The sequence below is a fragment of the Gossypium arboreum genome, chromosome 10 (genome assembly GCF_025698485.1).
Source record: "Gossypium arboreum isolate Shixiya-1 chromosome 10, ASM2569848v2, whole genome shotgun sequence".
NCBI classification, from domain to species: Eukaryota; Viridiplantae; Streptophyta; class Magnoliopsida; order Malvales; family Malvaceae; genus Gossypium; species Gossypium arboreum.
In genome coordinates this window covers 11142665-11210861 of record NC_069079.1, presented here as the reverse complement: position 1 = coordinate 11210861, position 68197 = coordinate 11142665, and the positions used below count along the sequence as shown (strand labels likewise).

Genomic DNA, 68197 nt, shown 5'->3' with positions numbered 1-68197 from the left:
ATTTTAACCTTTATACTACAAAACATTTATTATTAATATATTTATAATTGTAATAAATATTTATTATTAAAATATTAATATTGAATATTTTCAATAATATGTGAATAATATTATTTAAACTTATTATTTTTAAAATTTATTATTAAAATAAAATTGAAATATTTAATAATTTATTATTTTAATAAATTATATTTACTATATTAATAATTTATTATATTACTAAATATAAATAATTAAATATGTATGTTTAATAATATTGAAAAATATAATATTTTAAATATTTTTAAAATAAAAATAAAATTTATTATCAATATAATAATATTAAGCTTGATTTAAGTTAATTTTTATATAAAATAAAATTATCTCTAAATGAGCTCTTTTTAGGAAAATGACTTACGCTTTTCAAAAGGGTAAGTTATTTTACAAGAAAAATGACTTATTTTACCTTGACCTGTAAGTCATTTTCCGTTGACCAAACTATTTTCTGTGAAACAAACACAGAAAAATGCAGAAAGTATTTTCCGTAAAACCTTTTACATGTAAACAAACGGACCCTTAATGAAAATAATGAAGAAAATCTTGCCAGTGCTTATTTGTTTGTTTTAAATTAATTCTTTGAAAGCAATAATATAAATCATAAATTACATCATCATTTACTCAATTTTGATATCATTATTAAATCAATAATAAAGCAGTCACTTAACTTTCAATTCAATTACTAAATTTTTGAAAAATAACAAATTAGCCAACCCTAACCATTTTCTGTTATAGACGTAATAAAGCTGCCATTGTTCGTTACAGACATAACGGAGCCAGTACTTTATTTTCTACCAACTAAGTCTAACACAAAAGTGTACAACATTTGCAACCATACAGTGCTTTATAAGGAGCTAAATGAATGCTCGACTAAAAACTCTTGTTATACACAAACTTTGCTAGTGGCAAATGCTCCTCCCAACTGCCACTAAAGTCGATTATAAAACCCCTCAACATGTCCTTAAGAATCTAGATGACTCATTCTGACTGCCTATCAAACTGTGGGTGAAAAGTTGTGCTAAATTTCAATCGAGTACCTAAAGCCTTGTGTAGCTTCTTCCAAAATCAAGATGTAAACCGAGGATCTCGATCAGAAGTGATATATACCGGTACTATATGAAGTCTCACAATCTCAGAAATATATAACCTCGCCAACTTCTGCAATGAATAATCAGTACAAACAGACAGAAAATGTGCTAACTTAGTTAGCTTATCCACAATTACCCAGACTGAATTCTTCTTAGTAGGTGTCAAAAGCAACTCGCTAACAAAGTTCATGGTCACACATTCCCACTTCCACTAAGTGATTTGAATAGGCTGTAATAAACCAGAAAGAAATTGATGCTCAATATTAACTTGCTGGCATGTCAAACACTTACTCACAAACTTGACTGCTCATGCTTAAAACTAGGTCTCCAATGTAACACCCTCTAACCCTTATCCGTCTTCGGAACAGGGTTACAGGGCATTACTGGACTATTTATTTCAATTATGAACAATAAACAAGTTAAATAGAAAACACATCATAAATTAATCATATTGTCCATTTTATGGGCCAATATAAGTATTTAAAATGAATCGGGACTTAGTCGGAAACTTAGAGAATTTTTTTGTGAAATTTCAAAATTTTTCCTATGTGCAGGGCTCACACACCCATGTGGTTTAGGGACACACCCGTGTGACTGTAAACATGCCAGTGCTTCAGGCCGTGTCCTACTCCGTGTTACTTTCTAACTTACCTCACACGGCCAAGGCACACGCCAGTGTACTAGTCCGTATGGTCAATTTATTTTTTTTCGAATTTTAGGTGCAGTTTTCACATGATCGGGCACATGCCCGTGTGCTAGGCCGTGTACCTTACATGGCCGAGACACACGCTCATGTCTCTGCCCGTGTGGCAATACCTGAGCATTCTATTTCTAAAATTTTAAGTTGCAGGGGACACACAGCCTAATCACACACCCATGTGTAAGCCGTGTGTCTCACACGGTCTGGTCACACGTGTAACATCCCCTAACCTTAAACTGTCGCCGAAACAAGGTTACGAGGCATTACCAGATAATCAGATAATTTTCGATTAATATTCAAATAATTATTGAACATATTATAATATAATCATAAGTTCATTTAAAACTTTTGCTAATTGACTCTTTTTTTTTTGAGAAAAATTTAATATAACCCTTTATAAATATTTAACCTTCCCCGCAAATTCAAATCGCAACCAATTCAAAACCAATATCACAATTCATACAATTTTATATTTAAATACACCTAAACATAGCTTAACATCAACTCAGTAATTTACTAAGTAAACATTTGCATATATTGTTTAATTAAATAAACTTCATTCATTCTATTTCAACTTGTTCCCAACTATACCAAATATGTTATGATAATTCTATTTCCATTTCATTAAACCAAGTATCAAAAGATCATGTTAGTATTAATTATACCAAATATATCATATAAATTTTCATACCATTTCATTGTTTAAACACCAAAATATCAAATATCATTCTTTACAACAAAAATCATATAGCATTTTAAAGTATTAAAATAACACCTATGTACATGCCATTTTTTCTAAAAGAAGAATACATCACCGAGTTTGCGCTAGAGTCGGGATCGCCTGGATGCTGAACCGAGACTTTGAATACCTATTAACTTGCACACGGAAGCAACCGTACGCTGAGTATTTCATACTCAGTGGTATTACTACAATTCAAATTATAAACATAATAATCATATAAATTAATTCATATAATTTTAATATTTACTAAACCAATTTAAACATAAATTTGTCATTCTCAATATATTCATACCATTTAATTTAGTTATTCATCAATTAAAATCATATATATTCATGTTGAGCCATTATCTAATTCATGAACCATTGGTTCATGCTTTCCATTCTCATACTTACATTCAAATCACATTTTCAATTCATGTTCTATTTTCACATTTCTTTCAATGGCTCAACCAATTCCTTTTATTCGACTTAACTTTTCTTTTAATTATCCCTATTAATAGACTCGGACTTTGGCGGATACATGGATCCAACCAAACACACCAGTTTGGCACCCAGTGCCTCATCGGATAGTTCGAAGCAAAGTTGACACCCAGTGTCTCATCGGCCTAGCTGAAGTAAAGTGGTACCCAGTACCTCATCGAATCTATCCAAAGTAACAGTATGACACCCAGTGTCTCATCGACTCGAGGTCGAAGTATCCCTGAACACTTCCAATCCTATAGCATGCCAATTATATCCGACTCAGCCCGACTAGTTAATAGGGTATTCCATATTACTTTTCAATTTGAATTTCATTCTCAATTTAATTACAACTCAATTCAATATACTTTTCCATTTCAATCCACATACAATTCAATTTCAATACATATTCATCATTCAACTCAATTTCCATTGAATTCAACAATAACACTTACCTTATAATTTACTTATCATATACATAAATTAATTTAACATTTAATGAATAAATAAATAATTTGAATTATAGTAATATAAACCCAGATTTCGCGATTACTCCTCGATAATTTTCTCCTTTCTTTTTTGTGCCAATGCCTCGGGTTCTTTGTTAGCTATGAAAATAATAATTTACACTTATTAATTACAGCATTAATTAATAAAAATAACTGAATTTCTATCCAATTTATACCCTAATTCCAATTTAATCCTAATTAACTCATTTACTTTTCTAACTCAATTCATATTTTATTTCTATTCAATTTCCTTCCATATTCTACTCAACTATCTAATGTTCATAATAAAACCCTAATTTAAAACTTCTTTCAATTTATTCCCTACAACACAAAACTTATAGCCCAATTTACAATTTAATCCTTTAATCAATTCTAACTTAAAATTCATTCAATTAAATCCTTAATTCATTATTTTGTTCAACATGAACTATGTTCAAAAACCTAAGAACTTTCAAAACTTCAACTTAATTTCAGCAAAACTTTGTTCTAAAGCTTCTAAAACATCAAAATTAAGAGAAAAGGACTTAATTGACTTACCTTTTAAAGCTTCAAACCTTAAAACCCAAATTTTTCCTTTTTCTTTTCTTTCTTTCTTTTCTTCCCCCGTTTCGAAATGTTCCAGTTCGGTTTCCTTGGTTTCTTTGTTTTTCTTTTATATTTTGTTTTCTTTATATTATTTTATCATTTAACTAATGTAGATTATTATTAATTTAATAATTATAAAATATCTACTTAATAACAATATAATTAATACATTTGTATACATGTATCTTTATACATTTGTACACTATTATTATCATCTATTTATCTTTCTTTTATTTATTTAACAAATAAAAATATTATAATATTAATATTTAATTAATAAATATCTTTAACTTAAATTTAAATAAATACATAATTATAATACAAATGTATATATTCATATTATTACAAATGTCATTATTTAATTTGTTTTTCATTCCAAAAATCTTATAATTTATTTATTTAATTTAATAAATATCTTTAACATAATAATAATAACTAATAAATATCTATTTTAATATCAATTACATATATTACATTTGTACACATGCATATTATTACATTTGTACCCTATCATCCTCATACATTTGTCATAACTTTAATTTATTAATTATATAAAAATCTCATAATATAATTAATACAATTAATTATTATAAAATATCTTTATACTTAAATTATAAGTAATTTGAGTATTTAAATTACAAATGTACCAATATAATTTTTACACATGTACATTTTTTTTATTACCAGGCAATTATCTACTATTTAATTTATTTAATAATAATACTAATAATAATAATCTAATATAAAACCATAATGTTAATTAATAATTATAATAATTATATATAATATTTAAATATCACCTAAATAAAATCTTAGATTTTAATACATATTTGTCGCCTCAATTTTTGTAAATAGTTTAATTACCATTTTAATCCTTTTTATTTTTCATTACTTTAGAATTAAACTTTTACCCCTTATTCAATTTAGTTCTTTTTACTAATTACTCTAAATTAAGCTAAATTCACCTAATTAAAACCTAATTAGACACACAAATAAACTCATAAATATTTCTAATACTTATTTTCGAACTTATTTCACTAAGATGGAGGCCCTATGACTCACTTTTTCGGTGCCCGTGAATTTTGGGTCATTATAACACGCTCGTGTGCCAGGCCGTGTGGACACAAAATGAGCCTTATACAACAAGTTTACCAACCCTGCAATTCTTAAACAACAAGGCAACTCAAATACCATTTATTCAAACAATCCAAAATACAATTAAATACATTTAAAACATGCCAAAACTATCAACATAACAATCTAACTCATGTATGTTTATAGATATCTAACATAAATTATCTAAACAATTTATTTAAATACTATCCAAATCAATTCAAATTAAACCATGTAAATAACCATATTATAAGACATATATTTGTATATATAGATCAACCAATATAATCTTATACACCATTAATATTCACACCTCAAAATGACATCAAAAGACAACCTAGGTACATGTCATTCTCAAAAGAGAAAATACTTCACCACGTGCTTGAGTTCGGGATCGGCTTTGGATGCTAATTCAATGATCAGACTTTACCTAACCTGCGCACGGAAACAAACCGTATGTTGCGTATAACTAAGTGGTATTTCTATAATTCAAATACTTATTAAGCAAAATTTATAATGTTTAAGTTCATATCATACATAATAAAAATCATTCAACCAATAATCAATTTCATAAACTCATCATCCATATCACTTTCAAAAATTATATTTCCTATTTCAATCTCACAATTGTTATTCAGTAGCATGTCACAATAAAATTCTCTATTCAATTTCAATTTCAATATCCATTTCTTATACAATATCATTCAGTGACAATCATTTGGTCAATTCATTCATATATCCCTATTAACACAACTTAGATTCAGACGGATACGCGGATCCAACCCAAACACACCAGTATGGCACATTCAGACGGATACGCGGATCCAACCCAAACACACCAGTACGGCACTCAGTGCCTCATCGGCCATGCCGAAGTTGTAACGCCCCAATTTTCAGGAATTCTGTGAATGTTGGCATAGGTTTAATTATGTTAGTGGGCCTCTAGAAAGCCCAAGCTTAAGATAGAACCCGGCAATTTTAGTTAATTTTTGTTCCATAAGAAAAAGGGGGTGAAATTATGAAATAGGACCTATGTGAAAATGTTTGAAAATGCTATAGGCTAAATTGAAGTGGCTAAATAAATAGGAGTGCAAAATAGGAGGATTTGCATGACAAACCTCCCATTTTACATGAAGTGGCCAGCCATCATGTTGTTGTAGACAAAATGTACACTTGATATCCATAATTTATGGTACAAATTGATACAAATTGATAATAGGTTAGGTAAATGTTTCATGATAATAGGTTAGGTAAATGTTTCATGATAATGGGTTAGGTAAATGTTTCATGATAATGGGTTAGGTAAATGTTTCATGATAAGAATTTCATGTCTTTTGTATTAAAGAATTAAATGGATGAAATATGAAGTTTTATTAAAAGAAAAAGGGATGAAAAGAACAAAGTTTTGTCCATCTTTGTTCATCATAGCTGAAAGTTAGAGAAGAGAAAGGAGAGGAGAAAACTCTTGAGTATTCGGTCACTAGGAGGAGGAAAATTGAAGGTAAGTTCTTGGTACCTTGCTTCTATTTTGAAGTTCATGAGTTCTTCTTGATTCTACCTTAACTCTTGAAGTATATTTTGATTTTTAGTTGTGTTGTGAGCATTTAGTCATGAATTAAAATGAAGGAAATAGTTGTTGTTTCATGTTCTTTTGATGAAAAATGGAAGATAGGTGAAGTTGAGCCAAACAAATAAGCATGCATGTGCCTTAGATGTTAAAGGGAAAAATCAGCTAACATGTTGTGCTTTAAAATGATGAAATGGAGATTATACTTAAGTAAAATCATAGATATGTGATGATTGATTGGTGATATACATGTTTAAATAACATGCATGCAAGTTATGTGTGAAAGAGTGATTTGGTAATAAATCTGCTTGGGACAGCAGCAGTAACGTGAATTTGGAAAATCACCATAAATTGTGGGAGATGAATTAGAAGGTGAATAAATTATGTAATTAAAGCTTATTGAGTCTAGTTTCTAATGAAATAAACAATAACATATTTTGAATTCTGTACAATGAGAAAATTGATTCGTAATGAAGAGTGGTCAGATTAGTCAAACAGTGAAACATGGGAAACTTTAAGAAAAATCTGGTATTGATTGGCCAAACCAAAAATTCTGAAAATTTTATGGATAGAAGATATATGAGTCTATTTTCAAGGAAAATTAACGGAACTTGATTTGGAGTTTCGTAGCTCCAGTTATAAATGATTTAGTGACTGTTGCTCAGGAAGACAGCTTGCAGTGAAATTATGATTATGTGGTAAACATTGACAAAAATTTGTTAATGAGTTGCTTATTGTTTTCTTATAAGCTTACTATGATCTGTAGGTGTGGTTGGCCGAATATTGTGAGGGGTTAATACGTAGTTTGTATTTGAATAGTTAGATTAACGTGTTAGTAATCCAATTGTAGGCGGTTCGTGTGTGGATCTCACAAGATATCGTCGCAAGCAGTGTGTAACTAACACCCTCTTTCTTAGTCTAAATCGGCAAAAGCGAAAAGTCAAATACCGAAAACCGGTATTTTGTAGATTTCTGAAAAGCGAATGCTCGTGAGGTAAATCGATTAATGTTTTTGGTAAGTTGCAATGTTTGGACTGCAAAGTGCATGATTTACGTGCCTCGATATTTTTGGGCTTAATGGGCCAAAATTAGAATGATGGGCCAGCAGCCCAATTCGTAAGAACCCTCGGTAGTGATTACGTAGTACGTGAAAGGTAAGAATATGCATGAAAAACCCTAAAATAGATAAATTACTGAAATACCTTTAAAAGTGAAAAATTTACAGTTTACCCCTAGGAGATAAATTACGAAATACCCTAGGGTTAAATTGACCTAAATGCATGTTTGATTGTTGTTATTTCTTGCATGCCATGTTGTTATTATCGATGCATGGGACTGGGATATTGACGGAGGAAGTCTTGAAAGTGGCTTGTCCACGTCTTGGAGGCTTTGCCTCAATTTATGATAAGCGAGAGCAAGGCAGCAAGCTGTGGAGTGTTAAATTTGGGTGGGTTGAGCTATTCCCACATGGAGTGTATGGCTGAATGCGGGTGGAGTGTAGTGGTTGGTGGGTTGAGTAGTCTCCCCAAATGGGCTTGCATATGTTTCTTGATGTTGCATGTATTTTGAAATGGGCCTATGGGCCATCTCATTATCTGAATAAGGGCTAAGGCCCGTTTATTATAATCTGAAAAGGGCTCGCCTAGTACCACTGTTACCCAAATGGGCTTGCATATGTTTCTTGATGTTGCATGTATTTTGAAATGGGCCTATGGGCCATCATTATCTGAATAAGGGCTAAGGCCCGGTTTATTATGTCTGAAAAGGGCTCGCCCAAGATATCTTTATTACTGAATGGGCTTAGGCCCAATAGGCTTGAGCTGACTTGGGCTTTGAATGGGTTTTCCTTACACACTGAGTTTCCCCAAACTCACCCTTTTATTTTCATCCACGCAGGAAATCCCCAACCATAGTGGGCTTGGAGCTGTGAGGGAATTCGGAGTGGCCACCCGTTCTGAAAGTTTGATTTTCTTCTGGTGAACTGGACATCCTTTTAATTACGTTTGAGGTTTTGGGCTTTTAAATGTAATAAGGCCGCTTATTTATTTTGATGGTTTTTAATATGTATTACTAAGATAGGTAATACTTATTTTAACTGTTGAAATTGGATAGCTTTAGGGCGCGTTTTCAAAAACAACAATTGATTTCAAAATAACACGACAACAAGCAAAGCTTCCGTAATTAAAGTATTTTCCAAAATTAATCACTTTTCCTAAAAATGACTTAATCAAATCGGTTTCCTAGAAATATCCATGATGTTAAGGTGTGGTGATGGCGGTATGCATGTCTAGGATTGGATCCGAAAGGAGCTTGGTACTTAAGCAGTCCGATGGACTCACCACCTCTTTTCCGGTTTCCCACCTGGTGCACAGCTTCCATTCACTTTAACCCTTAATGAATTAATCTTTTAAACATCAAGTACGATTTTCTGGACTTAGAATGGAAAATTTTTTTTTAACGTTTTCGATGTGGCATGCCGGATCCGGTCATAACGTCTGGGCCGGGTTTGGGGTGCTACAGAAGTAAAACAATACGGTACTTAGTACCTCATCAGATTTATTCGAAGCATTAATAATACGACACATAGTGCCTCATCGACTCGAAGTCGAAGTATCCCTGAACACTTCCAATCCTATCGCATGCCAACTATATCCGACTTAGCCCGACATTATTCAATTCACTTTTCAACTTTTCATTCATCACACAACTCAAATAATTCATAAATTCCAATTCAATACAATTCAATTCAACTCAATTCAATTTCAATACTACAATTATCTAATACTCAAATATCGTATCAATCACAAATTCACATACATTAAATTCAACATCAAAAATGCTATTACTTACCTTAATATCTTACCATAAACATTTAAATCAAAATTCAACAATTAATAATTAAATTCAGATTATAAAAATACAAACCGTAATTTTCCAAGCTAATCCTCGTTGACTTTCTGTTTCCCTTTCTTAGGCGATGTCTCCGGCTCAATGTTAGCTACGGAAATCAAAACAATTGAAATTTATCAATATACTACAATTTCATACTACATATTTCAATTAATACACATCTTTTGCCTAAATTCGAATTCAATCCCTATTCAATTCTAACTTTATTTTCTTCATAATTTTATTCTCTATTTTTTTTCATTCAACTATTACTTAAAACCAATTTCAACTCTCTAATTTCACCATAAAACCCTAATTTCAAAATTATTTCAATTTAGCCCCTATTATTCAAAACTTATGATTTATTTTACAATTCAATCCCCTTTTCAATTCTAACTTGAAATTGTATCAATTTAAACCCTAATTCTTCAATTAATTCAACAAAACCACCTCTAAAAATCAACTAATTTTCAAAATTTCCACCTAAATCAAGTAATATTTTGTTCTAGGATTCCAAAAATATCAAAATTACAAGAATAGGGACTAAATTGACTTACCAAATTAAGTTGAACCCTTAGAACCATAATTTTCCTTTTCTTTTCTTTCCCCTTTCTTTCCTTCTTTTCTTTTATTTCTTTCTTATAGTTTTATTATTATAATATCATATTAACTTAATAATTATTATTTCTTATATAATAAGTAAATTCATATATATAATACAAATGTATGTATATTTTTACTACACATGTATTTTATTTTTAACATACATTTGGCACCTATGGCTTAATTACTAATTTAGTCCCTTGATTTTTCTCTATTTTATAATTCAACTTTCACGCTTTATTCAATTATATCCTTATACCTAATTAACATTAATTTAAACAATTTCACCTAACCAAAACCTAATTAACCTCACAACTAATTTCGTAAATATTGTAAATATTTACGAATCTGTTTTACGAAAACGAATACCTGAAAATATACTTTTCGATACCCGTAAACTTTGGGTCATTACATCCAATATTGCTCCCTTAAGTCACGGTACATCTTATTCCATTTAGGATGAATAGTGTATGGGCTACTATGCATTTCACGAAGAATAGATTGTATCAAGTCTCAATCATCAAGCACATAGTATCTCCATAAAAAACACAAAACTCCTTCAGAGTTAAGCTTAAAATATATAGTTTTATCCTCCTCAATCTCACTAAACCGGGGTGCAAGAGACACATCAAAAGATTGTTTTGACTGAATCTCACCCACTAAGGTAGGTCACACTTGCAACTCTACAAGCAAACCTCCATCACTAGTCAAGCTCAACTTAGATGAACATAGCTCTCAAATCAGTAATAGACTTTCTACTCAGTGCATCAGCCACAATGTCTGCCTTTCCTGAATGGTACTCAATGGTACAATTGTAATCCTTGAGCAATTCTATCTATTTCTTTTGCCTCATGTTTAACTCCTTTTGGGTAAGGAGATACTTAAGGCTATTTTGATCCGTGTAAATGATACACTTCTCACCATATAGATAGTGCCTCCAAATCTTGAGGGTGAAAACAACAGTTGCTAGCTCGAGGTCGTGAGTTGGGAAATTACGTTCATGTGGCTTAAATTGTCTCAAGGCGTAGGCTACAACCTTACCGTTTTGTATCAAAATGCAACCAAGACCGATATGAGACACATCATTATACACCGTATAGTTTTTCCCAAACTCAGGCTGAATCAGGATAGGCGCTTGAGTCAACATGGACTTGAGCTTATCAGAACTTCCTTGTTACTCTTCACTCCACTTGAATGGTACACTCTTCCTCAAAAACTTAGTCATAGGAGCTGTAATTAAGGAAAACCCTTCCATAAACCTCATATTATATCCAACAAGACTAAGGAAACTCTGAATCTCATTGATGTTCTTAGGCTGCTTCCAATCCAAAATAGCATCAACTTTTTTTGTATTGATAGGGATACCCTCATTTGATATTACATGACCCAAAAACACTAGTTCATGGAGCCAGAACTCACACTTACTCAGTTTAGCATAAAGCTCTTTCTCTCGGAGGATCTATAGAACAACTCTCAAGTATTCATCATGATTAGCTTCTGACTTGGAGTAAATTAAGATGTTATTGATAAAGATAGAGCTAAAAAACCTGATTCATTAGGTCTAAAAAGCAGTCGGAGTATTCGTAAGACCAAAAGGCATCATTAGAAACTCGTAATGACTATACCGAGTCTTAAGTGCGGTCTGTAAGAGGATGCCCAAAGATCAATCATGAGATGGTTGTAATAGCATACTTGATTTATCATGTTTATTGATATAAGGCGTTACCATTATTATTTCAGTTTCTTTTCTGTGTACATAAATAAACTGTTTTATAATAATGTCCTAAGAATAATATGATTATTCTTAAAAGATCCTTAGTCAAGTATTATTGTTGGCTAGGACAACAATAATGCATTAAGACTAACATGTAGTTGATTGATGATAAAGAGTTGTTATTGATATGGAGTGTCAAAATCAATGCATGAATATGTGTGTTAGAGAACAACATATTGGACCGACCTACTATGAGTATGTTTCTTAGATTATTATGTAATTGTCACAACATTACTCATAGTGATTAATATGTATATGATCCTCATACTTGAGATCATCATTATCCCAACATCGTGAGTTGTATATTTTGATATAGTCAAATGAACATCGTAACTGGTTGTTCTATAAAGACTAATGTTGGATATACCACAATCTATGTAGAGGGATATGGTTGATCAATATAGGATAAGTCTCTTCTACATAATGGGAGTAATATCTTAGGCCACTTGATTGAGTGAGACTAGAAATGCATGGCCATGCTCAAATAAGTTGATATGAGATGTCATACTTATTTGTGTATCATAGTTCACTTAAGGTATCAAGAAACATGGGATGGACTATGCAAGTGTGACTATTCCATGACTTGTGTCCATTCTAAAGATATAGGACTTAAGGATTAATGCATGAAAGGTTAATCACAAAAGGTTATGTTGAATCATGACTTCTCGTAACTTAGGTAGCAATGATGCATTGCTAGATGCCACTCATTGTTTGTAACATTAGAATCGTTCTAATATTACTGCTAACGTTACAAGAACCTATAGGGTCACACCCTATGGTTGAAATGAACGGAGTAAAACATAGTTGGTATTGTGTTCTGATTGTCAGATGAATTAAATTAATTATAGAATTAATTTAATTGGGCAATCAAATTGTTGAACATACTATACGTACAAGGATGTTGTACACATAATCAGAACATAATTTCATTAGTATATGAATTTGGTTCGTATATAAGTTTAAATAAATATAGTTTACCGAAATCTTTATTATAATTAATGTAATTATAATTTTTGGTTAAACATTATTATATTTATTTTAATGATGACTATTATGTTTAGATTAATTTTAATGAATTAATATTCATTAAAAAGATATACCAATTAAAAGGGTGTTATATATGGCAAGGGTAAAAACCCTAAAGAGATAATATATAAATAAGCCCGAAACTATGCAAAAGGGTCTAGCAGCCGTCAAGCATAAAAATCACTGAAATAGTTTCTAAGATTTTTCTATCGTTCATTGTCAACTGGGTGGACTACGTAGAGGCCAACATCGGAAAGGTTGCGGCTTGGTTCGATTGTGGTTCATGATTCCCGTTGCCTAGGCGTCACTGTCTACTCAGATTAAAGTTTCGGTAATTTCAAAACCTTTTATCACCCCGATACGTTTCTTACACATGGATCCATGGTTTGGATCACCGGAATGTTTTTAATTATTTTATTTTTCCGCTGCGCCTTGGAGGCACCGGCGTTCCAACACGGTCTTAGGAACATTTGTTCCCTTCACTTCAACTGATAGTACTTGAAACTTAGAATGATTTTAGAGAACACATTAGCACATCTAAACTGATCGAATAAATCATCTATCATCGGGAAGGGATATTTATTCTTTACGGTCAACTTATTTAGTTACCGATAATCGATGCAGAGTATCATGAATCCATTATTCTTCTTTACAAATAGGACTGGAGCTCTCCAATGTGAGACACTCGGCCTTATGAATCCACGATCTAGAAGTTTCTATCACTGCACCTTGAATTCTTTAAGCTTTTTTTGTGCCATGTGGTAAGGGCAATTGACACCAGAGCTACCCCAGGCAATAAATCAATTCCAAATTCAAATTTATGCTCTGGAGACAATCCATGTAACTCTTCTAAAAAGATATCGAGAAAATCCCTCACTGTATCAATATTCCCCACAGTTGATTCATTAGCATTATTGTCAAGAATGTAAGCCAAATAGGTTTCGCATCCCTTACGTATCAACTTCTCGGCAATTAGAGTAGAGATCATATTAGATAGGTAATCTCTACGCTCCCCAACCATCACTATCTCATTTCTAGAAGAAGTCTTTATAGTAACCCTCTTCAAAGTGCAATCCAAATTGACTTGATATTCTACCAACCAGTCCATACCTAGTATAAGATGAAATTAGTCAATGGGTAATTTCATCAAGTCTGTTGGAAATACCTCTCATTGAATTTCTAGTAGACATCTCTTATAAATTTTGTTTACAAAAACAGATTATCCTAGGGGACTGAGTACAATTATATCGCTAACAGTTTATTTATCCTAATCCCCAATTTATCAACCATCAAACAAGAGACATACGAGTGGGTTGAACCAATATCAATCAAAGTGAAGTACTGAACAAAATTAATTATAAAAGTACGTGTCATGATGTCAGTTGTATCATGGTCCTCCCTACGTCTAGCTACATAGACAAACGCAAGCTGTCTCGCATCAATTCGCTTAGCACCTGACCTAATGCTATCTGTCTCTGCCCAACATTACCACATCTATTCTGTCCTTGTCCTTTTTGATGCTGTTGCCTAGCTCTTTAGTTCTGAGCTCAATTTTATTCTAGGGTTTGCATCTACTCACTATGAAGTAGAAAATCAATTTGCATCTACTCACTATGAAGTAGAAAATCATTGATCTTAACCCAAACTCCTCTAACACTCCCCTAAATGCATCTTACCATCAGTAGCACAGTTCGGAGTCCTACCACCATCAACAACAGGTTTAGCATCTCTCTTAACAGGGACTCTAGGTTTATCCTTCCTCTCATGTTTTACACGCTTAACCTCCTCAACTATCTTGGTTTTCTCCACCAAAGTTTCAAAAAACATTACTTAATAAAGGGCTACATCACCATCAGTTCATACCTCAACCCATTATCGAATCTAATGCACTTATCTTGTTCAGTTGTAATCATTGCCTGAGCATAGCACTTAGCCGTAAGAATTCGGCCTCATATTCAACCACAAACCGAGCTTATTGCTTGAACTCAATGAACTCTAACCTCTGAGCCTCAACATATTTGGTACCCATGTACTTGTTCTGGAAAGTATTTGAAAGTATTCCCATGTCAGCCTTTTCGTCTGAGTACCTCTTATTACGGCCTGCCACCGACGGTAAGCCTAATCTCTCAGTAGCAATATAGTACCCCTTAATTTTTATTCGGGGGTACACTTCAAGTCATCCAAGATTCTCTCCGTAGCCTCCAGCCAATATTCAAGTACAGTAGGGGTTATCCTAGCAACGTCTCTAAATAACTCAGCTCCGTTAAAATGAAGTCTCTCAGGTATGGTTCTTCGACTACTCGTTCTAGTATTAGCTCTAGCTACCTGCTGTAGCACCCTAAGCTGGCCTATGACACAACATTATCATCAAACTCATGCTAGCTATCATCCACCATAAGTGCATGTTCAACATGATCAGCCATTGGCTCGGAAGTGCATACTTGCAACGTAAATGAATCAACTTGGGTCTATTGACCTTGCTCTCTATGAGCTCTCATACCTCGTGTTCTTACTCCACGAGTATTTATCTTGCTATTGAATATCTAAGTTTTATGAAGTTATTTGACAATTTTAGAAACAAGTTTTCGTTATTAATATTGTATGTTTTCAGTCTAGTAGTTTGGTTACAATTTCACTATCTATAGTCTCATAGTCTATAGTTTCACAATTTAAAGTTTAAGTATATATGTAGTTTCATAATTTATAATTTCAGTATATAAGTAGTTTCACAGTCTATAGTTGAAATATGTAACAAGTACTTATCTTGGGTCGACTTTGGAGTCTTAGATTTTTAAAGAAAACACAACCTTTTGTAAAAATAAGTTTTTAGCTGTGGTATGAACTTTTCCCAAAATAGCCCTCTATTAGATATGCATGAAAACTTTAAAAATAACCACAATCTGAGTTTTAAATCGAACTCTGATACCACTAAATATAATCGCCTAAACCCGATCTAGACATTATGGCCAAATCTCGAAGATCACATTGGCCATAATAATGACGTAGAAAAACGTTTAGCTATTTCTTTTCAAAAATTATTATCTTTTTATTAAAAATCTATGTATTAATTTGCTTGAGAAAACTAAGGTAACTATTTGAATTTCTAGTAAAAATATTTTTAGAAATCAAATAAACTTGAAAATTCCAAGTTTGAGTAATTAAAGTAAATGTCTTACTTTGAAAATGTCGTAGCGGAAGATTTAACAAAAGTCTTATTTGTTGACTAAAAATCATTACTTGATTCATTTAATAAAATATTAAAAATTTAAGCAATTAGGTTTAATTTTCGTAAAAACATATACTCAAATTTGTAATAAAGTTTCTAAGTCGAAATTGTAATTGTGTTCAAAAATATGATTTTTTGTACTGACTTGATAAACCATTTTAATTAATATATTCGTACCAAATCATGCAAAATGTCCCAAAAATCCAAAATCAATGTTCATACCACATTTAATAATAATTAAATAGTCCCCAAAAATACCTAATAATAAAGTTTAAAAGTTTTTACGTAAAATATCCAAGTAATCCTCCGTAAGCCCAACCCATGTCTTAACATCGTGGGTTATCTGATAATTCAGGAAATAGAAGGGGTGAGCTTTTAAAGCCTAGTGTGAATTCAACATAAAAAAAAAAAAAACATTAATCAAGTCATACATATCATAATTATAGCAACATGTATACTTTAAAAAAAAAATCACATATGATAAGGTGCATGAAAATACCAATGCAACTTTTTCAAAAATCAGTGTAAGTTTAACAAAATTGTCCTGCCCATCTCTGCTATACACCAACAAAGAGTTCCCCAGAACTCGTCTATCCTATAACACTCAACGTTGTGGCCAAGCCACTCAATATCTCAGTCAAGCTGCATGATGCGGTCAAACCACTCATTTACATTGTGGCCAAGCCACTCAATATTGTTGTGGTCAAGCCAATTGTTAGTGTTGTGGACAAGCCACTCACTTTTGTAGTAAAACTGCCAAGTCTTCCTCATTTCATAATCATCCCAACCCCATGCATGTGATATGACATATTAACAATTTTTTTCAGTAGGCATGCTTAACATGCGAATCAAATCTAAGATTAATATAGTCGGCATGCTTAACATACAAATCAAATATCAATTAATAAAACAGTGGCATGATTAAAATATATACATAATGCATAATCAATTTTGCTATAAAATCACATGTCATGAGAACTGGTATATACATATCATTTTACATTAATCATTTAATCACATTATTTATAACATACATTCACTAAAATAGTTAGTTTGAAATACTTGTGCTTTCTCTTTTTTCGGATTTAGCATGCTTTTGGAATCACAATGTACCCCAAATATTTCACAACACATAGATCTTAATCAAAGTTTCAATCTTAATAAATATTATTATTTTTATCAATAAATTCGTAATTAATTTTTTTTGATAAATTAAATCCACACCTTGCTTGGTAGATTCGATAACTCGATTCTAATTCCTATTCCAACTCCAAAGAAAGAACTCCGGTCTTGAATCCTTTTATTAAAAAATCAATACCATGTTAAAACGCTAAATCAATCCATTAAAGTCTCATAACGAAAGTCAAATAATAAGACTTACTTATCTATCTTACAAGGAAAAGTACTTTTTCCTAAAGCGAGAATACGAATCCAAGTGGTACAAAGAAGAACTAGTAGTTCCAAGAATTAAAAGAGTCTTTGATTCCATATTTGCTCGATTTATGGAGGAAAAACGATGGCTAACAACATAGTACAATTAAAAAGAATGGTTTAGTAAAAAGGATATTCAAAAAATTCATTTCTAATCAATTTGTAGATGTTGATATGAATAAAAATTCTATTACCAACAAGTGGATGAAAAGAGGAAAAGAAATGGTGAAAAATGGAAAAACAGTGGTAGTGGCGGTGGTGCAGCGCACGGCGACAGTGCGGTGATGGCACAGTGGTGAGTGAGGAGGAGGTGTGGAAGAAAGTGAAGGCTTTAGTGGTGTCGTAGTGGTGATTTGGTGAAGAAATATGGCTAATGGTGGTGCAATGGTGGCAAAAAGTAAAAACAATGGTGGTTGAATGAGGAGGAGAAAAGAGAAAAGTTAAAAGAAAGTGAAAAAAGAAAAACTAATGAGAGCCTAGGAGTGTCTAGGTGCATGGACGACAAGGGTATGGTAAGGGATTTGGAAATGACAACAATTGGCACAAAAGCACAAAAGGCGGATTAAGAGAGTGAAAATGAGGCTATACAAGAAATGTTACTAGTTAAAATGGAAAGAAATATGTCTCTATAGGCAATTGAGGTGGACGTCTAAGGTGGATTTGACCATCATTTTTAATGCCAAAAATTTTATAAAAAATGTAAGTAAAGGAATTGAACCTAGGATTAACTACATACTTGCTTATTCATAAATTGACGAAATAATTAAAAAAATATTAAATGTGACAACTAGCCTCCACTCGATGTGAATACTGAAACCCCAAATTAGCGATAAATTTTTTCTATTTTGTCAGCGTTTACTCGAGTTTCGAAAAACCCAACAATATTATGCTCAAACTTCAAGTTATACTCCTGAAAGATACGAGGGAACTTGACACTAGTGTCACAGGGCCAGACCTTTCGTCTCGCAATCCGTGCGGCCTTAGGTGATTCGTTCGTCCAAACTTGCCTAAGTCAGCCTTTACTCGAGTGAGGATTCCTTAATAACTCCTCTAAGGCACCAAATTGAAAAGTGGAAGTAAACTTATGCCAAAAGAAGCAACCAAAAGAACAACAGAATTAACATTGGCAAAGTGTTTGAGTAAATGCTCTCTATTCTCTTATTCCCAAAGAATAATGAAACAATGTAATGGAGTGAGTAAAAATGAGGGGGAGGATCTCTATTTATATTTGAACTCCCCCAAAATTGACGGTCAAGATACATTTATATTGACGGACGAGATTAATCATATCCCGTGATTTAAGGGATTTACAAGATATGCTATATCAAATCCTATCTAATCTTTACAAGATATGATTCTTTCTATATTCTAATATTAGTTACCAAATTAGCCTAAGTTTTCATATATTCACTATCGGGCCAACCAGGCTTCAATTTGACAGGCTTCTCCAGTAATTCCTTGAATCGGGCCAGTTCTCGTGGGCCAAATGATCCTTATCTAAACAATAGACCTCCATTGGATGCATTTGGTGTGATAATCACGGGCTTTGAACTCTGACCCGTAACATTCTCCCCCACCCATTCTCACAATGCCCTCGTTGTGACTTCTTAATGGCACTGACTTGATTCGACTCAATCTCGTCTTGACGTCATAGCTTTCCCTTCCTTTGAGACTTCTACCTCTGCTTCTGTCGCTTCTTAACTTAAGCCATCCTAGTCATTTGTACATCTCGATGACAAGGAGTTATGTCACTCTCTTTGCCCATATTCTAACTCCCCTCGAATAGAATCCTCGTGATTCATGACATTTAGCTTTGTTTTGCCCACAGTCTCTCGGCCTCTTTGCTCAAGAACTTTGAAAGGGCCCCTACGTTCTTGCCAAGTCAACAAGTTAGAATGCAATACATTATTAGAGTGTTCGAGATGTACCTTTACAGTTACTCGAGTCAAATGTCCCACATGCATCACTTCTTTTTCCTCAAAGTCTAATGCACCACCCACTTCTCCCATAGGTGGAAGCCTTGTCGATGACTCCGCCAACTCTGACACTTCACTCGACTTGAGCCTCATTGGTCTCAGCATCACTATTTTCTTTGCAACTTCTTCCTCTAAGTTCGATGACAAACTCATATCTTCTTTGGGTAAAAGCTCCTCTAATGACTCACCATGCTCGAATGTTGCCTTTCCTTTGACTACGGCTTGCTTTGGACAGTTCTGGAACTCATGCGAACCACGGCACAAGAAGTACTTTACACACTTCTTTTTTCTCCTCTTCGCCCTCTTGGCTTCAGCTTTTACCTTACTCGAACTAAGCTTATTGGGATCCTTGTCTGCTCCATCGTTCCTTTCAATGACAGACTTGTTCCTCTTTGCCCTCTTGGCTTTGGCTTTTCCCTTGCTCGAACCAAGCTTCTTGGGCTTCTTGTCTACTCCATCATTTCCTTTGGTGACAGAATTTCTCGGACACTTCTGTAACCTATATAGACCATAATACAAGAAGCACTCAACTGGCTTCTTCTCGCTTTTGGCCTCCTTGGCTTCGACACCCCTTGCGCTCGAACCAAGTCCCAAGGCCTTATCTACTGGCTTCTTCTTAAGTGCAAATTTCTTCGGATATTTCTTCAATATGTTTAGACCGTCGTAGAAAAAGTATTTCAGTTTTTCCCTTTTCCTCTTGGGTTTCTTCTTCCCAACTCGTTGTTTCCCATTACCACCATTGTCGTAATTGACATTGTCATCATCATTGTCTTCCTTGTGATTCCCTTCACATACGCCTCTTTCCTCGGACTTGGAAAACTTAAGATTGTCTTTCCCAAGACCAAGCTTAACCACAGATTCCACTACCGTCATGGCTTCCGATAACTTTTGGACACTTCTTTGTTCCACCTCTTGTCTGACCCACGGCTTTAATTCCTCTTGAAAGGCAAACAACTCTTCTTTCTCAGTCACATCTAAAACTTGGAGCATGAGTTTCTTAAACTCTTGAACATACTCTCCCACTGTGCCTCATTGCGTTATCCCTTGCAACTTTGCCCGAGCTTCTTCCTCGACAACTCTGGGCAAAACTGTCCCTTCAACTCACATTGGAACTTTTGCCATGTTCCAATCTCACCTTGCCTTTTATCTGTGGTCCTACTTCGCCACCATAAAAGCGCAATATCAGTAAGAAATAATGAAGCAGTATTTACCTTACCCGCATCATCCACGATGCCTTTAGCACGGAAGTAGTTTTCCATTCTCCACAAGAAATTGTCTACATAACATGCAGACCTTGTCCCTACAAACTCTTTCAGCTTCTAGACATACTCGTTACTGAGTGCTGCAGTTGACATTCCTTCCCTACCGCTGCTGGACACAAGGCCAGCTCTCCCTCGAGCTCCTCTATTCTTGTGCTCAAAGCCAGCATCGTAGCCATTATTTCCTCCTTCAAAGCCTTCATCATGGCTTTAAGAGCATCGTTCCTCTCTGTCAGCTTCTTCTTTTGGGAATCTAGTAGCTCTTGCACGCTATCCCTTTGGGAAGTGAGACACATGGTCACAAAGTCCCTAGACTACTCCCTCAAGTCTTCAATGCTTTCCCCAAGCGCATTGTTTAACTCTCTTGCGTCCTCCATGGACTCCTCAAGTTTACCCACGCGTACCTCTACTGCCAACAGCATCTCCCTAAAAGACTTTCTTCACTCACCTTTGTTCGAACTCTTCTCTCGACATCCCGACGGTGCTTTCGAACCTGGCTCAGATACCACTTGTCATTGGGGTAGACCTTTCGTCTCGCAATCCGTGTAGCCTTAGGCGATTACTCGTCCAAACTTGCCTAAGTCAGCCTTTCCTTGAGTGAGGATTCCTTAAGAACTCCTCCAATGTACCAAATTGAAAAGCAGAAGCAAACTTATGCCAAAAGAAGCAACCAAAAGAACAACAGAAAAAACGCTCACAAAGTGTTTGTGTAAATGCTCTCTATTCTCTTATTCACAAAGAATAATGAAACAACGTAATGGAGTGAGTATGAATGAGGGGGAGGCTCTCTATTATAACTGAGCTCCCCTAAAACCAACGGTCAAGATACATTTACATCAACGGACGAGATTAACCATATCCTATGATTTAAGGGATTTACAAGATATACCATACCAAATTCTATTTAATCTTTACAAGATATGATTCCCTCTATCTTCTAAGATTAGTTACCAAATCAGTCTAAGTTGTCATATCTTCGCTATCGAGCCAACCAGGCTTCAATCTGACAGGCTTCTCTAACAGTTCCTTGGATCGGGCCAATTCTCGTGGGCTAAATGATCCCCATCTAAGCAATAAATCTCCATCGAATGCATTTGGTTGGCTTTAAACTCTGACCCGTGACACTAGCACAACCTTGACAGTTCTAAATGAAAACTGACAAATTCATAGATAAATAAAGAAAATAATATAAGACTAACCTTTCACATTCCGGGCAAACCCAAATCCTTTAACTGTGGTTCCTCTAAATCCAAAGAATCCTTGCACGAGTCTTTTCCAAGCTGAGAGTTAATTAAATCCACCATGGAATTCATTGTATCCTCCAGCAGAACTCTTGAGACACCCGAAACCTTAAATCGATCTTCTCATTCTCTAATAACTTTATTAAGCTTTCTTTCGTTCCGGATATTTTCATTTTTTTCGTCGAAGCCACGTCTTTTGTTCCCCTGTTTAAGCTGAATACCTCCTGCAATAACAGCATTTATTGAATTCATGTTAATGTTATGGTCACCTTTTTTCCCTGAACGTAACAACAGAGTGTTTTCTCGAGTCCAAGATACCTGGACATAGAGTTATTGCTTCTTCTTTTTTTAGATGGACCCTCAAAAATTGGATTAAAACATGAGACCGAACCTGGAGGAAACTTATCAATGCGAGAATTAAAATTATTACTACTAAAATTAAAAGCAAAGTTCAAATTAATTTCTCAATGTAAAAAATTAACCACACTCTCGTTGCCCTTTTGGGGAAAAGGAGAAACATCACTCGTATTAGACATGCATATTTTCCCTGCAGTTTCGACAATAGTAAATGGCCTAGAGCCAGGCGGCCTAACAATTTATCCATAAGACTGAATAGGTCTTTTGCCCAAGGCTTTGTCCGTGCCTAATTGTTTTAGCCCATTCCCAATAGTAGACAGAACCACAACCAGGCCATTAACTCCCGGCCCACTTTCCACCGCCTTGTTAGATGTTTTTTCTATTGGACCAAAACCCTCACCTTTACTTCCAATTTTAATTCCTTGATTTTCGCCCATAGAAAACCCTGATCCCCCATTATTGCCTATCGTGCCAGTCGCTGCATTCTCAATCCTTTCCCCTTCTTTCTCATTTAGCTGGATCAGCGCCCAGAATCTCGACCCCGGTGCCCCTTCCACTTAATTCTTCATTTTCTGAAAATGGGTATTCCTTAGATTACGCCTTGATTTCCTTTGAACTTGCATCCATGGGCCGAAAGGCTCTGGTTTGTTCGACTTGCCGGCATTTGGATCCGAGGAGTCCGCCGTCGGCTCCTTCTCATTCCCTTGAGTTCGACTTTTACTCTTTAAAGGACACATATCCTTCGCATGCCCATATCGGCCACAAGTAAAGCAGATTGGGGATTTGTATTCTACCTCGTGTCATCGTTGACCCTACCCTGAGAAACCAGAAGCTTATCGATATTAACATATATTGCCATTCTGACAAATCTTCGCCTAGATTTGTTAACAATATTCGGATCCAATTTTGCCACTCTCCCAATCAAGCCCCCTATTTCCCCAAGAATCTTCCTCTTGGACAGGTGTCCGGGAAGACCAGGCAACCTGACCCACGCCAACACAGCACTCGGATATGGTTGAAGTGGGTTGAATTCCACTGTCCATGGTGGAACGGTCAAGTATTTATCCTTAACATTAAAAATAAAAAAGAATGCAAATGTAAATACGGTAATATAATAGATAATAAATAGTTTTATTAGGATAAAAGTTATGTCTAAAGTGAATCCAATTTATGACCTATTAATGGAGTGTTTTTTTCCCGGAATAGTTGAGTTCAAAGTATTATTATATCAAAAACAAATTATAAAATATATTAAGAATTTTAGTTATTTTATATAAATATTTCTATTATAATAAAACATCTATATTAATTTTTTACAAATCAAATTTGCATTACGACATCATTATGTAAAAGCATAATTAATTATTATATTTGAAATAAAAATATTTATAATTTATATAACATCAAAATTAGATAAATTCAAACATGATTGCGGTCTCTAAATAAAATCGACATTAAACTATTGTGTGATTCTGAGTCTAGAATATTTTAGTTTATAATCAATTTATTTTGTTTTGCCAAATCAGATATTTTATGAATACAAACATCGTGACTTCCACCAACAACCATTTTTTTATGTCAACCTTCCACCATTTAGTTTCAAATACTGTGTTCCTCCTTCAACAGTGTTAAATTTTTGTTCTAGGAATTTCAAAGTACTCCAAAATCATGGATGTCAATTTTCAGGATAAATGGGGTTGTAAAATTAGGGACAAATATGAACCAGCGTCCTCCTTATAACCAGCTTTCTACATGCACTAAAATATATGACCCCAAACGACACTGGGTTTGGAAGAGTTGCAAAAATGATGGCATATATTTATAGATACGTATTCATGCCCATTTCTCCATATAGCAAACAGTATGCACATCTTTTTTTATATAGTTACATTTACACAAGTTTTCAGCTATGATGCCCTCCTTAATCAAACACATTTACACATTTGTGTATATGTAACTATACACAAGTTTTCGGCATTCATCGCAAGTGTCCACGACAGCAATCGTTTAACTCTACAAACACGACTCCAGCAACTGAAATCCCTATTCTTTAACAGGAGGAGTTTCAACTTTCGATGTCGTCTTGTTATGCTTTCGATGTCGTCTTTCTCTACCGTAAAACACCCAGAAGAACAAACAGAACATCACCGAAACCGTTGCAACCAGCAAGCCGATATAAACCCGTTGGCTTTGTTTCCTTAGCCCTGGACAATGATGCTGGTGCATGTCCTTAAGAGTGTCTCGGATCATGGAGCAATCTACTAGGCTCGCAAGGAAGGGACCATAACTGTACAATGCATAGCTCACATTAACAGCTGCACTCATCTGCTTGTACAAGTCAGGGGTCAACCGTCCTGTTGTGCTGCAAATGCCAGCTCCAGATACTTGACATACATATTTGTTCCATTCCTATATCGAACATATAATGAATCAAACTCCAAAATTCACACATTTCATTTTAAAAATTTGAAAAACCACAAGGTTTTTTAAGTACCTGTATTGCATTTCCCAAGGGTACTGCACCCTCACCACATTGTTTAGTCTGTTCCACCATGTATGGGTCACAAATGATTGGTACTAATGGACCAGATTGATTGTAGTAAAGAGGTTTTGCATCTGGAGGGAGGTTGTTGGCATTGGCTATAAGAGAAACATGATGGTTCAGCAGAGTATCAATACCATTGGTGACTAATTTGCTTGCATCCGTCACATTTTTGCCAAATTCACTATCCACACAAGGAAGAAGTGACTTAATGGCTGAACCAGCCATGGGGTTTTGAACCCATTCGTCCACTGCAATGCATGTATCTGCCATTAAGCTGAATTTTAGTGAAAATTTTGGTTAGACTTAGAAAGATATAACATGAGATAACATTTATGCCTGCTAGTATGATTTGTTTAGACTTTCAGACTTACTTGTGGAAAGCTAGAAATGCACCACACAAGACAAATGCCAGAGATGCAATGATCCATCCAATCACCACGAATCTGTAATTGTAGATTGTTAATTTTGATGAAAATTATATATAATGGACGAGGAGAGGTAAATAGAGGCACCTATATTAGCAGTAAATTTACATTTTACTTTTTTATTCAAAAAATAGATAAATAAATCTTTATATGTTAGATCAAATAGTAAATTGGTCCTTTATTTTAAAATTTTCATCTATTTGTACTGTTAAAAACTGGCATGATTGATCAGCTAGACAATAACACGTGGCATGCTATGTAAACCGCATGCTACCGCACAAAAACTAATTTTTAATAGTAGAAATGGATGAAACTTTTAACAAAAAGATTAGTTTATTTTAAATCGTATAAAGGAAAAAATATAATTTGACTCTTAATATAAAGGCGTCTATGATACTTTTACTAATGAGGAGATGATAATCACTTACATGTACACCAAAGTTTGCAAGCCAAAAAGCGAAAACACTGCAATCCATTCACAAAATAGAAAAAAGAAAAAAAGAAAACAAAATAACAATTTGATGAGATAAATTAATAATTGGTGTATCAAAAGAGGAACAATCATTGATAACCAACCAGATTAGGGGAAACCAAAAAGGCTTACAGAATCCAATAAATGCCACTAGAAGCATGGTAGCTGTGATTAAGATCAAAGTCAGGTTCCTGTAATAAACCAACATGTTAAATGCACCTTGTTTGAATTTGCACTGAAAAGAAAACATAGAAAAAGCATTTTGACATACACAGGGGTGAGAACTTTGGGCAAGGAATCCAAAATATTTGCGGATGTATTATAAGGCAAGTCCTTTGAGGCATTCAATTGAGAGGTGACCGTATCGATCTGGGTTATGATTTCAGGTGGTAGAAATTGTTGGTTCAAAGAAACACTCTTGGCTGAATAAAGATAAAGGTAGACGTTTGTAAGACCATTGGAGACTTTCTTCGCTTGATTCACTATGTATTTTGCTGCTTCATATACGGTTTCCAGGAACCTTGCTTCTCCATCATACATTATACCACATCCAACACTGAAAAAAAAAATGAAAAAGCATGATAGCGGTTAATTACAGTGATAAAAACATCAAATTCCAAATCACAGAAATAATTAATTAGATCACTTACATTGCTGTGGTGGTGAAAAGTATGAGAAAGATTAGAATAAGTATATAAGCAAGTGGAGGATAAGCATAGGACATGTTGTTGTGTTTGCTGCAGCAGCAGCAAGCACATACTATAAGCACACCAAGCAGCGCGAACCAGACCAAAGCAATGGCTAAGAAAGGAAAAGAACTAAAAGCAACGGACTGCATGGCAAAAACTCGAAACTTTCAGAGCCATTTTGAAACCAATAACATGAATTTTAGGAGCTTGATTGAAGAAATCTTACAGCATAGTAATGTTTGTTAGTAATGTTCCATCCACCTGTATAATAATGTAAACGGTCTAGAGGGTCTCTCCTGCGTGTTTGTTTCTCGGCTAATACTATGTAAGTTCCATTCCCTGATTTAGCCTTTTCCATTTTATCCCTCACCGAACCCACCATTCCTGTACGTAAGAGAATCATCATCAATTCATCATCATCATAACCTAGCTGGTTCATGAAAATACGTCAAAGCAACATATAAGAACCATACCTGAAAATTTATCATCGAATGGCACTTTCATGCCAGGCAATTTACCATCCATGCCTGGCATTGGCATTGGCAAATTACCAGCCATGCCTGGCATTGGCAAATTACCAGCCATGCCTGGCATTGGCATATTACCATCCTTGCCTGGCATTGGCATGTTACCATCCATGCCTGGAATTGGCACGTTACCATCCTTGACTGCCGTTGGTATATTACCATTAACTGGCACCGGCAAATTACCGGCGTCTAAAGGCACTGGCAAATTACCATTTACATTCTGTCCAAGCGAAGATGAAAAGAAGGTTGATAAAATGAGGAAGAAAGGTGGTATAAGAAAAAATGGCTTCAATTCAACACGCAGCCTCATCTTTATTCTTCTACTCTGGGTTTAATGATTTTTTTCCCCTTGGTGGAAAGCCAGGGATGAAGATGGCTTTCCATAAACCTGAGATTGTAAATCCAAAGTTTGTTTTTAGGGTGTAGGTATTTTCCAAAAACACATTCTTTTTCAGTTTTTTTCATGTCTATATTTGTCTTTAAATTGTTGTTATCATTTATAATATACCTCTTTTAACATCTTTTTATTGCAATAAAAATAGCTTGGCCCTAAAACTTTAACCAATTTTTCTTATCAATAAATTTATACTTCTCATGGGGTTGTCACATAAATGATAGGATAACTTATACACATTTTCGTTGTTAGCTTATTTTAATAAATAAATAAATATATATATATATATATATGGAATGAATTGGATTTCTTTAATATCAAAGGAAGTTCTAATTTTTTTTATTAAATGTATATTTAATTAATCTCAATAGTAGGGTAAAGTCTCAAATATCATTCATCAACATAAGAGAATACATATACATGATATATCACATTGAGAATCCAAATAGAAGAATTACTCCTATTTGCCCTCTACTTTCTATAATATAGAAAACTGCTCCTTTAAATAATTTATCTTATAATATTGCATACTAATCTTCTTGTAATACCCCATCAAATTGGAGCATGCAAATCGTAAATGCCCAACTTGCTAAGACAATAATCAAATTGTTTCTTTCCCAAAGTCTTTGTAAATATATCTGCTAGTTGATCTATAGTAGAGACATATGAAGGAGAAAAAAGACCCTCGTTAATTGCATCCCTAATAAAATGACAACCACCTCAATATGTTTCATACGTTTGTGATTAACAGGATTAAGAGTAATACGCAGAGCAAACTGCCTATCACAAAACAAAGGAATAGCTTTAGGGTGATGCACCCCAAGACTAAGCAATAGAGCATTTAACCATTTCAATTCACAAGTAACAGAGGATCGAGAGACAATGTGTTGCTTCTTAGTTTTCCAAGAGATAGGCGAGTTCCTAAGAAACACGAGTCAGCGAGTTAGAGACTGTCGAGTGATAGGACATGTGGCCCAATCTGAGTCATACCAACCTTGTAAAGACAACTTACTATCTGCATAGAGGAAGATACCTTGGCCTAGAACACCTTTTAAATAACAAACTAGTTGAATTGTTGCGTCTCAATGTTCTTGCTTAGGATGTTGCATAAATTGAGATAAAACATATACAGAATATGCTAAATTTGGACTCATAACAACCAAATATATAAGGCAACTCATCAATCGCTGATAGGGTTTAGGATCTGCAATCACTTCTCCTGTAGCATGTGCAAGTCCCTGGTTTTGTTCAATTGGAGAGACAGTTGGTTTGGCTCATAATAATCTTACCTTAGAAATAATATCGAGTGCATACTTACATTAACACAAGAACAAACCTTAAGCACTACGAGCAACCTCAATACCTAAAAAATACCTTAGTACTCCGAGATCCTTCATATGAAAACAATTACCGAGATAGGCCTTAAAAAACTTCAATGCAGCAGAATCGTTACTAGAAATGATCAAATCATTGACACACATAAGCACATTAATCACTACAGCACCCCTAGTTTATGTAAAAAGGGAATAATTAGAGTAAGATTGTAGGAAGCCATACGCCTTTAGAGCCATAACGAGCTTGGCAAACCAATAGCGATGTGTCTGGTTCAAACTATACAAATATTTTCGAAGCCTACACACCGTGCTCGAATCCGAAGTGTCAAACCCAAGTGGAAGTTTCATATACACCTCATCATCAAAATCACCATGAAGAAAGGCATTGTAAACATCCATTTGATGAAGCTCCCAATTCTTTGATACAACGACGACCAAAAAGGTTCGAACATTTATCATTTTTGTTACTGGAGAAAACGTCTCATTATAATCGATTTCTTTAATATGATGATTGTCGAGGACAACTAATAGGGCCTTTAATCTCTCAATGGTACTATCAGAGTTGTATTTTATCTTGTACACCCATTTGCTACCCAGACCTTTCTATTTAGAAGGAAGAGACATTATAGTCCATGTGACATTAGCATTCAAAGCTCGAACCTCCCTTTTCATAGTACTACGCCACCAAACATCTTTCACATCCCCCTTAAAAGATTGTGGTTCCACCTCTGCAGTTACTGCTGCAATCAAATTTTTGTGTTTCGTAGTAAATTTTTCACAATTAACATAATGTGCTATAGGAAAACGTGTAACCTGAGGAAGGAGAGGAAACGGATGATATTGGAGATGGACTTTTCATAATCACTGCATATGTCACAAAATCCTTTAATTTGGATGAATTAATTTTTTTCTCATACCTTGACCTATAGAGGAATCAAGAGAAGCATTCGAACCAGAAGTTGAATCTTGTGATCCATTACCCACCTAAGCAACCACCTCTATTGACACATCCTCTGCTGAGACAAGAGGTGATTGCGTTTGTGATGGCGGAGAGGGACGAGTCTCGCTACTAGCCTCTATCATTTCCTCTGGCACCCCACCCTTATCCACAAAACAAAAGCCGTCCACAGAAATATCCACACCAAGTTATGTATAGGTTCGACATTAGCAGTGTCAACATCTAAGTATGAGAAAATATCTTCATAAAATCAAACATCCCTAGATGCAAAAAAAAAAAAAAAAACCTCTCTCCAAATCATATAACATTCAACCTTTTTTTTTCTAAAAGGATACCCAATAAATACACATTTTTTACTTTAACTAGCAAATTTGTCACATTTTGCTCATTGGTTATGAGCAAAACATAAACAACCAAAAACACGCAAGTCATCATATAAGGGTGGAAAGCTAAATAGGACGTCATAGGGAGTCTTATTATAAAGTACACTAGAATAAGTTCTATTAATCAGATTTGTCGTAGCTAAAAAACACTCTCCGCAAAACAAAATCGGTAAATTCCCTTGAAAATGAAAAGCACAGGCAACATTTAAAATATGTTGATGTTTTCTCTCTACTCATCCATTTTGTTGAGGAGCGCTAACACTAGAGGTTTTGATAAAGAAGAGAACGGGAGAACCAGAAGAAGGATCAAATTCAAGTTGTTTGGCTCTAGAAAGAAAGATTTGGATCTGACTTGAAAAAAGAAATAATCAAATTTAGAAATTAAAGAAAACAAAAACACTAAAAGAATAAATTTAAGAACTAAGAATAAATATTAAAAAATAAATAAATAAATAAATAGATGAAATTTAAAAGTGGAAGATGGACTGAATAAACCGATGGATGTGATGGATAGATTGATAAATATCCAATTGAACCCTTTGAGATATAAACCCCAACAAACTCAATTAATGGCTCTAATCAACTCTCCAAGAAATAATTCTTGGAAAATTAAAGGGTGAGGAATGAATTCTCGTGACTCCTTAAAGAAAATCAAGAAGAAAATTACTTCCAAAAATTACAATAAAGAAATCTTACACAAAGAAACAAACTCATACAGTTAAAAACTTTATTAATGAAAACCATCGTCTGCTTAATGAACAATGAAGAATCCTTTATATAGGCTAGCTAAGTACATCCAAATAAAACTCTAAAATATACTGAAACTCTAATTAATCTAAACAAGAAGTAGTTTTAAACTAAACTTTCTTATTTGATTGAGAAACAAAACTCCTAAACAATTTAAAATACTTAAACAATATCCAAAATTCAGAATAAATAAATAATAAAATAATAAAACCTAAAAATACAATATTGAGCTCATATGTAATAAAAATTAAGTCTAAAAATAAACCCAATATGATTTAAACAAAAATTAATAGCTCGAAACTTGTAATTTTTATAATAATCCTATCTAGAAATTCTGCACATGCAGTATTCACTAAAACGGTCATAATTTGAGTTCTTAAACTCAAAATTTAGTTATTCAAAGTGCGTTTTGAAGCTAAGAGATAGATCTTCGAACTTTATGAAAACATCTAAATTCATAAATGTCTAGAACCTATCCAAAAAGCTATTGCAAGTTTGTTGATTTACCAAACTTAAAAATTGGCAGCTTCGGTGAATGGAATTTAATAAATTTCACCCCATCCGTGCATGTATCATGTTTGGAATAAGATCCCAATAGTAAAAAAATAGTCCTTCATTCAATTAAACTCAATACCATTATCACTCCGAACTATCTTGATTTTCTTGAAAAATTGGCGTTCAATTATCGTAATAAAAGACATAAAAAAATTGAAAAACCTCTATTTTATCAACCAATAAATATACCCATACAACACGTAAAAAATCATCAACTAATGTAAAAAATTATCTACCCATAACTAAAGTTGCTTTCACATTTGACATGCGCCGAAAGTAATAAATTTCATCTCGTTTGTCACACGTTCCAATTAGCGGCACCCCTCTCCCCAACCACCGGTCACATCAGCTTTTAAAAAAAAATTTATGGGTGCGGCCCAGTCAATTGGCGGCACCAATATTGTACAGATTTAATCTCCATAGGTTAACCTCTTGTTGCTATTCTTTCATCACCAAAAAGGAAAATTAATGATTTTGGTCTTTCCATTATATTTGAATTTAAAATTTAGTCATTTAGTGTAATTTGATAGTGGAAATAGGTAACACTGTTAATTATTCCAATTTTATAAACAAATGTAAAAACCTATCTGGGTACACACAAGCACTTTCTATAACTGAAACCTACATTTTCTTTTAGGTTAAATGATTTTTTAGGTCTCTATATTATATTTTCATTTAAGATTTGGTCTTTAAACTTCAATTTGAAGTAATTTAGTCCTTCTATGCTTATAATGTAATTAGTCAATTCAAACATATAACATAACCAAATGTTGATATGATTTTTTTCTTCAAAACAACCCTCAAACTCATCACGTCAACATAAAAAAAATTAAAAATCTATGTTATAAACTTGGAATAATTAACCGTGTTACCTATTTCCACTACCAAACTACAGTAAATGGCTAAATTTTAAATTCAAACATAATGGAAAGATCAAAACCATTATTTTTTCTTTCTGGTGATGAAAGAATAGCAACAAGGAGTTAATCTATGGCGATTAAATCTATACAATACTAGTGCTGCCGATTGACCAGACGACACCCATAAAAAATTATTTTTTAAAAAGTGATGTGACTGGTGGCTAGAGAAAGGGGTGCCGCCAATTGGTTAGGAGACACCAATTTTTTACTGTAGCTCCTGTCTAGATTCATAAATATTAATACATTTATCCCATTTCAGTATTTATTTAATTATTTTATATTATTTGGGTAAAAAACCCGATATTAAAAAAGCAAAATTGGATGAGATTAGGGGTGTTCAAATTACGGTTAAAACTGAATTAATCAACTGAACTGAAATAATTTCATCGGAGGTCGGTTAATGATTTTTGAAAGTTCAGTTATCGGTTAATTTGGTTCGAAATTGGGTAATTAACCGAATTAAGAACCGAATTAACCGAACTTAATAATTAATAATACAAATTATATGTAGTTTTAATTCGGATAATTCAATCAAATGAACATTATCAGTTTTTTTGGATATGGTTTATACTTGTTTTAACAAAAAAAACAAAAACATATAAATATCGATTAATTCGGTTAACCGAAATATTTCGATTCGATTAATTTTTTTGAAAACAATTTAATTTAATTAACGATTAAAGGATGAAAAAGTTTGATTAATACTAGTTTAATTTGGTTAACCAGTTAAACACCCCTAGATTAGATATTGAATATAATCATACTCATATAATAGAAGAAGGCAAGTTTGCACTGGACTAAAGTCCTATGGTTTTTCCCATTTGGGTTTTCCACGTCAATGAAATTTTTATGTGTTTTTGTTCTCTTTAATTTTCACCTATTATTTCCCATTTCAATTGCACAAAGAGGGAAATAAGTATTCTCTAACATTCTCAGTTCTTCCCAACAGTGGTATCAAAAGCTAGGTTGTAATAGCCATAATTTATCTCGTGTTATTAAAATAGAGGGAAGTGTTACTCTTGATGGTGACATGTTCAAACACACAGCAGATAATTTATCTTATTAGAAGTCAATGATGGAAGATCATCTTTATTGCAAAGATTTGTATGAGACAATGCCTGAAGGGAAGAATGAGAGCTCTTAAATCGAAAGGGGGTGGCCATGATTCGCAAGTATGTTGATCGAAGTTTGTTCGAGCGTGTGTCCACATACATCAATGCCTATGAATTATGGACAAAACTAGAGCCCATGATCCAGAAGAAGAAACCTCGAAATAAGGCCAATATGGTGAGACTTTTGGTCAAACTTGAGTACAAAGATGGCCAAAGCATGATTGAGTATCTAAACACTTTTAAAGGGCTTGTGAATCAATTAACCAAGATAGATATGAAGATTGATGATGAGTTGTAGAACCTATTATTACTAAGCTCTTTACCAGAGTGTTGGGACACTACCATTGTTACTTTGAACAACTCAACACTAGAAGGAAAGCTCACAGCAGACACTGTTTCAGATAGTTTGATAAATGAAGAGGCTAGGAGGAAGGAACAAGGTTTATCTAGTCAATCAGAAGCCAATATGGTGGAGAATCGTGGAAGGAATGTAAACCATGGAAGAAATAAGACTTGAAACTATGACAAGTCTCACGGGCAAGCTAGATCTCGCTCCAAAATTATTTGTTACTATTGCGACAAACCTAATCACAAGAAGTAGGAGTGTCGAAATCTCAAAAGAGACCAAAAGAATAGGACAGTCAAATCTGACCAAATTAATCCAAAGAAAAAGGAAAAGAATAGTACAGTTTCTGTAGTTGCAAAGGAAGACGAATATGGAATCTTTCTATTTGGGGAAGTTAATTATCTTAACATTGCTCATGATGATTGCTCGTAGATTGTTGACTCGGGAGCTTCATTTCACAAAACCCCACATGGAGATTTTTTCTCAACATACTAAAGTGGTGATTTTGGTACAATGAAAATGGAAAATCAAGTAACAAGTAAGATTGTGGGTATTGGCAATGTAATCATGAAGACCAATATTGACTGTTAAACATGTTCCAGATATGCGTGTTAATCTTATTCCAACTGAAAACTAAATGATATTGATTATATGAATCATTTTGGTGAAGGAAAATGGAAACTAACTATAAATAGCATGATTATTGTTAGAGGAAGCAAGCAAGGTTCCTTGTTCATAACACAAGGAAAGTTACGCAAGGGAGAAGCCAATACTGCTTATGATAACTCATGTTTGGAGCTATGGCATAAGAGGCTAGGGTACATGAGTGAAAAGGGATTACAAATCCTTTCCCAAAAAAAGCTTCTTCCAGAGGTGAAAGGTAAATCACTTGAGGCTTGCATTTATTGTTTAGCTAGAAAGTAGCATAGAATTTTATTTTGTTGAAGTAATCAACCACATAGAAGAAAACATGTTCTTGATTTAGTGCACATGAATGTTTGTTCAATGACTAAAATATCACTAGGTTGTGCTCTATATTTTGTCACCTTTATTTATGACCATTCAAGAAAAATTTGGGTATTATTATTAAAAACAAAAGACCAAGTACTTGAGGATTTCAAGGAATTTCATGTTAAGGTGGAATGTAAGACTGGAAGAAAGTTGAAATGTGTGGGAGTTGATAATGAGGGAGAGTATCAAGGCCATTTTGAAGCATATTGCAAGTCGTATAGCATCAAGCTCGAAAAGACTCCACCCAAGACACCACAATTAAATAGTGTGGTTGAGAGAATGAATCAAACCATTGAAGAAAGAGATCGAAGCATGCTTTCAAGTGCTAAATTCTCTAAATATTTTTGGGGAGAAGTAGTGAAGACTGCCATTATTATCATCAATCATTCTCCTTCTAATGCTTTGGATGGAGATATCCAAGAACAAGTATAGACAGGCAAGAAGGCGCCATATGAACACTTTAAGGTGTTTGGTCATCGAGCTTTTGTCCACATTCCTAAGGATGAACATTCCAAGCTTGATACAAAGACAAATCAGTGCATCTATCTTAGATCACCTCAAGATAAGTTAGGTTACCAATTATGGGATCCGATGAAGAAAAATATTGTTAGAAGCTGAGATGTTGTGTTTTTCAATGACCATACCATTGAAGACGCAAAGAAATTGGGGAGTCCTGTGTCTAAGATCAATACTCGTATTGTTTATGATCTTCTGCTAATGGTAAAACATGAAACTATTGAAGACAGAGATATTGAAAACCATAATAAAAATGACAAGTCATCGATAGAGGAATCATCAACAAAAATAAATGAAGATCAGCCTGTTGAGACAATTTAACCAGAAGTTACACCTCAACTAAAAGTAAGGAGATCGGTGCATGAAAAGAAACCATCTAATAAATATCCTTCAAGTGAGTATGTGACAATCGTCAACGACGAATAGCCTCAAAGTTTTGATGATGTAATAAAAACCATCTAATAAATATCCTTCAAGTGAGTATGTGACAATCGTCAATGACGAAGTGCCTTAAAGTTTTGATGATGCGATGAATGATGATCACGAAGAAGAATTGTTAAAAACCATATAAGAAGAAATGCAATCTTTACATGATAACCAGATTTATGATCTTGTGGAGTTACCCATAAGAAGACGTGTTTTGAAAAACAAATGGGTATACAAACTCAAAATTAAAGAGAACAATAAGAAGCCCAGGTACAAGGTTAGAATAGTTGTCAAAGGTTGCAATTAGAAAAAGGGAATTGATTGTCGAAGAAATTTTTTTGCCTATGGTCAAGATGTCATCTATTCGAGTTATACTTGGTCTGGTTACTAGTTTAGACTTAGACGTTGAACAACTTGATGTGAAAATGACATTTCTTCATGGAGATTTAGAAGAGGAGATTTATATGGAGCAGCCTGAGGGGTCTATAGTGCCAAGAAAGGAAAACATAGTGTGCCAACTCAAAAAAAGCCTTTATAGTCTTAAAAAGGCACCACGATAATGGTACAAGAAGTTTGACTCTTTTATGACTGAGCATTAGTTTAAAAAACCCACACTGAGCATTGTGTCTTTGTGAAAAGGTATGATAGTGGAGATTTTATCATATTATTGCTTTATGTTGATGATATATTAATTATTAGGCAAGATAAGAAGAAATTGTAGCTCTTAAGAAGGCCTTAAGCAATTCATTTACCATGAAGGATTCGGGCCCAGCAAAACAAATCCTTGGAATTAATATCTTTAGAAATCGTTCCAAGAAGTTATTATGGTTATCTCAAAAACAATACATTGAGAAAGTTCTTCAAAGATTCAACATGCATAAGCCCAAACTAGTTAATGTTCCACTTGTTGGACATTCCAAGTTAAGCAAAAGTCAAAGACCCACAAGTGAGAAAAAGAAAGAAGAAATGGAAAAAGTCTCATATTCATCTGCATTTTGGAGTCTTATGTATGCCATGATTTGTACCAAACTCGACATTGCCCATGCTATTGGAATGGTGAGTCGATTCCTCTCCAATCCAGGTAAAGTCCACTAGGAGGTTGTGAAATAGATTTTTCAATATCTACGTGCCACATCAAAGAGATGTTTGTTCTTTAGAAAAGGGAAGCTAAAACTAAGTGGGTACACGGATGCGGATATGGCTAGAAATATTGACTCAAGAAAACCAACATCAAGTATGTGGCTATTTTTTCAGGGGGGCTATCTCTTAATAGTCAAAGCCCTAAAAATGTGTAACATTATCAACCATTGAAGTAGAATATATTGCAACAACTGAAGTGTGTAAAGAGATGTTATGGATGAAAATTTTTCTACTAGAATTGGGCCACAAGCAGGAAAAGTATATCCTTAAATGTGATAATCAAAGTGTTATTCATTTAGCTAAAAATTCAGCCTACCACTCTCAAACAAAACACATTGATGTATGCTATCATTGGATATGATATGTATTAGAAGAAAATTTGATTGAACTAAATTAAGTTCACACTGATGATTACTGGTCTGATATGATGACAAAGGTGATTCCGACCAAAAAGTTTGAAGAATGTTGTCAAGGATCCAATTTGTTTGTTCCCCCTAATTAAGTCAAGAAGAGGGAGATTTGTTGGGGCAACCCTCCTTAATTCGGAATTAGGGAGATGAACCTTATTCCAAGAAAGGTGTATCATATGTTTGGGGGATGAATCATCCACATTAATGTATGTTATTAACTCAATTTACATTTCCCAAGTTCATCCATTAATGGTGGATTTGTCTATGAATGATGTCTTTTGGGAACCCCATTGCTCTATTATAAATATGAGGCTTTGGGAAGGTTTTTGGTAGAGAGGGAGAAGCATCAAAACTTAGTTACATGTGAGTTCACCAAGAGAGAAAAATAGAGAGAGAGCTACCATTGCATGAGAATTGTAAATCATCCTAATTGAATGAGATATATTGAATGTAATCCTACTCATATAACAGTAGAAGGCAAGTTTGCACTGGACTAAAGTCCCATGGTTTTTCCCATTTGGGTTTTCCACGTCAACAATTTTTTTTGTGTGTTCTTGTTCTCTTTAATTTTCACCTATTATTGTCCATTTCAATTACACAGAGGGAATTAAGGATTCTTTAACATCCTAAAGGTAAAATATATTGCTTTTTTTGTAACAAAAATCTCTTTGTTTTCTTCGATTGTTTTCTCGTTATTTTAGCTCTTTATTTGATTTAGATTTCTTTTAACTTTATCATGTTATAATTAGAAGAATTTATTTAAGAATGGAGCATTAAAGTAATAGTTTTTCAAAAATAATATTGAATCATATTCAAATAACAATTACATTAGAGAGAGATAGATAATAATTTTAATTAATGATGAGGTAATATTATACCTAGCTATTTTTTTTCAATTTTTATTATAGTTTTCAATTTTAGTTTCAAATTTCTATATTATTTTAATAGTATTATGTATTAATTCAATAAGATATGCGCTAAAATTATTTTTATTTCTTCATTTAATAAATTTTTGTTTCATGTAATATAAAATAACTAAAATATTTTATTATAAGGTATTTCTTATCTATAAATTTTAATAATTTAAGCTATAATTCAAAATGAATATAAAGTATATTTCAGTATTTAATATCAACTTTTTATTCAGAATTTTTTAGCTTTAATATAATTAAATATCTTTTAAACTAGAGTCAATTTTTTTAAATAATCTCATTATAGATTCAAATTATATCTGCTCTTTTTTACAACAATGCCTAGAACTATTCATAGAACCTCTCCAACCCATAAATAAGAGGATAATGTGCTTCAATGCACTCGAACACACATCCTCCTGCATTGGCAACAATGTCTATGCGAATCAAGCTAAGACTCAATCAGCAAATTAGAGTCAATTTAAAATAATAAGATTTTACTTATTTATATATATATGAAACTAAAATTGGATCTAACAAATCAATATAAAAAATCATATTCGTAATTAAATCTAAACAAAATTTTAATTATTTATATTCAAAACAATTTTTTCCGTTTTCAAATTTTTATAGAATCATGTAGATTATTCCTTTCCTCTTTTTTTTTATTTTCTGACAAATAAAATTAAGTAAATGATAAAATTGATCTAAACCTTGTGGATATTCCTAAGCAAGCTTGATAGGAAGTCGAGCATGGATGAACCGAAGAGAGAAAGGGAGCATGGAACCAAAGTGGTTTGCGTAAAGTTGATGGTAAGTTTTGTATGGTGGTCGTTTTAGTCATTGAGAGTGTACAACTTGTTTAAAGAATTCATGAAACTACGTAATTTCAAGAGGGAGATAATGTTGCAGGTAAGATAAATAAGGTGGCCGTGGGGGTTGGTTAGGAGGTTGAGGGAATAGGCTCGGGAAACTTTTTTTAGGGTGGACTGGCATAAGTCACGACTGGCGAGGTCTTTGAGTAAGGTGAGCTTGTGGACTAGGTCACTGAAAAATCCAATTTGGTTCGTTAAAGCGGTGATGGATGATGAAGGTTTGTAATTGTGGGGTGAGAATATTGAAACAAGTTTTATTTTGATTTAAGCTTTTACCTTTCCTTTTTTAATAAATATAAAAAAGTTTTAACAAATGAAAAACATAAAAAAAAAATTTACGTTAAAAGAAATGGAGAATGAAGGAAAACAAAGGGAGAAATAGAAGAGAATGTAAAATAAAGAAAGAAAAAAAAGAAAGTTAAAAGAACATAAAAGAAAAAAATTAAATTACTTAAAACAAAAATATGGGGATCAGTTGTATAATTTAACCTAAAATATTTGTTTGAAATAATGATTTAACATGCCACAATAGCTTACGGTTATACCGTTAACGACAATTAACGGTTTAGTGACTAAAATGTTACAACATGATAACGTATATTAATATTTCAAACATAAGTGATTAAAATATAACCTGAATTAACTATTTTAATATTTTGCACAAAAATCTATTTATGCTTCTTTGATAAACACTTTCATCATGTAATATATATGATATGTCATATAAAATAGTTTTAAATAATTTTGTAATTTTGTATTATTACTTAAATTATGGTTTCAACTATGTTTATTAATTCATAAAATATTATTTACAGTAATATGTTACTTATTTTTATCTTTTATTTAAAAAAATGTATACCAGGTGCAACACAAGTAAAGAAGAAAACTAGTAAATAATAAAATATGTAGTAGATTGAAATTTTTAATAAATTTATATTATTGGGATAAAAAGAAGAAGCTAGATACACATCGTAGACCTCGCATGGAATTTCCACTTCTTTTGAATTTTTCTATTTTACAAATTTACCTTAGTATAAAATTTAGGAAAATTTTCATGATATTTAAAAATCTTCTAATATATTTTAAAAACTTGAGAATTTTGTGGGTTTTGTATTTCTGTTTTTCTTTTCTTAAAATGTCGTTTTTTAATTTTATATATTCTAAAAATTGAGATTCTTTTTACATTTTTCTTTCTAATTTTCACTTTTATTTTTCTTATTACTGTGCCCGAAAGAGGATTATATGAAATTCTGTGCCCAGTAACTATAAATATCAAACTCGTAAAAAAAGAAATATGGAAGTAATGATGGTTTACAACTTTGAAGGTTAAAAAAATATTTGATAAAAAAGAATTAGTGATTATTTCTTTCCAAAAATTAGTCTAGCGGCCTGAATGCCGAAAGCGACCACGTCCTCTTCTCCCTCTCCCACGCCCACGGCTTGACTTGATGGAAATTGTTGAGAATTGGACAGATGATGGTATGTTGACAGTCTCTTCCTCACCTTTTTCTTCTGTAAAAAAACCTTTAAAATTATAATCATTACTACTACATTAATTCAAGCTTTATAAGCTTTTTTTTTTTTATAATATTAATGTGTAACAACATTGACTGAATAATTACTTTTTTCATGTAGGAATTTGAGTAAGCCTTGAAAGGCAGCCTCTGCATTGGAGTTGTTCTTCTTCTTCAACAACTCCCCTGCAACTTCTGCAGGGCTCACATTCACTTCCTCCAACAGCTTCTCAATCTGCTCGAAAACACCATGATCCCTAATCCCAAAATAGTTGAAGGCAAGCTGCTTGAATACGGATGCATTGCAGTATGACATGTGAACATGCATGTCCATCCGACCAGGTCTCACCAGTGCCGGGTCTAACCGTTCTTTATGATTCGTCGTGAAGATTATGATTCGTTCTTCACCACAGCATGACCAGAGCCCATCAATGACATTCCAAAGTCCAGACAATGTTATTTGATTATCACCCTGATTGCTATGAGTTTCAGCCTCCTCCGATTCTCGGTTTTCTAGCTCGATAGAGCAGTCGATATCCTCGACGACTAGTATGGACCGGCTCGAAATGGAGAGCAACAAAAACCGAAGATCCGAGTCATTACGGACGTCAGTAAGATCCAAGTCATAGATATCATATTTCAAGTGATTAGCCATTGCTGCTATCAAACTTGATTTGCCTGTCCCTGGAGGACCATACAACAGATATCCAAGTTTCCAAGCTTTACCAACTCTTTTTATAGTATTCTTCCCCATTTGTAAACATTTCAAGATCCTCCATTACAGCCCTTTTCAGCTTCCAATCCATAGCCAAACTGTTGAACGTCATTGGGTGTTTGAATATGACCTCCTCGTCATCCCATCTTCCATAAACAACTGTGTGGAGTTTTATACTCTTGTTCTCTTCTCTCATCAACTTTGCCGTTTCTAATATGTAAGGCAAGTATGAATCAATCACTAAATCTTTGTTCCTCTTATGAAAACTTAGCTCATAGTGTCTAACTTCAGACCTTCGAGATGAATTAACATCCCCATGGTTGTGGGAAGGAACTTGGGAACAAACCAGTTTCCATTTCATCTCAACATTTCCATAAACATCGACCAATGTTCCACCTCGATCCATGGATAAGGATAAGTTGTTGTCCTTGTCAGTTTTGCCCACCTTAACTCTTTGGATGGAAGGGTTTGCAGTTTTGGTTCCCAAGTATGCATCAGCAGCTTCAAACACTTGGTTTACAACATGCCCTCTGAATTCATCTATCACAATTGTTAACTGAGAAGAGAAACGGTGAGATAGGCTCCGTAAGCGCATGGAAAAGTAGTTGGTGATTTCTGCTGGGATGAAATCGTTGGCAATGGTACGAATCACCATAGCTGTGGCTGCTATGGAGGCTGCTGTTGATAAAAGGCCCTTGGTTTTCATCTCTTTCCTCTGAGAAGTTTTGATGGTGGGTCTTGTTGAAAAAATTTGAAAAAATTTGTGTTGATGAAAAGGTTTTCAGAGAATGTCTGTGAGGCTATAGGTAAAACCCACAAATCCTGGCTTTCATTTGAGATGGCTCACCGCAATTTATATGGTGCTTTGCTGACCATTTCAGAGGAGACCATAATACTTGGACTTTGACATTTCCTTTCCTTCTCCAAGGTCTTGTGACATTTCTTTTGAAAGAGACTTTTACTTTGAATATAATAAATATGCAATACAAAAAATAATACCAACATAATAAAAATAAAATGAATTCATCAAAATTTATATAAGTTGTTTAACATTTTAAAAAATTAGATAAATATTATGGATTTAATTTCATCCCACGTCCTTTTCAACCTTGACATTTCCATTCCTAATGTTAAAAATTAGACTGCTGACTTGGTTATTAAGTCATTTGAGAAGGAACCAGAAATTTCTTTTGGAGTTATAATGTTTCAATTTGATTCATCAATTTTGAATACAGATATGTCATAAAAAATAACTAATGATTAAGTTTAGTTTGACCACTATTGATTTTGAATTATCATGTTTAATACAATATTTGTGACATTAAATTCGTTACAACAAAGGATTCCCGTCAAAATAAATTCTTAATTGATATCAAAATTTTAGACTACAAAATATATTACAAGATTATTGACATTTGTGATTAAAGATTAAGACTACTAAAATAATCTATAATTAAAATGATTAAAAATGAAAAAGAAAAAAAGTGCTTCCTCCTCAATATCAACGTGGATTTGGGGCAGCTGCTGAAACATGATAGTTTCTAACGTAAGAAAAGTCTCTTTTCTGAACCATCCTCATACCAAACGCCACCTTACTGCAGATTTAGCTCCATCCCAGCTCTTCTTAGACCTTAGGCAAAATCAGGCAGGCACCATCATCGGATGTACTTCACCTTTGGCACTCAGCAATCCTTAACCTTATCAAAACATGTTCACATGCCCTCATTCACGCTTAACTAAATCAATACTAGTGTCCCACATTACTGCCCATAAAGTGTTATACTTAGGCCTACAGTATCCAGCAAGGACTTGCTCTTTTCAACATATATAAGAGGCACTGCCCTACTGAGCATAATTCAGGCTCGCACACCCTCTTTCCTTCCATTTGAGAGCAGAACTTCAGTGGGAACTTCGTTTTCAAAATAATGTATAAGCATTTTTCAGTTATCAAGTGTGAGGTTCTCCTTGCCCCAGCTTTGTTCCCAATTCTTCCCTTGGCTTAGATGAAATCCCTTTGGCTAACATTTCCTCATCATACTTCCGAGCCATATCTAACAAGCCCTTTTCAATCAACGCATCAATCAGAGCATTGTATGCAAACTCATTCGGGCTACTTCCTAGTTCTTCCATCTTCTTCCAAACCATAAAAACCAGTCGAAGAAATCCCCATCTCCCAAACTTCCTCATAAGCATCACATATGTGTCCATCCTTGGCTGAACCCCATTCCTAATCATCAAATCAAACAACTTAAGTATCTCTCTAGGCTTCTCAAGAGACCCAAAAAAGCAATGGTATGTAATCACATCAGGTGCACAATCGTTCTTTAGCATTTGGTCAAGCACGGAATAAGCTTGTCTCACCCTCCCATTCCCAAGCAAAAGCTTTATAACCGTATTGTAAGTGACAACATTTGGCTCACAACCCAAATCCCTCATCTCCCTGAATACCCCGACACCAAATTCCGCACCGTCTGAAACGCCAATAGCACGAATTACAGTATTATACGCCACAACATCCAACTTCATCCCTTTCTTCTTCATCTCCTTATACAACTTCACTGCCTTCCACGGCTTCCCACTCTTGCACATTATATCCATGTAAATAGAATAAGAATGCAAATCTTTCTTAATACCCTTTTTATCCATTTCTTCCCAAAATTCCCTACATTTACTCCACCATCCCATTTTAAACCACCCACGAAGAATCATATTATGAATCTTAGTATCATTCACATTAAAACCTAAGTCCTTACTTCTACCGGAAAAGCACAATTCATGTGCCTCAATTACATGCTTATACTCACAAAGTGCATCAACAAGGTTACAGAATGAAATATCATCTTTCAAATTGAATTCCCCTAATCTGTCAAAAGTAGCAATAGCTTCATTAACAAGATGGGCAGTTATATAACGCTTAAACATGATGCGAAACGTGGCATGATTGGGCATCGAATCAGGGTTGTTCTTCATTCTACGAACCAAATCCCATGAAAGATCAAACTCGAAATACTTACCCAAAATGTCCAACATCTTGTTGAAGGTGTCTGTGGTGTGGGTGAAGTGGCAAGCTGTTTCAACCCAATTGAAGAACTCAAAGGCGCGTTTCCAGTCTTCAGAGTAGCAAGAGAGGGTTTCGTGGACGGTTCGGTGGTCGACATGGGATTGGTCCGGGAGGGGATTTGGGGACTGAGAGTGGAAATGAGGAGTGGCGTTTGGGAATATAGAGTGAGAAGTAGAGGAAAAGAGTCGATGAATTGGTGAAATCAGTGAAAAGGAGCTGAGGCGTTTTACGGAGATTGAAAAAATCATTCTTGCACAACCATGGACTATGGCCATCCAAGCCAAGCCTCTGTCTTGAAACCTGCAAGAGACCCAAAAAGAGAAATCAGTGAGAAAAACAAAGGAGAGGAATCGGCTTAACTTCTCCGATTGAGTCCGGAACCGGAGCTCTGGGACTCCGTTCGACGATCCGAACGGCGACGAGGCGTATTCGGACAAGGGGAACAACATACCAACGACCGAAGACGATCCGACGGTGTAGGTTGGAGACCGGAGAAAGAAAAGATCAAAGCTTTCGCCTTTGTTTCATGAAGTTTGGGTCCGGTTCTTGGTGGTCTGACTAGATAGAATTCAAGAGTGAAAAAAGAAGAGCTCCATGGTGATGACGGTCGACCGGTGGCGGCGGTTAAGTAGGAAGAGCCCTAAATTTTCATTTGGGGAAGAAGAAAAAAAAGAAAAGAGGGTAAAAAAGGAAATAAAGTAAAGAAAAATAAACTGGGTGTAAAAACCTTTCGGACTTTTTTTTTTTTAAGTAATTAAGTTTCGATTTTTTTAACTTTTAACAGTTTACCGTTAAAATTAGTTACTTTAAATTTTTTCAGTTAAAAATACTCCGTGCTATAATAATGATGTAAATTAAAGGTAATAAACTTTAACACTCAACTGTTAAAGTGAACGGTTAAATAATTTTTAATACTTAATTAGTATAAAAAGTAGAGTTTAATTATTATTTTTATTTAAAGATTTTAATATATTTTAAAATTTTAAATATTCAATTGAATAAAAATAAGAGTTTAATTATTTTTAAAAATTTTGAGAGTTTTTTACGCAGATAAGCCAAAATAAATGAAAAAAAAGTTTTAAAAAAACTCATAACCATCAAAGCTGAAAGGCTAAAGCCTGGATCCACGTGAGGAAGAGGAGGAAAGGAATAATTGCAATCTGGGCTCCTAAACTGTTGGGATAATTTTACTTTGTGAGTAATTATCCTTACTATTTCCAATGTGTTTCTTATTATAATTATTATTGTTGTTGCTGGATGTTTAGTGATATTGTTGTCAGTATAGAAAGACGTGAGTTTGAGTATATTGATCCTCTTATTTAAGTGTTGAAAATGAATTATGAGTAGTTCTAGGATTTATATAAAAAAATAAAAGGATAAACTACTAAAATAGTCCCTTTTGTTTTCCTCAGGTTACATTTTAGTAACTTATGTTTGAAATGTTACGTTTTAGTTACTTACATTATTGTTTGGTTATATTTTGGTCACTGAATCATTAATTGTCGTTAATAGTGTAACGATAAGTTGACATGGCACATTAAATCATTATTTCAAACGAAAATTTTAGGTTAAATTATACAATTGGTCCTTATATTTTTTTGTTTTGAGCAATTTAATTTTTTCTTTTATGTTCTTTTAACTTTTCTTTTTTTTTCTTTATTTTCCATTCTCTTCTACTTCTTCCTCTGGTTTCCTCTCTTCTTCATTTCTTTTAACATAATTTTTCTATGTTTTGCATTTCTTTTTACATAACTTTTTTATGTCTTTGAAACAAGAAAATACGAAAGTTGAAACCAAAATAAAACTTGCCTCTCACATTCTCATCCCACAGTTACAAACCTTCATCATCCACTATTGTTTTGATGAACCAATTTGGATCTTTCAATGATCTAGTCCATAAGTTTGCCTCACTCAAAGACCTCGCCAGTCATGACCTATGGCAGTCCACCCTCAATAAAGTTTCTCGAGTTCATTCCCTCAACCTCCTAACCAACCCCCATGACCACCTTATTTACCTTACCTACAACATTATCGCCCTCTCGAAATTACATTCTTTCATGGATTCTTCAAACTAGCTCAACACTCTCAATGAATAAAATGACCACCATACGAAACTTACCCTCAACTTTACCCACCAGTTTTGTTTCATGCTTCCTTTCTCTATTCGGTTCATCCATGTTCGACTTCCAATCGAGCTTGCTTAGGAATATCCAATAAGGTTCAGTTTAATTTTATTGTTTGCTTAATTTTATTTGTCAGAAAATAAAAGGAAAATAAAAGAATAATCTATATGATTCTGTCAAAATTTGGAAAGGGAAAAATTGTATTGAATATAAAGAATTCAATTTATATTTAGTTTTGATTAAAGATATGGTTTTAATATTGATTAAATACATCTAGTTTTAGTTTAAAAATTAGGTTATATTCAAATCGAGGTTTGATTAAGAATTATTGGTATTCGGTTTTGAGTGAAATTCAATTTAAGAATCATGTGAAAGAAATAAGGATTTGTTTTATTTGGTGAGTAAAGATTATGTTTCTACAGTGAATAATATGATAAGAGAGAATAAAAATAAAGGGGAAGAAGAAGAGAATAAAAATAAAGAAATAAAAAGCAAAATATTAAGTTGTTCAAAAAAATAAAAGTACATGAACTAGTTGTGCAATTTGACCTAAAATTTTAGTCTGATACGATGAAATAACGGGCTATGTATGTAAGATTGTCGTTACAACATTAACAACAGTTAACAACTTAGTGACCAAAATGTAACAAAATGATAATATAAATTACTAAAACGTAATATTTTAAATATAAGTAACTAAAATATAACACGATACAAACAAAAGGGACTATTTTAATAGTTTACCGAAAATAAAATATCAACATTCATATTTAACATAGATAGTGAATCTATTATTATATTGGATTAGTTGTCATTGATCTTTATTAAAATCGAGATGTCTTTTTTCAAATCAAATCGAAATATTTATCTTTTAAATAAAACTCGATATTTTTTTCTTAATCGAAGTTAATAAGAGATATGTTTGTTTTTGAAAAAATGTGTTTTACTCTAAAAATATGTAAATAAATAAATTTTCTTTTTCATGGGATCACATTTAATTATTTAAATGTCAAAATTAAATTCGTATTTTTAAATTTAAAATAATACATATTTAATAATGTATGAATTTTAAGCGTTGCTGTGTAGTTAAAATTTTTATGTTTTTTGTGTAGTTAAAATTTTTATGTTTTTTCTTAAACACAAACTTTTGTAGACCTTAGAATATATATATAAAAAAAAACTCTCCTTTTTTAGTAAGGATTTTAAAAGATTCCTTTTAAAGCAGATTGCTTTATAGGCGATTGATCACAACAGGCAAAAAGAATGGTTCTCTCAATTTTCTTTTAAATAAAATCCCATATTTTTTAATTTGCAAATCAATATAGGTTGATTGAAGAAATCTAAACACAAAAGTATTTTGAAATTTCTACACATAAATGGCACCCTTAAAAATGTATGGTTGTTGGTAGTTTTCCTAAAATTAATATTTATAATTGAATAATAACGTAAAATCAAGAATTTAGGTAAATTTTAAATTCATCATTTTTATTTTAAAAATTACATCACGTGTATTTAGATAAAGTTTAAATAAATAATTTTTGTACAAAAATTCAAATAAATTTTAGAAAATATTTATAATGGAATTTAAATTTTAATATATATATATATATATATTCTAGTTTTAGTTTTAGTTTTTAACGGTAGTTTTAGTTTAATTTACTTAAAATAGTTTAAAAATAAAATTTAACATAAAATAAACTATCCATCTGTTATCCACGTCAACTTTAGTTTTAGACCTTATAATATAATATATATATACTAATTTTTTTCCATTTTAGACCTTGTAATATAATATATGCTAACCTTTACATGAGTTGATCGTATGTATTTTAACTCAATTTTATCATATGATTGATTATCAGTATATTATTATGATATCTAGAGTTGACACTTTTAATAAATGCTGAATTTGAATACTTGACACGTGGATTTTTTCAAAATTATCTATTTCATGTGGATAATATAACATTATATAAAAATATAAATAAAATAAAATAAAATAAAATAAATAGAATTAAATTAAATTAAAAACAAAAAACTAAACCTTAATAAAGTAAATTTAACTTTAAGAAACATCAAAATTTCTTCAATTAAAAAAACTCAAATTTTTTCAAATTTATCGAACCAAAATTTCTCAATATTTATATTTCTTGCTTAACTTATTGAGCTTAATAGGAAGTTGAATAACTTGATTTTGATTATCATTTTATTTTATTTTATTTGTCTTTTCACGTAATATTATATTATCCATGTGGAATTGATTATTTGAAGAAAAAATTACATGTCGAATTTTGTTGGTTAATTTAATATTTACTATGGATGTTAACTTCATATACTATAATAATGCGAAATTGATAGTTCATATATCACATTAAATATTTTGAAAGTATAAGTCAAATAATACACAAATTAATAGTTTAGGTATTACATTAGACATTTTAAAATATAGATGCCACATTGGACATTTATAAAAATATAGATGCCAAATATTACATTATCCCAAAACTAAATTAAAGTTCTCATATGATGTAATTTTTCTTAACCACAAATATCTTGGAAATTAAATTTAAGAAAGTTGGAAACAATCGTCCAAACCAATGGTCAAACTGCTCCCTAGGACTTTGTCCATACCTTAAACTTTTTTTTTTCTTTTTAGTAAACACTTTGGCTAAAATATGAAATTTTCTTTTCACCTTTTTTGAAATAGTTCGTTTTTCAGTAGTGTCAAAAACGGTGATTTTGAAATTCATTTTCAATGTCCGAATTCATAAATATTATTATTTAATATTTACGAGTCTAATTTATTGATATGATGAATTATGGTCTAGTAATTTTATTGAATTAGATAGATAATTAAGGTATAATGACTAAATTATGAAAGTGGTAGAAATTAATTGCTATAATTTTTTATTCAATTGAAGGACCAATTGAATAAATTGACCATTAGATTATGGCCAAATGGTGGTGGGTAATGATTGGAATCCATCAACTTTGATTAAGCATGGTTAATGTTAGTTTACTTAAGTTTTTAATTAATTAATTATAATTTATTTAGTTTAATTAAAGTATAAAAGAAAACAAAGTGATTATCATCTTGATTCTCTTACTCTTCACCGTATACACACCAAAGAAAACCTAAAGGAAACCATTTAAGCTCCAAGGCATTCGGCTCTTTATTAATAGGTGAAGTTTAAGTCCCATTTTTGATTTTTTTTTTTATATTTTTTAGGTTTTAAAAGCTTGATTTAGCTAGCTCGTGTATCAATTTGTATAACTGATAAAGTTTTTAAAAGTTTCTATTGTTGAATACTTGATGAAATTGGTGTTAATGTGTTAGGTTTTAAACTTAGATATGAAAAAAAAAAAACTGTTTTGTAAAGTTTCATTGCTAGTTTTTTAACATAAGGAGTAAAGTGCACAAATTTTGAAATTAATGCTAAACTTCTATAATTATAGATAATAGAGGGTTGTCGAATGATGAAATTGAGATCATTTTCAAAATCAATGCTCAAATTTAAAAGATATTGCAATTTCAGTTTTAAGGATTAAATTGAATAAAATGTAAAATTTTAGAAAATATTTGAAAAATGAAATTGAACCAACATATGCATAGAATAGGATGTTGTAAGGTAATCTGAATTGATAAATTGAAATGAATTATGATATAGATCAGGATTTGAATCAACTGGAGGATAATCGAGAAAAAGACAAAATTGCGGATTAGTAATTGATATTTCATTTGTTTTTATTTTTTCTAGGTAAGTTCATATTGTACTTAATATGTTACTTGTATTATGTTTGAATTATATTATAACATCTAGTAGTTTAAGTTAATTGTAATTTGATAATGGTGGCATCTAAAGGACTAAATCGTAAAGTATGAAAAATATGGTTATATTGAATAGATGCAATGTATTGAATGGATGTGAAATTGTTATATAATTGAACGTTATGTATATGATTATATTACAATATTTGAAATGGTACGGAAACGTAACAGTGTCATTGTGAAATTAGTAAACAATTTGGATACGAATGACATGTCATTAGGGTCTAAATGGAAAAAGGAAATGATTCAATCGAAAAGAATGAAAACGGGTGTTTGAATAAGGATTAATACTATGGCTTGAGATCCAGCATATGTTGCAGATTCTCCGAAGCTAGTGTTAGCAACATCGAATTAAGCTCGAGTGAGCAACTTTGGTCTGGAGCTAGTGTTAGCAGCTCGAATATGTTAGCTCGTGTGAGCAAATTAGTCCCATGTATCCGAGTTCAATTTGCTATAGTTCTCCGGGCAAAAACAAAAGTTAAAACGGAAAGTAGATTGAATGAATGAATTATGTTTGAATGAATTATGGAATCATGTTATAAGTTTTTATCATGTAAATGATCTAACCTTGATTGTACTTGTTGATGTGTATATGAAATCAATAGGATGCCAAAGGATTGTCATGCTTATTTCAAAATGTTTTAATAGCTTAAATTGTTGAATTATCAAAATAAGTTGAGTAATTTCATTTGGACTTACTAAGCATACAAAATGCTTATCCTTTTCCTTGTAGATTTTCGGTTTGCGGAACGTGTCGATTGGATCACCTCTAAACTCACACTATCCTGCTATTAATTCGATAGACTATTGCTCGCTTTAAGTTCGGTTATGTGGTATGTACATAGGTATTATATATATATATATAAGTCTACTTGGAAATGATAGTTGGTTGAAACTTGGTTAATGGTTGTGTTTAAGAAAGTTGATGTTCATATTATATATGTGTATGTTTAATATCATGTTGAGTTATAAATGTAGCACATGAATAACAAAAATTGAAAGTGAAACGATTTGGTTAAAATGATGGAATTGAATGGATAAACATGCATGAATGATTTGTGATTTCATATGTAGAAATGATATGTTTAAGTGTGTAATTGATGTTTAATGGTTTGGTTGATCAAGGAATTATTGAAATATATATGTTTAGGTGTAGTCTTATACTGTTTTATGAAGGTTTTTAGAATGTTTTTAAGCACCATTTGATTATGGATTTATATTTCGTCACCTAAATTGGTATTTTCGTGCTAACATTGATAATTTGTGCTGATGTAGTATTGATGATCAATCTTATAGTAACACATAATAGCCTCTCAATATGACACGTGGCAGACATAAATTAAATTAAAAGAAAATGTAAATTAATTAAAAAAGCATAATTTTTTGGACAAGTTCAAGTACTAACAATGTGTTCTTAATTTTTTGTACAAGTTCAAGTACTAACAAGGTATTCTTTCAAAAAAATTTAGGTATCAACTAGATACTTTTAAATAAGTTTATGGGGTAAATTATATATTAACCTTTAAGAAATTAATGTTATTGGTGCAATATGTATGACATAATACAAATTTAGATGCCAATACCAATAAGATATTTTAGACAAGTTTAAGAGTAAACTTCAGATTAACCTTATTATATAATATATATGATATGATATACATGATTTTTAGTATGTTTGTGAAATAAAATTTTTATGATATTTTTCATTCAATTTCTCATCAAAATTCTACTTTATGTTATAATAATCTGTTTCTTTTTTTAAAAATTGCATGAGGATACTTGCTTTAAAAAAATTGAAACTGTATATTTGGTCTGAATAAAATATTAAATCATATTTCATATATTTTTAATTACTTATTAGCAGGTTTAAAATTTTTATATATTTAAGAATAAAACAAAATAAATTAATTATAAAAATAACAAACAGGCGTTTCGCAAGAAAAAAAAAAAAGAAAAAACGAAAAAAAGACCAAAGCAGGCAAGGTCATATTCCCTAGTAAGATTGCTGTCTGGGAGTGACAGTGTTGTTTGGTTGTACAACACTCAAGAGATTGACTGCTCTGAAGTCTGAAGAGAAGAGAGCTATTTAATCTTATTTTCGCTTCCATTTCTCCTCCAAATGGCTGCTTCCGTTCAGCTAAATCTCCGTTCCTTCAAAGCCCCCTTTAATCTTAAACCCATTGCCAAGCAGTTCTCCAGACCCGGCAGGATCAGGTGCGCCGCCACCACACCAACCAAACGCTACAGCATCACTCTTCTTCCCGGAGATGGTATCGGCCCTGAAGTCATCTCCGTCGCCAAAAACGTCCTCAAACTCGCTGGCTCTCTCGAAGGTTTTATTTCCTTTCCTCTCCCCGTTTTCCCTCTTTTCAGTCCTTCATTCCTTTCCGTTTGGTCACTGATAAAGCGAATTAAACCAACGGAAAATAAAAGAGCGTGATTATGCATGTCTGAAGTGAATGTTCCTGAGAAAATATGGAATTTGAACTATAAAGTGGCCTGGGACTGTGGAATCTAAGCAGAATATCACTGATAAATACGAAACTCATAAAATTACACATATGTGTAGATATATGACAGTATAGGTTTTCGAATCAATGTGTTGACCAAGAAGAACGAAATGTTTTAGGATTTAAAATATATAATATGAATAAAGGTTTTTTTCACTTTAGTTGTTCTTATTTCATGATGTTTAGATATATAGGATTTTAAATAATTTTTTTATTACTAGATTTTTTGTTTTAAATTCTCTCTGCTCCTCATCTGTTCCCATTGTTGACAAGATAGAGGTCAAATGAATTGCTACATTTGTTTGGGCTTTCACAAATATTCTCATGTTAAGCTTTTCTTTCCCTTCCTTTTTTGGTCCTTGAGTTTCATAATTTGTTGTTTTGACTAAGAAATGTTTAGATTTCATATAATGGACGTTCTTTATTACTACATATGCTATGACATGTATTAGGGATTGAATTTAGCTTCCAAGAGATGCCCATGGGGGGAGCTGCTTTGGATTTGACTGGAGTACCATTGCCTGAGGAAACCCTTTCTACCGCACAAAGAGCTGATGCCGTTCTCCTTGGAGCAATTGGAGGGTATTCTCCTATATAATACTTATTAATTATTTTCATAGGCTTCTTGGGTCTTCTCTTGTTGTTTACTTTTTCTTAACTCATTTATTACTTCATTTGCTTCAAGGTATAAGTGGGATAAGAATGAAAAACATTTGAAGCCTGAGACTGGTCTGCTTCAGCTTAGAGAAGGACTTAAAGTCTTTGCAAATTTGAGGCCAGCTACTGTTTTGCCACAGGTAACTGCGTTTTAGTTTATCTGTATGAATTCTTCTTCATATTTCAACCATGTAATTACTTCATTTGCAAACTTAATGAGTTTAATGAATGTTTTGGAATTGGGTAAAACTTGTAATTATCCATCAAAAAACTTATTCCACGCATGGTGCAGAGTGTTTTTTTTTTTTAGGGGGGGGGTGCGGGGTTGAAATTCAATCTGTTTGCCTTCTACGTTTTGGCCTTCTTCACTATTCACCTTTGGACGCTGTCAGAGTGAATTGCTTATATCCAAGAAAAGAAATCATTCTACATTATTATGCATGCATGCTTGTAATCTGGGACTGTGGAAGCAGGTGTCGCTTGCGTTTCTTTTATTTGCAATATGTGGTTCATTAAAATCTAACCTCTATTTTATTTGCCTTTTCAGTTAGTGGATTCCTCAACTTTGAAGAAAGATGTTGCTGAGGGTGTTGACCTTATGGTTGTAAGGGAGCTTACGGGAGGTCAGTACCAAAAAAAATGCCAGTTTCTTTTCTCTGATTCTGCTGTTACCCTGCCTATTTTCAATGTCAATAATTGTCATTGATCTTATACTGGAACCAGGTATTTATTTTGGAAAACCAAGGGGATTTGGTACCAATGAAAAGGGTGAGGATATTGGCTTCAACACTGAGGTGTATTCTACTCATGAGGTATGACTTTATAGAGGTACACTTTTTTTGTATGGTTTGCTCTTAGTTGAAAGTACCCAAAATTTGTATGGTTGACAACCTACAATACATGTTTGTTTTCCTTTTCTGGCCAATATGGACAATTTCTTTATGATCCTGAATTTGTTGTTGAATACTTAAACATTGAGAAGTAGACAGTTTGATGTTGTCCTTTTGTTTAATGAAAAATAAAAATAAAAGAAATGAAAGACAATTTCAATCTGGTAGGCCTTTTTTGTGCCTACTGCATTACAAGCAAGTGCACTTAGGTGCACTAGGCTTGTGCCTTGCCCGAGACAGTTTGATGTGCTTTTGTTGTCTACTGCTGCTCCATAGCACCTAGGTGTACACCCTGGCGACATTGTCTGCAAAGGCTATCTTATGTTTGACTTGTGAAGTGTGGTCTTGTCATTTTTCTTCAAATTTCTTGGTATGGTTTCTTTTTCATGTAAGTACCTTTTAATGATTGAAAATTAAGCAAATTGATGCCAGATTGATCGTATTGCTCGTGTTGCTTTTGAGATTGCTCGCAAGCGGCGTGGACAACTTTGTTCTGTTGACAAAGCTAATGTTTTGGAGGTTTGTTGTAATATTGTCAATCTTGTTTATTGCATCTTGTACAAAATGTAGAAAAAGTATTAGGTGTTGGTTATTACATCATAATGTGTCTTTTTGTCTATATTAGCATCCTTATTACTAGATTGTCCTCTAATTTTTTTACTGGTTTTAACTAATAAATTATTTAAGAGATTGAAGTTATGTTATAATCCTATAATTTAGCCTTCATAAAGTGAACTGCAAACTATCTTGGTTTAATGCATGGAAAATTCTCCTCTTTTGTCTGTATTTGCTGGAACTTTTGTGGGCTCTGTAGTTTAGTGTAGGCTCCATAGTATATGAAAGGAACTGCTGCCAAGCAAGTCCGTTGCGTAAAAGAATTTTACTGCAGTTAGGATGGAATAAGAAAGCTGCTTCTAAATTACACTGCTGTGATCACATTTCAACTGACTTGAGGGCAATGATGAAAACTTCTTACATATCATGAACCTGTTGTAATTTTAAATCCAGCTTATGCAGGGATGAGGTACAAGATTCTGGCCATGCGTTGTAAAACAGTCTGTTAAGTTTATCTGTCAAATATTAGACCTGACAATCCATGTATGTGTGTTGTCTTCGTGTTTTTTCCCCATGTCAAAACATAAACACAACAGGTATTATTACTGAGTCAAAATCCAAAACACAAATATGATACGTGTAGTAAACATGTCATGTTAATTAGGTATAAACTTGTCATGTAGTGTTTATCAAATTGTTTTCGTGTTTATTGAACATGTCGTGTTCGTTTTGTCTTTACTATCATTGTGTCCAAAATTTCAAGGTCCAGAATTATTAATTACAGTTGCATTAGCCTTTTCTCATGTAATATGTTTAGTATTTTCTGTTCCATTGTCCAGGCATCAATGCTTTGGAGGAAAAGAGTTACGGCAATTGCTTCTGAATATCCTGATGTTGAGCTCTCACATATGTATGTTGACAACGCAGCAATGCAGCTTGTTCGCTATCCAAAACAGGTTTGTTTTGAAAAGATAAAGAGATGATTTTCCTTCTCACTTTTCTTAGTCCCAATAAATGAGCACTATTCTTTATACTAGAAAAGCTTACAATGCTTGAAAATGGAAATGGTGCAGTTTGATACAATTGTGACCAACAACATATTTGGTGATATTTTGTCTGATGAAGCTTCAATGATCACTGGAAGCATAGGGATGCTTCCGTCTGCTAGTCTTGGTGAATCAGTATGACAATTCATTAATCTCTTTGCGGATTGGTTTGAGAATATTGGTGTTTGTACATTCATTCTCTTTGACTATATTGGTATTTTCACTTGCACAGGGACCTGGACTCTTTGAGCCTATTCATGGTTCTGCTCCTGATATTGCTGGACAGGTTGGATTTAACCCTTTTGCTTAGTTTTTAGAGTTAAAGCATAATTATCATTTTCCATCAAACTGAAGATGGTGAGCCTCATTCAGAATGTGAAATGTGTTTCTTCTGACCGGCAGGACAAGGCAAATCCACTTGCAACAATTCTCAGTGCTGCAATGCTTTTGAAGTATGGCCTAGGGGAAGCAAATGCTGCAAACAGAATTGAGAACGCAGTTCTGGATACTCTTAATAGGGGTTTCCGAACAGGCGACATATACTCCTCTGGAAATGTATATAGGCTTCTTATCCCAAAACACCTCTTTTCCTTGCTGTCTTCTTTTCTTTGTTTTTTTTTTTTTTTTTTTGGAAGGCAGAAATATAGCTCCTCGTCTATTTTGACCAAAAGAATTTAGTTATCTTAGTTCTCTACCGAATTTTGTCGCAGGGGAAGAACTCTAATTACAATGGCATATAAAAAGTATCTTAAGATAGTCATCTTAGTTCTTGTTAATGAATTTAGACTATAACCATCTCAGTTGTCTTGAATTGTCGAGAGAAAAGTCGCAAAGACTGTATAGAAATGGCAAACATGATTCGGCTATCTGTTATTTTCTTTTTACCGTTTCTCTTGCTCCTTACCTCGTAAATTGTTTTAATTTTAATTTTGTTGCATCATACGTTTGTTTTTCTTTCTCATTTCCACCTGATGTTTTACCTTCATGTCAATGTACAGTTCTAAATGTTGGTTGCTACTTCATTCCTTGCGCAGAAACTAGTCGGCTGCAAGGAGATGGGAGAGGAAGTACTGAAATCAGTTGACTCGCCAGTTCCAACTGCTATATGAATAAAAAACAGGTGAGTACCAAAACAGGAGGCCTCCATCTGGGTTAGCCATTTTTTTCTCTTCTTTTCTGAGTTTTCAAAGCTCTTGTAGACCGGCTCTTCATAGTTAAAAAGGGTTTAGTTTTTTGTATTGGAGTCAAAGCTCCATTTATGTATAACTCATAATTTTCTGTATACAGTTTTTGGAGGTGGCGATTTCTGTTTTTAGCTAGGGAATTTGTGACTTAGAACTTGTCCAAGAGCTGCAATTGGTTACTAGTTCGAGCTTGACAGTTTGCTCGAGGGTTTGGATAGAATTATTAGGGTGCAAAAAATAAAACTAAATAAATAAGAAAGAAAGAAAGAAAGAAATGAGCTGGCCTTTGGGTGGCTTTTTTTGTCTGCCTAACTTGGCTCCACTTTAAAAGGGTCAATCTATCATCTATACTATCATATAAGGTTTTTATAGAAAATTGATGTCAGGATAGAAATTGTGAACTTCTCTAAAACTTCAATTTAATCGTCTCAATCAGATTTCATTCGATTATTATATTTCAAATTTTTAGGGTGTTTGTAGTGGTTTTGTAAGGATAGACAATTTTGTTAATATTTTGCCCCGAATATGATTAGTCATACATCCTAGGCCCCATCTTAGACTGCGCATTTAATTATATGAACTATGACAGCCAATTCTGGGAAGTAAACTATTTAGGCTAAAATTAAATATTCTTTTCCCCACAAAATTTTGCAGACTGCTTTAAATGTCAAATCAAGAAGGAATATTATTATTTTGCATGTGTATTCGATTTGGGTTTTGGTGTATTTATCTGAAAGCAGTTATAAAATGCACCTCTCTCTCTCTTTAATTCTTCCATCTTTTACTTTTTTATTGAGATCAGAGCTGCGACACTTGCAAAGGGCATTAGGGCTCGAAAGTTATGGAGAAAGAAAAAAAAAGATTGGGGGAAGTAAATAAACATAGCTCGAAGTCGGTCATATATAATAAGTGGCAGCGGTTCTTATTGGAGGGCTTCTTGAGTGAACTTTGCTCGAACTGGGAGATCAAAGGTTGCATCCTAGGTTGAAATTTTTGAGAGGTAGGATGTCGGCCTTCCCCGTGGATGGCAGGGGTTGTGGCCACCCATTAAGAGAAGCGTCAATAGAGAGAAACGAAAATATTGTTTTGGATGAAAAGAGAAAGAGCATCAATTAAGATATATATTTAGTTATATTTTGATGATTTAACTTTAAAAAATTACCATACGATTGCTAATGTTATTAATTTGTCACATTCTGGTTATTAAATCGTTAACTAGCCATTAACGATGAAATGGAAAACTAATATGCTACATAGCATGTTATGTTATCAATTTAAACGAAAATTTTAGGTCAAATTATACAATTAATTTTTACTTTAAAATGATTAAATTAAAGTAGAGTGACTAAAAAGTAGGGAATTTTGGAACTTTGAAGCCAAAATTTTTATTAAAAATATAATTTATTATTATTTAGTTATGAATAAGGAAATTCTTTTATTCCAAATTTAACAATATATCTTTAATTAATTTGTTTTAAAATATAAGAAATAATTAGAATAATATAGTGATAAATGAGCAGGCCACATTGAAATTGTTAAATTATATTTATTTAAAATGAGTAAATATATTTTAAAAAATATAAAGTGTAGCGTGATTGTTTTGTAAAATTTTGAGCATGTTGAAATCCAATTTTGCACATATGTACAATATAAGGTTATGTTCAAACTATGGATTTATACAGAAAAGGTAGTATTCATAATTAAAAATATGAGATGAGATAATTTCGATCATATCAGTTGGTAAATTTAATTGCTCGATCGCCCAATATATTTTAACTTTTTTTGAAAAAAATAAAATAAAATTTGTGGTTACCTAAATTGCCCCTCTTCTTCCAAACTTGGCCGACTGCTTAGTTTTTGTGCTCTTTCCTTTTCAGATCTCACCATCTCTCCTCTGTTATTCCCTTTCTTCAATTGAGGCTCAAACCAGCACCTCACGGCCAGAACGACGTCGTTATTGACACTCCCAGGTCAGCCTTACATCTCTCCCCCTCTTTATTTTCCTTTCTCTTAATTGGATTCCCTCCCATATTCAATTATCATCTCTAGCTTTTGTTGAAACGATAATTAATATCCATAATTTACTTACTCAACTCAACTTTAATCTGGGTTTATTTTATTTTCTCCATTTTCCCTTTTGCCCACTACTTTCGACGCTACTTAAACCACCATGTTTGAAGCATGAGTCTTTTTTTTTTTTGTATTAATAGATGGAAGTTGAAGAAGAAAAAGAAGCTTTTCCTAGTAATAATGATTGCTTAGCCGAGGCAAAATGCGACGGCCAGATTCTAAAAGAAATAAATAGTGAACCCACTGAATCGTTTGATGTTCAAAATAGCTTACCCGAAGGAAAGAAAGAGTTTGTTGCTCCAGCTGTTGGAATGGAGTTTGAATCTTACGATGATGCTTATAATTATTATAATTGCTATGCTAAGGAAGCCGGGTTTCGTGTTAGGGTTAAGAATTCTTGGTTTAAGCGGAACAGTAGAGAGAAATATGGTGCTGTGCTTTGTTGTAGTAGCCAGGGTTTTAAAAGAATCAAAGATGTTAACCGTCTTCGGAAGGAAACTAGGACTGGTTGCCCTGCTATGATAAGGATGAGAGTCGTCGACTCGAAACGATGGCGGGTGCTTGAGGTTACACACGAGCATAACCACTTATTAGGTGCCAAAATTTACAAATCTGTTAAGAAGATGGGCTCCGGAGCAAGAAGTAAGTTGCAATCGAGTTCTGATGCTGAAGTGCGAACGATCAAGTTGTATCGAGCATTAGTGATAGATGCCGGGGGTAATGGGACTCTGAACTGCAATGCGACAGGAGGTAGAAAGTTCTCTGATCACCCACATCAGCTCAATCTTAGAAAGGGTGACTCGCAAGCTATTTATAACTACCTTTGCCGTTTGCAGCTGACTAACCCGAACTTCTTTTACTTGATGGATTTCACTGATGAAGGGTGTTTGAGGAATGTATTCTGGGTTGATTCGCGATGTAGGGCATCTTGTGGCTATTTTGGGGATGTCATTTATGTTGATAACACTTGCATGTCAAATAAATATGAGACTCCCCTTGTGGCACTTGTTGGAGTAAACCATCATGGCCAAACTGTGTTACTGGGTTGTGGCCTGCTTGCTGGTGAGACAGCTGAGACTTATACTTGGTTATTCAAAGCATGGCTTACATGTGTGTCAGGACAGTATCCTCAAACCATTATTACAGACAGATGCAAGGCTTTGCAGACTGCAATTGCCGAGGTGTTCCCCAAATCTAATCATCGCTTCAGTTTGTCACTCATAATGAAAAGAGTTCCAGAAAAGTTGGGAGGATTGCGTAATTATGATGCAATTAGAAAGACATTTGTTAAGGCAGTTTTTGAAACACTTAAAGTGATTGAATTTGAGGCAGCCTGGGGATTTATGATCCAGCATTTTGGTGTCACTGATCATGAATGGCTTAGATCATTATATGAAGACCGAGCTCGGTGGGCTCCAGTTTATCTAAAGGACACATTTTTTGCTGGACTATCTGCTTCGAGGCCTGGTGAGAATTTAAGTCCCTTTTTTGATAAGTATGTGCACAAACAAACCCCTTTAAAAGAGTTTCTTGATAAGTATGAATTAGCATTACAAAAGAAGCACAAGGAAGAAACTCTTGCTGATATTGAGTCAAGAAATTCCAGCCCTGAATTGAGAACGAGATGCTCCTTTGAGTTGCAACTCTCCAAGTTGTACACGAGAGAAATTTTCAAGCGGTTCCAGTTTGAGGTAGAGGAGATGTATTCCTGTTTTAGTACAACACAGTTACATGTTGACGGGCCTATAATAATATTCTTGGTCAAGGAGCGAGTGTTGGCTGAAGGAAATAGGAGAGAAATTAGGGATTATGAAGTACTTTATAACAGATCGGCTAGTGAAGTTAGATGCATTTGCAGTTGCTTTAATTTCTATGGATATCTATGCCGGCATGCATTGTGTGTGCTTAACTTCAACGGTGTTGAGGAGGTTCCGTCCAAGTACATTCTCTCAAGATGGAAAAAGGATTACAAGCGCTTCTATGTTCCAGACCAAGGTTCGTATAACGTTGATTCCATTGATCACATGCAATGGTTTAATCAGTTGTATAGAAGTGCCTTGCAAGTTGTGGAGGAGGGGGCAATATCTTTAGACCATTACAAAGTTGCATTGCAAGCTTTTGAAGATTCATTGAATAGAGTTCACGTGGTAGAAGAAAAGCAAGATTAATAATATACATTGTGAAGGTACAGGATTTTTATAAATAATGTTGGTCTTCCTTTTCCTTTCTTATCGAACCATCATTTGTCATCAAGGTTCTAATCGTTTGCTGCTTTGTGCAGAGCATTAGCCCAAGTAGTATAGCATGTGATGTACATAATTTGATCATATAATTGCATTAGTGATAAAGGATTTCCCCACCCTCATTTTATCCTTGATAGATATAACTATACATAGCATTGTCATAAAGGGAATTGTTGATATTTGATCATGTGGGGGGTTTAATAAGAAATGTATGTTCCTTGCAAGTACTGGAAACATGGAGTGGTTTCAATTGTCACCATGAAATATTTCCTTGCAGATATTTAAGCCTTTGAACAAAAATGAAAAGATGCTTGGTTTGGTTCATTATCAAACTTGGTTTGTGCATATCATGCCAAACTGCATGTGAGAAGTCACAGGCACATACATGAATGTGAAAGGGGTACAGTGTATGCTGAGAGAGTTAATATTGATATGAAGTTTCCATTAGAAGATTCTTCATATTTGTGAGTTTTTGTAAAGCGATGCAAGGCGATGTTCTGTTTGAAGAAGTTATGAGGTTATGAGAAGGCAGAATAATGTCAATATTTACGTGAATTAAGTAGTCAGTAATCACATTAAATTTACAAACCAATAGCACCGCATGAAAGCATTAGAACCAAACACAAATAGTACCACAAGACCAAGCAGCTCTTTCCCTAAAAAAAAGAAGAAAATAATAAAAGGAAAGGACCCAACCTTCAACAAAGCAAATAACCTCACAGCTCCAAGGTTGCACCAGCAGGGAATCGAACCCGGGTCTGTACCGTGGCAGGGTACTATTCTACCACTAGACCGCTGGTGCTTGATGAAAATGACAGGAATATATGTACTAATTATTTGTTGTTTATTTTCTGTATAACAAATATAATCCATAGGGGTTCAAATGGTAAATTCAGTTAATATCAAATTCAACACTAACCGAAATTTTTTCAAACTTATTACTCAAACTGAACTAAATTTCGAATTTTGTATTTATATTAGACTTATGGATAGATATATAATATATTATTAATTTTGATTAATCAATTAATTACTTGATTTATAACTAAATTAATTGATAACTAAAATTTGAAAAAAAGCTTGAATTCGATTTAATAAAGACCCTAACAATCCCTCAGTGGAATATTGCTGCCCTAATCTATCTAAAAGTCATCCCCTAAAGCAACAGAATTGCAGAATTTTGAATTTAGAGGGTCTGATTTTGTGGCAGCTAAGCAAAGGGAAACCATAGCATTGGCAGGCTAATTAGGGTATTAATCCTTAAGATTTTTAATATTTCAAGTTTTCTTTTCCTGAATATTTTTATTTTTAAGTCCATTATTCTAGAGATTAGGCAAAGTTCTTTTAAGCATTATGTGATATTGTCTTGTAACTGTTACGTTATTGTTATTTTCTACCTTGGTTTAACTTCTATTATATTTTACATAATTTGTTATATTAATTCAATTTAGAAATATAATTTGTGTTTGTGTTAGTATATCAATTCATGATATATTTTGAATTTTCAATTTAGAGAAAAAAAAATATGTTTGGGTAAAAAGAGGAACGCTTGAGTAAAAGAAAATGCAAAGAAATGTAAAAAAATCAATTTCTTGGAGAGCATTTGTCTTTTAAGAATTTGGCACCGACACAAATTTTTAGGGTTTATTTTTGGAGAGTGAGTGCCAACTAAGTCTAGGCTAGCTTTTAATTTGTTTTTTCTTTTAATTTCGTTTTGTTTATTATTTTGGTTTTTGTTTTTAATTTTGTTTGTTTCTTCACTCTCGTAGTCCCATCTTCATTAGGTTAATTGTACTTTGATTTGTTTTATTACAAAGTCCAACCTGGTTCATTTCAATTTTTTTATCAATTTATACCATTTTTAATAATTGATAAATTGTTTTATATAAAATTTCACAAACTTTTCATTTATTTTTGTTGTATTGATATTTTTTTGTGTCATGTTGTATTATTATGTTTTTTTTAAATTTATGTTATATCTATGTCTAGGTTAACTTATATAATATTTTGTATAGATTATCATAATGATTCATTTTAATTCTAATTTTATGAACTTAAAATTAAAGTAACTCAGATGCTATATATTAGCAACTGTAACAATAAATAGAATTTAACAAAAAAGTTAAAATTTATCTCAAATCATTGTGAGAATCCAATTTAACATTGCAAACAATTAATTTTAAGTCACATGTGTAATTCAAATTTATATAATTATTTTTTGTTAATTGTTCGAGTTGTGTGACCCAAATCTCATTTGATCTGGTTTGAAAAGTTTGAGATGCAACTCACTTGTTAAAGCAATAAAATAAAGAGGCAAAATAGGAGATCTGTAGAGGCGAAGGACTATGTTGCACAAGTTGAATCTGTATAGAACTATACTTATTCTATTAGACATTGATTATGACAGGGTTGTTTAACATTTAAAACGTGCATAGTTGAAAATATCTTGTATTGTGGTTTTTCAACATTAGTGAATTTCTCCTCTTTTACTTGTAGTTTTTTCTCGATAAGAGTTTTCCAAGTAAAATTTGCGATCATTCCTACTGCCATTATTGGCGTATAGTATAACATTAATAATTCATTTTGTATTTTTATATCTATATATTTATTTTATGCTATTTTTAACATGATACTTTTCATTTTTTTTCTCGTGCATTTTTATCAAATAATTTAATATTTTATTTATTTAATAACTGAATTATTATATATATCATATTTAAAAATTGAATTTATCTTTGTGAAGTGTAGCAAGCAGGCATGTTCTAGTGATATTAATATTGACCCAAAATTGAAATTAATTGAAATAAAAACTTGAATGAATTTTTTTTTTAAATATCAACATTTTATTTTAATTTTTAAAATATAAATTAAAAACTTATATAAAAATGGAGCTGGAAGATAGCTCTGCTTTCTCTCTAGAAGTAAAAGATGAACTCCAACAAAGCATTAAGAAAGTTAAGCCAACTAATAGCACCCCGTCATGTACGCCAAGAAAGAGCGTCTCTTACAAGGATACCCTTGTTGGTAGCAAATTGGAAACTATGGATTGATGTTGGATACCAACTCAGGAGTAGTGGAAGAGGATGAAAAGGGGTTGACCCAGGACTTCAAACAGGGAGTTGATGAGGATGGGAATATCTCTATTTCCTTATCATTAGAGGAGAAACGCCACATCTGTTTTAGATGGGAAAAGACATTTATCATTAAAGTTTTTGGAAAAACACTTGGCTACTAGTTTCTACTATTCAAATCAGGGATTTGAATTGCGGTTGCGGTCGCGCTTTCGGTCACGTTGCGTTTATCGCGATTGTAGACATAACGGATGCTATTGTGGTCACTGCGGGTATTGCGGTCGTGAATTTTTTAAAAATTCACACAACTTATTGTAAAACATAATAATTATAATTATAAAAAGTCACTTTTAATTATAATTATAAAATTTAACGATTTACTATTCGAGGAAACATGGGCTCCAAATTAGGACCCGAAGTGGCGACCATGATTACGAAGGTCTTTCGTATGTTGCCAAAGTCCCCTTTGTTGTCGTCAACTTGGTTAATTTCCTATCGGTAGATGTCGATGTTGAAACAAAGTTGCATGGATTCAAGCTGGTGTGATTCTTGGTGAAGTTTATTATAGAATTGCAGAGAAAAGTAGAACACTCACCTTTGTAGGTGGCGTTTTTCATTCAATTGGAGTTGGCGGTTATATTAGTGGCAGAGGTTTCGGGTTATTGTTCAGAAAATACGGTACTGGCAGTGATAACGTGATTGACGCTCAATTCATCAACGTAAATGGAAGAATTCTTGATAGGAAATCTATAGGGGAAGATTTGTTTTGGGCGATTCGATGTGGTGGTGGTAACTTTAGGATCATACTTACTTGGAAACTAAAACTCGTTACAGTTCCTACAACTGAGAGCCAGTGAGTCTGTGACGGCATTTTTCATCAGCCGAACACTCGAACAAAATGCTACCTAGCTTATCTTTCAATGGCAAGAGATCGATCATCAACTTCCCTATGAAATGAACCCTGACGTTTCCATGTTCAGCGTTAATTCAACTCAAGATGGGAGGAAAAAAATTCTTGCTTCGTTTAGTATTTTTACTGTAACAAAAAAATAACGGGAATAGCGGCCCTTTATTGCCGCAATTGGCCGTTCCCGTTAAATTGCGGCCACGATCCATCGCTATTGGTGTGACTTTGCTTCACATTGCTATTTTCAGCAGTAGCGGTTTCGGATGGCACCACTACCTCTATATAGCGGCCACTATTCCGCTACCAATCGCTATTTAAATCCCTGATTCAAACTTAACCAACTCTGGAACTCCTCTAGGGCCATCTAGCTTGTTAACTTAGGTTATGGGTAATTTGTTACCAAATTTTTCTGTGCTGATGACTATGAAAAGGTGGTGAAAGGTGGCCCGTGGTTTATAAATGATAGTTTTCTTAACATGAGACATTGGCCCCCAAACTTTTGGGCATTTGAGTATTCTTTAACTCAATCGCAGTCTAGGTTTAATTGCTCCTTATTGTGCGTGCATTGAATAGATATGGAAATGCAGTACAAGTATACATGTCAAACTGTAATATAATTTTTATTACAACAAAATATAAAAGTATTTCGAGAATTGTACTCAATAAAGGTATGAGCTAAAATTTAATTGAACAAAAGGAAAACATGCAATAAAGAAGTCTAAAAAGCTACTTATCTATTAATTATAGTAAGTAAAATAATAAATTAATAATGAAGTGCTAGCTAAGTAAAGGGACCTAATTGTAATAATATCAAAAGTTGCAATTGAATCAAACAAGATGAACAAGCGGGAATTGGTTAATTTCTATGGTCACAATTAACCTCAGATTAAATAATTTAACAAATAATCTCTTAATTGATCTAATTAATACCTTTAGGCCTATAATTTTACCAATTTATAATTTAGTCCAATTTGTCTTTCAATTTAATTGAAACTAAATGAGACAATTGAATTTCTTCCTAATAAGGTCTCCTCTCGGTCTCCCTTATCTTGATTTTCACCTAAAGTTGTCAATTCTAGGTTTTAAATTTTTTTCAATTTAATCTTATTATTTATCTTAAACCCTAAACCCTAGATTAACTACTTCCACATCAATTAACCGGTATCCCAACAAATTTAGTTTTGACCCATTATAATTCTACAATACCCACTCAGTTTACAATCCATTTAAATAATTAAAAACTTAAAAATTGAGGGTTTAAAGATGTTCAATGCTTGATCGACGAAATTTCGATTGTGTAAATTACGATAAAAGCAGAAATCTCTATTGAATGATTCAATCGATTACTCTTGATGACGAATGGACCACACGTACAATACTTGTAAGAATAAAGTTATCTAAAAGAACGAAAGAAAATTGAGAGTGCAGAAATTTATTTTAGAACTAAAAACTAAAGTAGTGATTGTTAAGAAATCTCTAATCTAAAAAACCAAAACTAATCAAAATCCCCTTGAAACATGTTTTTAAAGTAGTATTTACTACTTTTAAGTTTTAACCTAAATTAGACAACTTTGCCTTAAGTTTACATATTCTTTTGGGTTGCGTTGACTGAAACGCCTCTTTAAAATTTAAGTCTATTGAGCCTAAATGTTACAACACCACAGGTTTGATGTTGCTACTTTCCTGACGTCCACTTGAGTCTCTATAGGATGACTTGGGTGTCGCGACGTTGCTATTGGCGTTGCGACTTTGCTGCAACGTTGTGATGAACTTCCAACTTTGGCCACTGTCGTCAATGTTTCAACTTTATCCATATAATGTCGTGACTTCACCTCTTCAGTGTCGCGACTTTGGCCACAGTCCAACTAGAAGGTTGTTTTTGCTCAAAATTCCTCCTAGGTGATTATTCAGCTTTGATGTCGCGACTTCACCATATTGCGTTGCAACATTTTAGGCAACCCCATTGTGCCTTTGCCATTTTACCCAAGTTATTTCTTGCATCAGCTGCAATCACTTGTTAGAACACACTGAAACAACTAATACACTCAACAAAAAGGTAAATTAGACATAAATCATAAAATTATTAAAATAACATCAAAAATTCTTGATTAAAAGCTCGTTAAATGTAAAAAAAAAACTCAATTTAGCATATAAGATTATGGCAGATCAAGGTTCGACTCCCGGAACTCTCATTAGAATATTATAATATTGAGGTTCTAGTAAAGATCGTGAGAAGTATGGATACCTTGCTTTAAGTTGATAATGCCGAAGCTCAGAATCAAGAGGCAAATGCACTAGGTTCTGTATCTAAGTTAATGTTGAAGAGCCACAAAAATGAGTATTAATAATTGAGGGAAAGAAACAAGCCAGCTAATATAAAGGGCTCGAAAGTTTTTGTTTCAATCTTTGCAAGATCGATTACGCAAGTGAATATTGTTTGACCTCAATTTTTGCTCTAAAAAAGGCTCATTCGGATGAGGAGAAGAAATCATCACCTCTTAATAGCGCTACATGTGACATGTAAAACAAACTTGGGGATAGTGTT

At 33.2% G+C, this 68197-nt stretch overlaps 4 protein-coding genes and 1 pseudogene across 8 annotated transcripts; 2 read left to right on the top strand and 3 right to left on the bottom strand.

Annotated features, from left to right (window-relative positions):
• Positions 1–24368: 24368 nt before the first annotated feature.
• LOC128282405 (uncharacterized) lies at positions 24369–27710 on the bottom strand. The gene is made up of 9 exons (XM_053020599.1): positions 27186–27710; positions 26939–27096; positions 26674–26855; positions 26295–26579; positions 26156–26214; positions 25980–26016; positions 25498–25569; positions 25076–25400; positions 24369–24990 (listed from the first exon to the last, which is right to left on the bottom strand). The coding sequence occupies exons 1-9, from the start codon at positions 27547–27549 to the stop codon at positions 24625–24627; spliced, it is 1848 nt and encodes a 615-aa protein (XP_052876559.1). The 5' UTR covers positions 27550–27710; the 3' UTR covers positions 24369–24624.
• Positions 27711–40442: 12732 nt separating this feature from the next.
• Positions 40443–42333, bottom strand: LOC108487963 (AAA-ATPase At3g50940-like; annotated as a pseudogene).
• Positions 42334–42849: 516 nt separating this feature from the next.
• Positions 42850–45306, bottom strand: LOC108487191 (pentatricopeptide repeat-containing protein At1g80550, mitochondrial). 2 transcript variants are annotated; one of them, XM_017791464.2, is made up of 2 exons: positions 45019–45305; positions 42850–44867 (listed from the first exon to the last, which is right to left on the bottom strand). In XM_017791464.2, the coding sequence occupies exon 2, from the start codon at positions 44840–44842 to the stop codon at positions 43454–43456; it is 1389 nt and encodes a 462-aa protein (XP_017646953.1). In that variant the 5' UTR covers positions 44843–44867; positions 45019–45305; the 3' UTR covers positions 42850–43453. The 2 variants fall into 2 exon arrangements, with proteins under 2 accessions (XP_017646953.1, XP_017646952.1); XM_017791463.2 differs by having other exon boundaries at positions 42850–45306.
• Positions 45307–52433: 7127 nt separating this feature from the next.
• On the top strand, positions 52434–58646 carry LOC108489575 (3-isopropylmalate dehydrogenase 2, chloroplastic). 4 transcript variants are annotated; one of them, XM_017794221.2, is made up of 12 exons: positions 52434–52852; positions 53482–53611; positions 53715–53826; positions 54234–54309; positions 54410–54498; positions 55009–55095; positions 55971–56087; positions 56205–56312; positions 56410–56463; positions 56580–56732; positions 57212–57297; positions 58159–58646. In XM_017794221.2, the coding sequence occupies exons 1-11, from the start codon at positions 52639–52641 to the stop codon at positions 57284–57286; spliced, it is 1215 nt and encodes a 404-aa protein (XP_017649710.1). In that variant the 5' UTR covers positions 52434–52638; the 3' UTR covers positions 57287–57297; positions 58159–58646. The 4 variants fall into 4 exon arrangements, with proteins under 4 accessions (XP_017649710.1, XP_017649709.1, XP_017649708.1 ...); XM_017794220.2 differs by lacking the exon at positions 58159–58646 and adding an exon at positions 57465–57515; XM_017794219.2 differs by having other exon boundaries at positions 52435–52852; positions 58164–58646.
• A 341-nt stretch (positions 58647–58987) lies between these two features.
• On the top strand, positions 58988–61882 carry LOC108487228 (protein FAR1-RELATED SEQUENCE 6-like). Its single transcript, XM_017791522.2, has 2 exons — positions 58988–59331; positions 59572–61882. The coding sequence occupies exon 2, from the start codon at positions 59572–59574 to the stop codon at positions 61597–61599; it is 2028 nt and encodes a 675-aa protein (XP_017647011.1). The 5' UTR covers positions 58988–59331; the 3' UTR covers positions 61600–61882.
• Positions 61883–68197: the final 6315 nt, after the last annotated feature.

Bases quoted from the DNA above. Each gene is read 5' to 3' on its own strand.
- LOC128282405 (XM_053020599.1), bottom strand. From the start codon at position 27,549: ATGAGGCTGCGTGTTGAATTGAAGCCATTTTTTCTTATACCACCTTTC. The intron at 26,215-26,294 runs GTATGTCAAAAT...GGTTTATTACAG, and splicing joins CCCAAAGTTCTCACCCCTGT to GAACCTGACTTTGATCTTAA. The intron at 25,401-25,497 runs GTAAGTCTGAAA...ACTAAAATTCAG, and splicing joins GCATTTCTAGCTTTCCACAA to CTTAATGGCAGATACATGCA.
- LOC108487191 (XM_017791463.2), bottom strand. From the start codon at position 45,016: ATGTTGTTCCCCTTGTCCGAATACGCCTCGTCGCCGTTCGGATCGTCG.
- LOC108489575 (XM_017794221.2), top strand. From the start codon at position 52,639: ATGGCTGCTTCCGTTCAGCTAAATCTCCGTTCCTTCAAAGCCCCCTTT. The intron at 52,853-53,481 runs GTTTTATTTCCT...GACATGTATTAG, and splicing joins ACTCGCTGGCTCTCTCGAAG to GGATTGAATTTAGCTTCCAA. The intron at 54,310-54,409 runs GTCAGTACCAAA...TACTGGAACCAG, and splicing joins TGTAAGGGAGCTTACGGGAG to GTATTTATTTTGGAAAACCA.
- LOC108487228 (XM_017791522.2), top strand. From the start codon at position 59,572: ATGGAAGTTGAAGAAGAAAAAGAAGCTTTTCCTAGTAATAATGATTGC.